This window comes from Marmota monax, unplaced genomic scaffold (assembly GCF_021218885.2).
Source record: "Marmota monax isolate L192 unplaced genomic scaffold, Marmota_monax_Labrador192_F-V1.1 WCK01_AAM20220418_F8-fsc00179, whole genome shotgun sequence".
Taxonomy (NCBI): Eukaryota; Metazoa; Chordata; class Mammalia; order Rodentia; family Sciuridae; genus Marmota; species Marmota monax.
The window spans coordinates 2,588,145-2,660,233 of record NW_026695200.1 but is presented as its reverse complement, the minus strand read 5'-3'; positions in this window follow the sequence as shown (position 1 = coordinate 2,660,233).

The window sequence follows — 72,089 nt, the reverse complement described above, 5'->3', positions numbered from 1 at the left end:
AGAATACTGAGCCAAACTCACCTCTAATTACTAGCCTAAAGTATTTTGTTATAGAAATACAGAACAAGCAGTTCAACATCTCTACCTTTATCAATTCAGCTTCTCTTCCAATTGCAAAACATCCTCAGTGTCATATGGGTCTACTTCCTCAATATTCCTACAGTAAGAGGAAGTTTGATCAGGGTCTCCCACTCCTGAAAATAGACTGAAACTTAGTAAGCTTCATTTGTAATTTCTTGAAAAAGAAACTGGCTAACTTAAAGAAGCATCCTGTATAATTCAGAGATTCGGCATTTCAACAATATGGCACAATTTCCCTCCAGTACCTTTTTTAGAGAAAGCAGACCAGGTGCATAAGGTGGGCGGAGGGGACAGAGCACCTGTCTGGGTGAGTGGACGCTGGGAATAGCGCAGAATCCCATTTCCCATATAGTTCGGCTCAGCAAATGAGCAGGTGTGAGGTTATTTTTAATTGAGCTCTACCACGTGGGCCTCCACAGTGCTGATGCTGTCCATTGCGACCAGCTTTCTGCACGTTTGGAACTATTCATGGACTTCACAAGGACACTTTTTTGCTCACGAAATCTGTCATTTAAAAATATGGTAAGAATTAGAGAAAAAAAAAGCATGCACCAATTCAAGAAACTCCTCAAAGGTCATGGAGATAAAAATCCATTGTTCCCTTCTGACAACTGGCTAATGCCAACAATGTATTTCTCCAAAAGAACTTTCCATGGTGATGAAAATGTTCTATACCTACTCTGTCCAATACAGTATCCACTAGTCACATGCCACTACTGAGCACTTGAAGTGTGACCAGTGCAACTGGGGAAGTGAATTTTAACTATATTGAATATTGATTAATTTTTATCTGAGTATCCCCATGTGGCTACTGGCTCTCAGCACCAGGCAAGGTGTGTTTAGGTGCATGGTAATAAAACTTGTAGTAATTGCTGCAGATTTGAATGTAATCATCTAAGAATCATCCTCTTTATGTTATATTTCTAACTAAAGAAGAAGTGTCATAAGACTTGATAAATTTTGCCATTTTGATCAAATTCTTTTCAATTATATTTGGATAAGATTATAGTTGTAAATTATATTTTCAGCAGGTATAACTTCTGATGGAGAAGTAATATCACTGTCTTTTCCACACAGGTTAATGAAACATTACTATGTCTTTTACACTAATTTGAGATGCATTTGATTGACAAAATAAAGAGGAATGGCCTCAGTAAATGCTATGTTTGTAGTATTTCAAAAATGGAAATTTTGAGAGGAGGAAAAAATATTCAGTCACAATTACTTCTAGCAACACAGAAGTTAAGAATGCAAATCCCCAAACTGCTAAAAATGTTTTATTCAGTCAGTCTGTTAGTGAAATTTACATTTTCCTGGCAACAAAGCAGCTGATATTCTTATTCTTCCAAGGCAATGAGGCACCCACTGAATAAAACTATAATTCATATTAGTCCACAAAATAAAATAATAACAACAATAATAAAAATAATGAATGTTTATTGAGCTGGCTATGAGTCAGGTACTGTTCTGTGTCATTTGCATGAATTAACTCCTTTTATCCCCATAAGATCTCCATAGTGTTCCTTGCTACTGTTATTCCCATTTATATTTGGATTAACTGAGAGAGAAGTCAGGTCAGTTTCCCAAGGTTTTGTGTAGGGGTGTGTATGTGTATGTGTGCATACACACACACACACATACATACACCCACATGATATGTATATGTATATGTGGCAGAGGTCTCAGGATTTCTGACTTCCTTCACAAACGAGTTCCTATTATCTGATTATGATTGTAGTAAGCCTAGAGAATATAAAACTGAAGGAAATATTTTTCCCACACTCCTATCCTCCTGTCTACTCAGGAACACAAATAAGCAAACCAAAATTTAAAAGTGTTTAGCATGTTCAGGTTTTCTCCCTTTCAGCAACCTTATTCTTTCCTTATGGAGCTGTTAACACTGTCAGCCAATGAGGTTGGTATGGATACATGCTAGAACAGAGCCACTCACATGTGGTAGCCAGCAGGTAGCAGCTGCTCACCCTAGACCTTGTTAGAAAATTCAGATTCCCAGACCCTCTCCAGAGACGCTGATTCAGAATGGGCCATGGTGGAGGAGCAGGGAGCTTTTGAGATCTGGTTTCTTTTACTTAGAACAATGCACTGAAGATTCATCCTTGCTCAGGAGTGAATCAACAGTCCATTCTATTTTGGTTTGTTTCACATTACATAAGACATATCAAAACACTTTAGTTTCTCTATTTTTTTTTAAATTTGCTACCCCTCTATTATGAGCTCACTTTATGAACAGGGATTTTTTTTCCCACTCTAGTTAACTCCCTCCCTGCCAAAATCTTTATATTTATTTGTGTGTATGTTTATTTTTTATTAGGGCTCTATAGTTATATCTAGTAATTAGGTTCATGCCAGCAAACTCATACATGCATGAAAATCTATTTCAGTTCATGTTCACCCCCTCTCCCTCCCCATTTCCCTCCCATCCTCCCTCCCCTCTCCCATGCTCCTTCATCTACTCTACTAGACTTCCTTTTGCTTGTCTATTAATTTGTATGTGAGTGGTTCTTTGTGTCTTTTTCTCCCCGTTTCCTTTAGTTTATTCTACCTTCCACATATGAGAGAAAACATTGACCTTTCAGTTTTGCGAGTCTGGCTAATTTCACTTAGCAAGATATTCTCCATTTTCATCCACTTACCAGGAGATGTTATAATTTCATTCTTTTTTATGGCTGAGTAGAACTCCATTTTGTGTGTGTGTGTGTGTGTGTCACAATTTCTTAATCCATTCATCCATTGATAGGCACTGGGTTGATTCCATAATTTAGCTATAGTGAATTGTGTGCCTATAATATCGAGGTGACTATATTGTTGTAGTATAATGATTTTAGATCTTTTAGAAAAATACTAAAAAGTGGGATAGCCAGGTCATATGGTGGTTCCATCCTATGTTTCATTCAGATATTTTGCCCATTTTTTTAAAATGTGTATTTTCTTACTATTGCATGTTATGTTCTTGTATATTCTAGACACAGGACTTGATCATATATGTGAATTTTTAAATATGGTTCTCCTACTCTGAAATATATCTTATTCTTTTAACAAAGTCTTTCTCTGAACTAAGATTTTATTTTTTGATAAAGACTTTTTTTTTAGTTTTTTTTTTCTTTTAAGGATCATGCTTTTTTTGTTGTATTGGATTTTCCCTGTGTTTTCTTAAAGATCTATAATTTAAATTATATTTAGTTTCATGATCCATTGGTGTAGGTGGGATATATATGTCAGTTCAGTTTTTGCATGTTTATTTCCAGTTGTTTCAGTGCTATTTTTTGACATGATTATTCTTTCTCCATTGAATTGCCCTAGTGTATTAATAAAAAATGAGTTGATGTTATTGATGTGGTTGTTTCTGGACTCTACTCTGCCTTTTGCTCCATTGATCTGTGAGTAATCTACACCTTCTACTTTTTTTAGATTTATTTGAGCTAATCTAAGTTCTTTGACATTCCATATACATTTTAGAATTAACTTGCCAATATTTTTTTTTAAAAAAAGCTTACTGAGTTTTTAAGACTAAAACGAATCTATAAATCAAAGCATTAATGAAACAATTTTTTAAAAAAATTGAGAGTCAGTGTTGTTTCAGTGTTAGTTCTTCCCCACATGGAGTTTTGAGCACACAGGTTCTGCACTGATGTCTGATTTGTTCATGAGTCTTCTGTGTGTGGTGTTAATAGAAATAGTTTTGTTTTTATCATTTTAAATCACAATTGTTCATTATGATAAGCAGGGAAACAAATGGCTTTTGTATGTTGACTTAGTATCCTGCAAACATGGTAAACTAACATATTGGTTATAATTGAGTTTTTATAGATTCTTTTGAATTTATTGTATACAATTATGTTGTCTATGAATACAAAGAGATTTTATTTCTTTTTTATTTTCTTCCTTCTCTTTTTTCTTCTGCTGCTTTTTCTTCACTTCATCATTTTCTTTCCTCATTCCACCAGCTTAGATGCTGGGAATGTTGTTTCCAATCCTGAGGAGGGAAGGTGGATGTCACGTCCTTTACCATTAAACAGTATGATCCTAGCCATTAACTCCAGCTATAAGGTTTGGTTTTGTTTTTTAGTAGACTCAGGAAGCTTGGTTTAATTTAATTTGTTTAGAGATTTTTATCCTGGACAGGTATTGAATTTTTTAATGTTACCTGCATCTATTAATGATAAATTTTTTTCTATTAAACTGTTAATATAGTGAATTAGGTTGATTGATTTTTTTCGAATATTGAACCAGCCTTGCATTTTGGCATGAATCCTATTGGTAATGATGCATTGTTCTTTTAATATTTTATTATATTCAATTTGCTACTATTATGTTGAAGAATTTTGCATTTATGTTATTGAGGGATTTGGTCCTTTTTCTTTTTGTGATTTTTTTTTGTATGTGTGTGGTTTTGATATTACTATATTGCTAGCCTTATAAAACAGGCTGGAAATTCCTTTGTATTTTCTGGAAAAAATGAGTATAATTCATATTCTTGCTAGTATTGCTTTCTTAAATCTTTGGACGAATTTGCTAGTGAAAACATATAGACCTAGAATCAAAACCAGTCAAACACTTTACCACTGAGCTACATCCCCAGTACCACAGGGAAAACATTTTTTAAATTCTAATAAAAATATTTACACTACTAGTTAAATAATCTTTTTATAGTAAATTTTGATAGACTTTTGCTTCTTTGGAAATTAATCCATTTTTCTGATTTGTTGAATTTATATTCATAGAATTGTTCAGTGTCAACTACTGTTCTTGATTATGAGGTCAGTGTTGTCACTTTTTTTCATTTCTGATAGTGGTAGTCTCTGTTTTCTCTGTTAGTTGGGCTAGACATTCATCAATTTAAAATATATACACATATATTTTCAAATAACCATATTTTAGGGTAGAAAAGCATGAGATACACTATAATCTCAATCACACAAAATGAGATATAGTTTATGTATGCACACAACTTGGAGGGAGGCATCGAACTAAGCTGCTTATGACTGAATGATTTTGCTCTTTGCTTGTGTTTTTCTGTTTCCTGTAATGCCCATATTAACTTTTAAAATTAAAAGCTATTTTAAAAGCCAAAAAAGAATCAGGTTTAATTTCATTGTTTTTCCGTATTTGCTTTCTTCTCTTTCACTGATTTCTGCATTTAAGTTTCATTTACATTTTCTCCCCTAGTTTCTTAAGGCAGATATTTGGATAATTGATTTAGTGACCTTCTTATTTTCTAAGATATCCATTTAACATTAAACACAGATTTAGGTGTATCCCACAAATTGTGATATGTTGACCTTTCATTTTGCATTATTTCATTTTTTTAAAAAAAGTATTGTGCTTGAGATTTCTTCTTTGACCTCTGAGTTATTCTGAAGTGCATTGTTTAAATATTTGAAGGTTTCTTTAGACACTCTTTTGTGATGAATTTATAGTTTAATTTCTATTATGGTTCTAGACATAATTTGTATGGTGTTTATTTGGGGGGTGGGGCTACCAGGGATTGAACTCAGGGGCACTCCACCACTGAACCACATCCCCTGCCCTATTTTGTAGTTTATTTAGAGACAGGGTCTCACTGAGTTGCTTAGCACCTTGCTGTTGCTAAGGCTTGGTTTGAACTTGCAATCCTCCTGCCTCATCCTCCTGAGCCACTGGGATTGTAGGCATGTGTCACCATGCCTGGTTGAGGTTTATTTTTTAAAAAACACTTTGTCGAGGTTTGTTTTGTATCCCAGAAAGTGGTCTGTCTCTGTGAATGATCTGTGTGCATTTGAGAAAAAATGGTTTTTTTTGTTGTTGTTGTTGGTGGTGGTGTATTGAGTGCATTATAAATATTAATTAGTTCTAATTGGTTGATAGCATTTGTTTGATAATATAGGTGAAAGACAAACCAAATTCTTCCCACTATACTCTCACAACACACACTGACACCACATCTATAGAGGCTTCTTCCCTACCCACCAAGCAAGCTGTTCCTTACCAGTGCACACTAACTGGGCATCCTCCATTCCAACTCAATTCTGATTCTGGGCTTTGTCCCACAACTCAGCCATTACATTAGAAATCTGCCATAACTCTGAGTCTCTAGATTTTCTAAGTGTGACCAATTATAAACTAGGGTACCTACAACCCTCTGTTTTGGTTCAGTTAATCACAGAACTCAGGATTAGGTGGCTAGTTATGTAAGTTATTACAAAGGATACAGATAAGCAGCCAGATGGAAGGGATGCATAAACAAGGTATGTGGGAAGGGGTGCAGAACTTCCATATCCTCTCTTGGAAACTCCACATGTTCAACTCTCAGGGATCTCCAAACCCTGTTGTTTTGGAGTTCTGTAATGACTTCATTATGTAGGCATGATTGATCACAACATAGCCATGGTTGATCAACTTAACCTTCAACCTTTCTCCCCTCCTCAGAGGTATGGAGTGGGACTGAAAGCTCCAAACTTCTAAGCACACCGTTGTTTACTCTGGCAAAGGCAATTCTATATAATGCTTTCAGTGGATCTGGGTTTTAACAACAACCCATTTCATGAGATCAGGTGTGGAATTTTTCATTGTGCATCCATGTGTGATAACATCAAAGGAAAACCTAGTAAAGATTCAACAAAACACCTCAGTGAACTTTCTGCCCATCCATGTATCATCACTATCTTGAAGCTACCTCATTCTTAAATAGCCTGCCGAAAGAAGCATCTCAAATTGAGCCAAGATGTTAAACCCTAATGCTAACTCCAACTCTAACCCAAAGGGAATGGAGCCAACAGAGAAGTAGAAGATAACATTTTAAAATAAAATGCATTCAATTAAAAAGAGCCAACTCTTCCAAGTAGATGTAAAAGTAAAGTCAGAGGCAGACTGTCAAAGGTGAAAAAGCATTGCCTGGATTAGAAGTGAAGATGTGAGAATCTGAGCCTCCTAGGGACCAGTTCCAAACACAGAAGTGATAATAATGTGCAGTCAAAAAAGCGTGAAGAAGACTGGGAGAAAAAGAACTGCAGGGCTGAATAGTAGAAAAATAGTACAAAAATAGCACATAAATGGAATGAAAAGCCTCTTGAAGCTGACTGCCTTTTAATCTCAGAGGAAAAACTCATAGTAGAATATAGGGGAAAAAAAACCTCACCTGTTCTTTAAAGAGTGCTTCTATCTCAGAATCAACTTTGAAATGCAACTTTCTATTTAGATTTCGTTTTGTCATACACCTTGCTTTTCATGTTTCCTCTGGTACCTGGCCCTATGCATTGCAAATGAGACCTACTGAGTACTGCTGCCTAGAAATCTGAAGTAAATGTAAGTTTGCTAGTTTTCAGCAGAGGAAAAAACATATGCAGTATTTTTCCTATTGATCAAGAAATGTCAGCAAGCCAGGAGATGGTCTTTGTAACTCCTAGCACTACCTCAGACAATCGAAGAGCTTTCTAGTCTTGAGTCTATTTCAAGAACTGAATTGAACTAACAATATTTAGAAACTGATATGGATTAGCTGAAAAATATCTTATGAAATGTAACACCATTACACTTAACAGAAAATATAGAGGAGGAGTGAACCCATAATATAGTAGCAATTATTTGTTGGACACTATTTGTCAGGACCCTGCCAAGTGCATTTGACATCAACCTTAAGACATATATACTATTGTTACTCTTTTTTTCCTCTTTTTTTACCAATGGGACTGGACTTTGAGAGAATAAGTCTTTTGCTAAATATCAATAAGGAGTAAAAAATGAAGATGTAAACATATGGCATTCCATATGTTCCATATGGCACTCAGTAATGGCCAGTGGTAGTGTGTTATTGTTTATAGATTATATTTCTAGTTTATACAAGCCTTTGTAAGGCAAATTAAATTATTACTTTCTTGATGAGAAATCTAAATCTTGGAAAGCTTATATTTTATTCAACACCACACAGTTAATAGGGAGAAAACTTAGAAATTAAATACAAGTCTACTGGACTCCAGAATATATGAGACTCTTGTTTGTTTTCTTTTATTTTTTGACAACAGTAATATCAATATGGTTATGAGGCTTCCAGTATGGTGCATGGCCCATTGTTGATTCTCAACAAATATTGTTGCTTTCTTGTGTCTGATCTTAGACACTTTGGTCATATTGACTCTAATACTCTGTCTAGAGTTAGCCAAACATATGGGCCATCAACAGGGAAACAGAGTGAATCAACTACTCTTTGTCAGTTTCTCAGAGTGTTTCTATCAAAGTAGACCAGTGGGGGTCAGTTACCACATTTTTATATATGAAAAAGCAAATGTATACAGGAGGGTGTTAGGAATCATTAAAGTGACAGTTTCCTGGAAGTGAGATATCAGAAATGGACAGCCTCAGGAAGTTCAAGAGTCTGGTGAGTTACCATCCAGTTCCAATGTACCTGACAGCTGGCTGTGCTATGATGTCATTACCAGATTAGAACCACAGGGTCAAGAAGGTTTGTCAATATGTATCCAAGAAGAAATCATAGAGGTGACCTAATTTACCCGTGCCCCCCAAAGTTTTTCAGATGAGAAACTTGAGACCATTAAAGAAAATATTCAGCTATGTAGTTTTAAGTGGAAAACAGGAAATAGAAATCCCCTGGCCAAGAATAAGCTTATGCTCAATATTCCTTCCTGGCCTCAACCTACCATCCTGGAGGCTAATTAACACTCTCAACACAGTGGAGCAGTGAATAGCACCTGAGGTCTATAATGACCCAAGCAGCCATCGGTGTGTGGAGTGGTATGAGTCTACCCCTCATAGGTAGAGCAAACATTACTATAGTAACACTGGAAGGTGTGCTTCTCTATCCACTTTGATGCATCTCAAAGGAAATAATTTAATTCATGCCAACTTAATCAGTGTCAGTAAGCCATTACCTGTCTTTGCATAGACAATCAGGATCAGATGGCAAAATCTGTGGAACTAACATTCAGGGAATATAACTTGTATTCAAGACGTAACCCTACTACTTTTCCCATGTACATTTTCTTATTTAATTCTCCTACTTAATTTGCATGAACTGGTCATTATCTCCACTTTACAGAAGAGGAAATGATCTCAAAAAAAAAAGTGTTTTTTTTCCACATTCTGAGGATCAAACACAGGAGCTTGTGCATGATAGGCAAGCACTGTTCCACTGACCAACATCCCTAACCCGCATAAAATGACTCAGAAAGTGAGTGAACCACCAACTCAGCTTGGGTTTGTGTAATTCTAAAACCCAGTTGCCTTGAAGTTTTTAGCTAGAGCAATGTCCTAATATCGAAGAAGTCAAAAAATATATACATGTATACAATTACTTTTTCCAGGTATTGGATTTATATCCAAGACACTTGAACATTCTTTTTAATTTAGGGACTGGTATTGGAGACTAAAACTGCAAAATGAAAATCCAAGCTGATAAGTCCATGGGAAAATGGATACTTAGACCACATTTATACATCTACAGTCAACACTTAGAGAGCCTAGATTAATAGAGCAAACAGCACGATGGTGATTACCCTGGTAACAAAATCTCCATTATGCATTGCTTGAGGAGAAAATGAAAAGCTTGAACATCTGTCAGGTTCAACTGGAGTTCATTCAGGGTAGAAAGAGTTATACTATGCTCTTATTTTTTTAAAATCAAAGTTACCAGGATGAAAACACATCCCCTAGTCTGGGAGCATAGTGACTCAGAAACCACATTAGGGTCCAGGAACCAATATGGAATGACCTGTGGCATCTATACAAATTCTCAGAGCCAAATCAAGGCCTGGCTCCTTCAGGCTTCTTCCCAGGATAAAGCAAACCATCGCCAGCAACGTTGACATTTCATTAAACCAAATTTAGCCCTTTATTTCAGGCTTGCTTTTAATAGGAATTTGTTAACATGAGTTGCATTTGATAAGCAAAGCCATCTGGCCATTATATTTTTCAGTTGCCCTTTTTGTCTTAGCAGATGTAGAGGTGGTCTCTATCAAGAGTCGGCAACTTTTCTTTGAAGAATGTCATTGGGATTTTAATAGGAATTGCATTAAATCTGTATAATGCTTTTGATAGTATGGCCATTTTGACAATATCAATTTTGCCTATACAGAAGCATGGGAGATCTTTCCATCTTCTAACCACTATGGAAAACAGTATAGAGATTCCTCAGAAAACTTGAAATGGAATCACCAATTGACCCAGCTATCCCACTCCTCGGTTTATACCCAAAGGACTTAAAATCAGCATACTACAGTTATACAGCCATGTCAGTGTTTATAGCATCCCAATTCATAATAGCTAAACTATGGAACCAACCTAAGGGCCCTTCACTTAGGATAAAGTGAATGGATAAAGGAAATATGGTATATATAGTCAATGGAATATCACTCAGCTTTAAAGAAGAATGAAATTATGGCATTTGCCAGTAAATGGATGGAGTTAGTTAATATCATGCTAAGTGAAATAAGCCAATCCCCAAAACCAAAGGCAGAATATTTTCTCTTATATGTGGTTGCTAATTCACAATAAGGGATGGCACTAGAGAAGAGTAGATTTACTTTATATTAGGTAGAGGGGAATGAAAGGAGGGGGTATGGGGATAAGAAGGATAATAAAATGAAACAAATAATAGAATGAAACATTATGTACATATATGACTGCATGGCCAATGTGATCCTAAAATATGTTCAATCAGAAAAATGAGAAATTATACCCCATTTATGTATGATTTATCAAAGTGCATAAATACATTCTACTGTCATGTATAACTAATTAAAACAATTTTTTTTAAACAGCAGTTCTGGCCTGGAGTTTACTTAAGCCTTCCCTCTTTCTCATTCCCAACTACTATCAGTTAGTAATATCTTGCCATTCTTCTTAAAGACATGTAAAGATATCAATCTACCCACTAAAGGGTAGATTTATTAAGATTTCTTAAGCTTAGCTAATCCCAGCTATAATCAGGTAAGTTCCCTAGGCTGTTAGTGGACATTGAGCTCTTTTGTTTTTCAGTGTCATTCTTAATTCAATAGGCTGTTTGGGGGGTTTTCTTATTGCACAAAATTTGACCTTATCATATCCAATCACTGCAGTATATCCCTTAGTATGTTTTGTCCATTTCTTTATTATAGTATTTTCCAGATTTCATTGTTTACAAGCAATCCTCCAAAATATATCCTTGGCCCTACTTGCTTGGCTGTGCTGGAGTATTTCCCTATAATAGTGTGGTAAATTGTATTATAATGGTTTACATTTAATCATTTTATTCTGCCTTCTCTATGCTTCCCAGCAAAGGATGCTTCCATGTCCCATTATAGGCTTGGACATTTGACAATTGCTGCATCCCAGTGAGGCAATACAGCTCAACTTGGCCTGCTGTGCTTCTCCCTCTGCCTGTAGACCAGAGTATCTGGGAAGAGAGCTGCTTTTCCAGACTGAGTCCCAAAGCATGCTCACACAAGAACAGAAGACCAGGGTTGACCTGCAGCCCCATGTGGAAAGGGATGGTTTTTATGCTAAAACATGGAGATATTAAGACAACTTAGCCCTTACAGCAAAAGCTGAAAAGTGCAACTAAATCCTGAGAAGTATAATTGTTGAGTTATATGTTGAATCTATTCCAAAAATATTTTGGAGAGGGGTATTTTGGGTCTATTTTTTTGTATTCATGGGAACATAGTAGTGAACAACAGTGAAGGAAACCAAGTTGTCATTTTCAAGGTGCTTACATTTTATGAGTGTTAAAATTTTTAAACAAGTTTTAATAGATGCTGTCAAATTGTCCTTCTCCCTACTAGAGGTTGAATGTCTCTTACGTGAAATGTTTGGGACCAGAAGTGTTTTGTATTTCAGTATATTGGAGGGTTTTGGAATATTTGCACATACATAATGAGACATCTTGGGGATGGACTGAAGTCTAGAGACAAAATTCATTTATGTTTCATGTATACCTCACACACAGCCTAAAACAACTTTATGTGATATTTTTAATAATTTTGTGCATGAAATAAAATTTTATGGTTTGGAATTTTTCACTTGTGGTACCATGTAGGCACTCAAAACTCAGGAATTTGAAGCATTTCAGATTTCATATTTTTGGAGGTAGAGGAAATTCAGGGTGCTTTATTTTTTTTTTCTTTTCAGCTTGCTTCTTTTCTATTCTCTAACTTTCAAAGAATAAATAAATAAATATATATTCCATTCTAAGCATGAGCTCAGCAGATTCCAAGGTACAACTAGTCAGCCTTTCCATTAGAAGACCCTTGTAACTCAAGTCTGTACTCAATAACACTGCCCTTCACTCAACTTTTACTTTGCCCTTTTGCATGACTGGATATTTCTGGCTTTACTACTCTACAGGATCACATGAAATCATGAAAGTATGGAGTCTCAGAGAGGGGTAGGCCTTCTGTGGTTGCATTGCCCCAACAGGCCACAGAGTAAAGGGAGCTAAGTGGGGTGATGTGAATGGAGTGGTCAGACTCAGACACTGGTGGAGGGTGGGGGAGACAGAGGAAGAAGTGAACTGCAGATCTCAACCAGCTATAATCAGATGAGTTCCCTGGGCTGTTAATGGACATGCTTCTCTGCTGGATGAACAGTCCACCAAGTGAGAACTGAGTGACACTTTGTGAAGCTTGGCTAATCCCAGCTTCTGATTCCTAATCTCATTCAATTTCTAGATATACATACAGGTCTTATGTATATCTTTTGCTCATTTTTTTGTCTTCTAGTTCAATGCCCAGGTTCGCTGTGTAGTGTTTCTTGGTTCCTCTCACCTGGAGGAGCATAAAGCTCCCATGCCACTGCCTGCTGATGCTTGTCAACCTAGTTAAAAACCAGCAAGAATGAGATTCTCCAAAGAATAATATTGACTTGGTAATAGTAGAACATTGCAAGTGGATTATGCATATTATAGTAGACTATAAGCACCTTCAGGGAGATGGAGGCAAGAGGAAGTTTTTAAAGGCTGAGGGGACAAATTTACATACACTAATGGGATACAAAGTTCATGGGTCTTAAAGGGCTAGGCAGGAGTTTATTATGACCTCAGTTTATGGGTGGAGGTTCCCATTACTGGGCAAATGTTTGTCAAGAGTATCTTGTCTGAAGTGTCTTAAAGAATGCTGCAGGACTGGGGATGTGGCTCAAGCGGTAGCGCGCTCGCCTGGCATGTGTGTGGCCCGGGTTCGATCCTCAGCACCACATACAAACAAAGATATTGTGTCCGCTGAAAAATTAAAAAATAAATATTAAAAATTCTCTCTCTTTCTCTCTCCCTCTCTCTGTCTCTTAAAAAAAATAATGTTGCAAACTTTGTTGCAAATTTTGGTCTCAATGAGAGCAATGATGTATTCCAGGTGTGCAAAACAGGGTTTCTGTATAGGAGAAGAAATCTCCTTGGGGCCCTTAGAATGTCCTTGAAGTAAATCCTTATTTCAGACATGCAGTCATGGGCCTTCCCCCTTCATTAATTCCTAGCTCAAATTTTGCCTAGGTCTGACAAAATGATTTCATCTTTGTATCATCAACTTTCACACATTGTGCCACATCTGTCGTCTCTGCCCAGCCCAACAGTAAGCCTTTGCTTCAGCTTCTTGCTGTCATGTCATTTTTGTTAGCATTCCTCTTCTACATTGTATAATTCTTGAAGGCAGAGGACAGATAGTTCTCCTTGGAGAGGAATAACTCTAAACATGACCAGATCAGGAAGCCCTCTGCAGACATGCTGAGTTCTTAGTGGTCCTTTGGCGTCTCTAACAGTTATCTACAGGCAGAGAAAGACGGAACAGATGAAGAAACTGAAGCTTAGAGGAGTTAAGGATCATGTCCAAGGTCACAGACCACATGGAAGAGGGTTCCCTGAAGTCCCCAGCAGCTCAACTCTGCTGCTTAACTCAGAACTCATGAAGATTTTCTCCCTCATTGGTCCAGCCAGGGGACCTTGGGGGTAAGCAGCACTAATGTCCCTTCTCAAGCTCACTGCTGCTTCATGTGGGGACAGTGAAAAGGGGAAATTTTTCCTGGCTTACTCTGGAACCTTGACTAGCCACCTGTTTTAAGAATTAGAAGTGATTTCCCATTATTCACTGGAAAGCTGTAGCATACAATGATATAATCCCACATCAATAAAACTGCAGGTTTACATTCATTCTTTTTGCTTGAAAAAGTGAAATTTCCATAAGGACCATTTTTCTTGAGTCCTTCTTTTCACAAGTCTACACTTTGTTTTCAGTAATGAAAATGAGAAACAAAGCTTCAAATGTTAAGGGATTTTTTTTTTAAATTTTTTATTGTTGGTTGTTCAAAACATTACAAATTTCTTGACATATCATATTCCACACTTTGATTCAAGTGGGTTATGAACTCCCACCTTCACCCCATACACAGATTGCAGAATCACTTCAGTTACACATCCATTGATTTACATATTGCCATACTAGTGTCTGTTGTGCTCCACTGCCTTTCCCATCCTCCCCCCTCCCCCCTCCCCACCTGTTAAGGGATTTTATACAATACAATAAATGTTTAATTATGACTAGAAAAAAAAAACATGAAGGCAAGGCATTGAGCAATCAAGTCACTGTAGAATTCAGTTACTATGGCAACCATGGTGCTTACAATGAAGTGGGGTTAGGTGGCTGTTCCAGGTGGAGCAAGAAAATGCACAAAAGGGAAAGGGTATATTAAAGTCCTTGAATTTGCTGCTAAAAATATGGATATAAAAATCAGAAAGTCTCAATGAGAGCAATGGTGGATTCTTCCTCTCCCTCCCCTCCTCCTCTTCTCCTTTGATTTCCTCTTCTTCTTTTGTATTGGAAATTGAACCCAGGGTCAGCACATGATGCTGGGTACAGACTCCCTCATTTTCTTTAGCTCCAGAGTAGATGTGTTACCAGTAGCCAACCCAGGAAGCCTGCCTGGATCCCAGCTTCCAGGTTTTGGTATCCCACCCCAATGAGAAATAGGCAGATTATGAAAAAGGTAAAAGGAATTTTATGCAGTTTCATCAAACTGAAAAGAAGTAGCTAGACTGCTTCTCTGCAGGTCCTACATAAGTATTTACAATTTATAGAAACAAAAGTCATATGATATCCATGCACAGATTTAGCAAGGCTATGAGAGAGAACATGTCAGTGGCAACTGGCTAGGGCAAGAGGTAGTTTTATTTTCAGCATGAGGAAATTGGGGAGCTCTTTGTTTCAGACATGCTGAGGACCAAGCCCACCTTCTGACTATTGGTTGTAAAGTTGAGTTTCCATTGAAATATCCAGTCTCACTAGGTCCTTTATTATCATAGTCCTGTTGGATAGGAAAGCAGTCAAAGAGATGGGATGGTGACTGGCAGATTCTAGGAGGGCCTCCCTGATCTCCACCTCCCAGTGTTCATGCTCTTGTGTTGTGATTTGAGCTCACATTATTGAAGGCTTGGTTCCCAATGCAGCAATGTTTAGAGGTGGGACTGTTAGGAAGTGAAAGACCATCAGAACTCTGACTTTCACTACTGATGGCACTGTTGGGGGAGGGGAAGTAGGCCACTGGGAACATCCCCTGGGAGAGTATTGTTTTGTCTCCAATCCTTTCTTCTCTCTTTCTAGCTCTACTTATTTTCTACCATGAGGTGAGAAGCTTAACCCCACCATACCGTCCCTGCCATGATCTTCCGCCTCATAACAGGCTCAGAGCCAATGGATTCAGGTGATTACAGACTGAAACCTCTGAAACTGTGAACACCAAAAAGAAAAAGAAAAAAAAATCTTTCCATCAAGTTGTTTTTCTTAGGTATTTTATCACAGCAATGGAAAGCTGACTAACACATCTTGAGGAATTCCCTCCAGTTGAGGGTGGTTGGGACCCATGAGTTGCTTCTAACGGATAGAATATGGCAAAAGGGATGATCAGGAATCATTCACACCTGATGAGGTTACATGGGGATCATTGTTTGTCTGGGAGATACTCTCCCCCTCAGTAACTCTGAAGAAGGATGGTGTCTTTTTTGAGTTGCCATATGGAGAGAACCATGTGGCAAAGAACTGATGGCTGGCAAGAAACTACAACCTCAGTCTGGCAGGCTGTAAGAATACTGCTAACAACTGCGTGATCTTAGAATCAGATCCTCCCTTGTGTTGACTCAGATGAGACCCAATGCCTTGATTTAAGCTTGTGAGTTGCTAAAGCAGAGAAACAGCTACTCCACACCCAACTTCCTGCTCCACAGGAACGATGATGTAACACATTTGGGTAGTTTAAAGCCTCTAGGTTCATAGTACTCTTATTATTGCCACAATAGATAACTAATACAAGGACAGAATTTGGCCAAAGAGAAAAGTTAAGAATTTTGAAACCCAAATCTCCCCCAAATCTTTCTCCTCACCTTACCTCCCTCCCTCAGCTTTGAGGGAATCAGCATTCTCCAGGAAAATTCTCCTCTAGTGAAAATTTCCTCAGAACGAGATGCTAATTTTTCTTATACCTATCCCTAGAACTCCTTCTTACCTTCAGGTTAATAGTGGTTGGATCCCAGTAGAGTCTAGAGAAGGTTAAGCCCACTTTGTTAAGATAAGACAAATACATAGGTGGTTGAGATAATCTTCTAAGTTTTACTTGCAGGGGACAGAATAAGCATATGTAGTAGTGAATTACAACAATATTAGGCTGGAATGCACAAAACTTGAGATATAGTTACACAAATGTAATTTGTTAGCTTATCTACTCAGAGCGGCTTATCTACCACATCAGTCTGCTAAGTTGTGTAACTGGAGCCTGGATTCAGAGGTAGCAAGCAATTCATGATGTTGAGAAGTGGGACAGTTCCTGGCAACATCTGGAAGGAGTTAGAAAAACTCAAAGAGATAAGCATGTTGGAATGGATCTGTTATATATGAAGAGCTTAACTGCTCTCTAAACAGCTTTCACAGAAGATCTGTATTGTTAACCTGAAATATCACCCGAAAGCTCATGTGTTCAAGACTTGGATACCAACTGTGGCTTTCTTGGGAGGTGGTAGAAGCTTTAAGAAGTGTAGCCTCATGGTAGGAGGTTAGGTCAACAAAAGCATGTCCTTGAAGGGAATAGTGGGACCCCAGCCACTTCCTGTCTCTTTTTGTTTGCCTCTTGGCTAATAGGATATAAACAAATCTCCCCTACCATGTGTTCCTGTTATGATGTTCTGTGTTGCCACAGACCTAAACAACCATGGACTGAATGAAACCATGAGCCAAAATAAACCTTTCTTCTTTTAAGTTGTTTGTCTTGGGCATTTTGTCATGGTAGTGGAAATCTAACTCGCACGACATGGAAAATAATCCTTTCATTTGGACACAAGGAAATACACTGGTATTTTAGTATGCTTGAAAAGTTCAGTATTAGTTGTAGCCTGGAGATGGCAGTGGAAGATACTATGAATGGAACTGGATTCCATCTTCCCAATGAGGATCATAAGATCTTGGAATGAGAGAAAACAGATACTACAACTAGAAAGTTGAAGAATGATTTGCAATTAGTATCCTTTTTTTAAAAAAAAAATCTAAATATCTAAATATGTTTATTCCAGAATTCTTTTTAGATTTACTGGAAAGTTGGAAAAAATATAGACAGAGTTGCTGTTGGCCCTTCACCCAGATTCCCCTAATATTATATCTTATATGACAATGGTAAGCTTGTCACAACTAAGAAATTGACATGATAAATAGATTTAACTATAAACTTTATTCAGATTTCACTAGTATTTCTTCTATTGTGAAATACTGTTCTGTTCTCATATCCAATCTGGTGGATATTAGTGATCATGTTCTCTTTAGCCTCCTCTGGTCTGTGACAGTGTTATGGCCTTTTCTTGTTTTCACACCTGGACCATATTGAGAAGTATTTTAGTATTTGATCAAGTGTTTTGTAGAACATTCCTCAGTTTGAGATTTGCATTTTCTCCTACATTTCTTAAATCATTCATTCATTCTGCCAGCCAGTCATCAATATGGACTCATCAATATTTTATAGTTTGCACATAATTCAGGATTTTCATTATTCATATTTTTCAAAATGCTCCAGTTTTTGATTACTAGAAACCCTTTTAGAATGGCACATGGTCCTTTTGACATGCAACTCTTTTTTTGTTATTGTTATTTTTTAAGCCCTTCCAAAATTATTTTTTGGCACTGCATGATGCTTTAAGCCCACCTTATATTTTTCTTTCCTCAACCCTAGAATCAACCATATCTACAGGGAACCCTATCTCTTTTACTTGGAGAATGATATTAGAAACCAAAAACTGGTGGCTGAGTATGTCCATTACAGGGCATTACTGCTTCTTCATCCCATCAGTGGCAAAGCTAGAAAATATATCCGTGTATACTATTGATGTACACATGTAAGTATAATTATTTATCTGTGTACATATATGTGTAAATAAATAACATATAATTGTAATTATGACTTATATGACTTAATTTTATTATTATTAACTTCAACCCAGCACCTCAGAGTTTATTTAGACTTTTCCCTCCTCTTACACATTAATAACTTCACTATTGACAGTGACAGATCTGTCTTCCTTATCTATTTTAATCATCTATTTAATGAACTATTATATAACAAATTCAGAACTGATAATCCACTCCCTAATGTAATCTAATTTACATTAATTCTTAAGGTATTGTGGAAACACCTGGTGGTAACTTTCTGATCCCAGAATGTGTAGTTAAGTTGTTTTTTTACCTTTAACCTTTATAGCATCCAGTCAAAACACCGCTTTTCAAAGTTACTTATCTCCCCCATTCTTTTCAGTGTTGTTGTATTATAATTATGATACAGTTAGATTTATTTATCATATAATAATAAGTGAGTTACTATATGATAAACCTTTCAATATTCTGGAAAATTTTATTTTTATACAGTTAAGTTCAGTATTTGTGGTACACAGTTCCATGAATTTCAACAAATGCATAGTCATGTATTTACAATCATAATGGAATGCAAAGATTTTCATTATCCTAAATTTTCCATGTATGTATGTGTTGTGACTCTCCTTTAAGCCTTCCCGCAGAAGATGCCACCATTTACTAGAGTTATTATATATTAGCAAAAGGAAAATGTTTATATCCCAATTCTCAGATACCTGGAAAACACATAATTCAAAGTATGTTTCATATGTAATATAGTGAAATGTTATCATGACTTGAATTCAACTTACATTAGATCTTAAGGTATTGTGGATACACCTTGTGGTAACTTCCTGAGTCCTAGAATAAAATTTAGACTAGGTAGACTTAGTAGCATGCAGAGTTCACACATTGTATTCCTGGTCTGTATAATGAACATTATTTTGATAAGTAAGATGAGATAGAATGATGTTTCTTGAATGCCCACTCCCCAAGTTATTCAACAAGGTAATACTATATTCCCAAGGTAATAAGTATCCCAAGGATATTTCTGAATTTATTATTATAGTAAAGTTCTTGAAAGATAAATGGAATATACCAAGAATCTCAATCCTTTTAACTCTTCTTTATGACCACCAAAAAAAAATGGAAGGATCTAAGATGACCAACAGGGATTATTGCACACTTATTTGGACAGCGATGTTGTTTGGACATAATATTTTTTAATTTATTTTATTTTTTTATTAGCTACACATGACAGTACAATGATCTTGATTCATACATTTGAATCAAATGTGGTATAATTTCTCATTTTTCTGATTGTACAGGTTGCAGAATCACGCTGGTCATACAGTCACCTATATGAATACAGCAATCATAATGTCTATTTTATTCTGCTGTCCTTCCTATCCCCCCTTCCCCGCCCGTCCCCTCTCTACCCAATCTGGACATAATATTTTAACTAGAATAGATCATCAGAAAAGTGGACTGTCTGCTTTTGCCTGCTTATCCCACTCTCCGTTTCTTCATCCATCTCTACCCAGGGTGTGATTCTGCATGGAGCAGTACCCTCTGACCATTTTTCCCTTAAAGTTTATCAGTGAAACATAATTGTTTTATGCAGTTGCTTTGAAACAAGAACAATATACCTTTGGCCTTTTAACATCAAGCTAGAATTGCTCTCCTATTCTCTCTCAATATGTTGCTTAGAGAGACCTTGATTGTGTTAAGGATCCATTCAACATCATACTGGTTCATTGTGGTGATGTCATCATGTAAATTGAATTTGAAAATGGGATGTAGTAAACATTTTCTGCAGAGCATGCTTAGCCCAGGCTGGGAAATAAGTTTTTTTAAAAAATAAGTATTTTAATAGACTTTATTTTTTAAAAAGTTTAGATTTATAGTAAATTAAAAAGGTAGTAAAAGAGTTTCCTTTCCCTTATTTTCCATGTTATACATACCTTTCATTAGCATTGTAATATATTTTAATTGATAAGCTAATTGTGTGTGTGTGTATGTGTGTGTGTGTTGTATGTGTGTGTTGTGTGTGTGTGTGTGTGTGTGATATAGAAATTTTTGCTTCCATTCCTGCTTTATTGGGCTTACTAGGTTTGGAGGTTCTAGTAACCAATGGAGAAATATTTCCACTAGGGGACACATCATGGTGTCATTAAGTTGAAACTTCCATCTGGGACCCTATATGCCTCTGAAACTACATGCAGATTAGGAGGTTCACCCTCCTGCTCATGGTATTTGGCAGTTTAGTCTTCAGGTGAGCGTTACTGAATTGACATCTTCCCGTGAGGACCCTGTAGCTGGTAGAACTTGATGATTTTCCTGGGTCAGTACACTTGTTTTTCATACAGACATAGAAATACGAAAAGTGGACTGTCTGCTTTTGCCTGCTTGTCCCACTCTCTGTTTCTGCATCCATCTCTACCCAGGATGTGATTCTGCATGGAGCAGTACCGTGGATATCCTTGTCTTCTGGCACCCAGAGGGCTTTGTAGTGATGTAAAGAGAGTGACTTTTCTCCTGGATCCCTCCATACCTGGGTTGATAATGGCTACTTCCCTTGTGGGAGCACAGTTTCTTGTATCCTTCTATGAAAGCAGAAGTTTCCTGGTTGAGTTTTTATAGTCCTTCTCTTCTGTTGCCCTTGAAGGTCAATGTCTGGTTTTGGCTTCTTGCAGTTTCTGGCCACAGAATGCCTCAACATTCTTTGCTTCTTGTCCATTGTATCACACATAATTTTTTATTAAAACATTCCTCTATGTGATACTGATTTCCTGTCAAAAGACAGATTGAAACCATCACAATATTGTAAAAAAAAAAAAAAAAAAAAAAAAAAAACAGGAAAAGCAAATGACCATTAAACCAAGGAGAAAAAAACACTTTTGGACAGTCTGAGATTTTCTGAGCTCCTTTTCACTGGATGTTTTCATTAAGGTTGGTTTAAATGACCTCAAGCCATACATAGAGTGTGAAAATGAATAAATTAATAAAGTTGAGTGGTTACTTCTAACTGTTCTGCAGAGGAACTCAGACATCGGGTATTCACTGGTCTAAATGAGCTTTGTTCTTCTTCTAAACCCAACATGGACCTTAGTGGTTCCCATAGACTTGAATAATTAATTTTATATTCAACATTTATTTTTTTAACCAAATATATGTGATATAACCACTTATAAGAATCTGGGCTTCGTAGTAAAAGATGCTAGTAGTTTTCATAAGGCAGGTAATATATAGTTATCACTAGGTGTACTTGGGGAATTGGTTCTAGGACTCCCATGGATACCAAAATCTGTGGATGCTCAAATTCCTATATAAAATGGTACAACGTTTTTATGTAACCTATAAAAATTCACTGGCATGCTTTAAATCATCTCTAGATGACTTATAATACCCAATGAAACATAAATGTTTTGTAAATATCTGCTATACTGTATTGTTTAAGATATAATAGCAAGAAAAAACATCTGTACATATTTAGTAAGTATGTATATGGGGGAATATTTTCTACCTGAAGTTAGATGTGGAGGGTTGATTTTAATGCTGAGTCACACTTTGCTTCCCAAGTCAAGATGAACAGTATACACAGATCCAGAAGCAGATGATCTATTATACTTCTATTGTGCAAGTCAGGCAAGAGGTTCTGATTAAGAATGAATCATTTAAAATACAGAATCTCAGGGCTGGGGATGTGGCTTAAGCGGTAGTGTGCTCGCCTGGCATGCGCGGGGCGCTGGGTTCGATCCTCAGCACCACATAAAAATAAAAAAAATAAATAAAGATGTTGTGTCCACTGAAAACTAAAAAATAAATATTAAAAAACTCTCTCCCCCCCCTCTCTCTCTCTCTCTCTCTCTCTCTCTCTCTCTCTCTCTCTTTAAAATAAAATAAAATAAAACACAGAATCTCAGAAATAGAGAGTTGAGACCCAATAGTGGTGCAAAGGGTTAAGGATGGATTGGGCTGATATGTAAGGCTTATATTTTCACAGCTTGGACTAAGATGAGGTAGAAAGTGCTAAAAACATGTAAAAGAAGGATCCAGTATAGCCACGGTTGGAATACTACTGCTTTGTTAAATCACAAGGTGTATCTTAGATAATTACACGCGTTTGTTATCCAATCTTTGTTTTTTGGTATGGCGAAGTTTTTTTTTTGTTTGTTTGTTATTGTATTTTGAACAGTATCTGATATACAGTATATATAGCTATTTATATGGCAAAGAATATTTTCATATAGGATAATGATATTCCTATTTCAAATTGTAGATGTGTTCTTAGTAATTCCTGTGGTGATCAGCATAGCTATGCCACACGTGATCTTGCAAAATAGGTATTTGGTCTTTCATTCACTTCCTGGCCTATAAATCTGAAAATACTTGGTGATTTGTCTTTTCATGTGTTAATGAGTTGACTGTTGGCGAGCAGCTCCTGGATAGCTTCAGAATGGGGGATAGAAAGACCAAGGCATTTTTAAAATGTTGGAATTTTCAGGTTTACCCCAGACTCTAAAGAGAGAACAGGGGCTGAAGATTATGTTGATAACCAATGCCCATTGTCTTAATATTTTTTCTTTTTTAAAAATCTGTTCTTTTTAGACATGACAGTAGAATGTATTTTGGCATACTATGCATACATGGAGCATAACTTATTCTAGTTAGGATCCCATCCTTGTGGTTGTACATGATGTATTCATTTATGAATATAGGAAGGAAAAAAATGGACAGCATCTGGACCACTGAACACATGGAAGTTCCTGGAGGGGTTGTGTGCGAGGAGAGAGCATGGAAGCTCCATACCCCTTGCCCTATACATTTGTTCATCTGCGTCCTTTGCAATGTCCTTCATACTAAAACAATAAATATAAGTATTTCCCTGAGTTCTGTAAGCAGCTCTAGTAAACTAATCAAACCTAAGGAGTGGCGTGTGGAACCCCTGGATTATAAGCTTGTCAGTCAGAAGCATATCTAGGGTTGCAATTGGCATATGAAATGGGATCCTTTAGTCTTGACAACTCAGCCCTCAAACTGTGAGATCTGACCCCTTTCTCTTGGTAGATAAATTCAATTAAGACACTATCTGAATCACATCTAGCTGATGTCCACTGCAGAACTACTTTCTTGTGTGGTGTATGGGGAATGTTGTGAGAGTTTCATGAGACAAACTGAGTTTGAGGGTTTTTTTTTCCTAATATCATCAGATCTCATTATTTAAAAAAAATTATGAGTGTAATGCATTCCACTATTGTCACGTATGTAAGAAATAAAAAATTCTAAATTTAAAAAACAAATCAGTGAATATATAGAGTAGATCACTTCTTTTTACTGTGACAGATGTGTACCCAGTATTCTGGCACATGTATATCAGAGGTTATAGATCCCAGGCATACGAGTTGAGGAAGACAAGGAGATGAGGAGGGAGATGAGGGGAAGCTGAATGACAGGAGTTTGGGATTTTCTCCAGCTCTTTAAGTGATCATACTAAATGGCAATTCTTATTTTATTGTTTTTTTGCATCATCCTGGACAGCATAGTTTGTTAAGCCCTGGTTTAATCATAGAGTCAAAAAAATATTGCTGCAATTTATAACACTACTGTCGTATGCTCCAGTGACCCTACAAGGTGATGGAAATTCCTTATATTTATATTCCATTTGTGTGTGTTTTATTTCCTTCCTAGTAGTTGCACACAGATTACTCCACTAGAGCTGCAGGAGTGAGTCCCTCTGGAGGAGAGATCCTGTCCCACTTGGCTCTCCTCTTTTCTTCAGAGACAGTGGGGCATTCTCAGTCATTCATTGTGAGACTCCGAACAGAGCCCATATCTGGCCATTGTGGTCACTGAATGTTCAACCACGCTCTGCTGCTTCCTCAGTGGTCACACTCATGCAAAGACATTGAGAACATGGGTGAAAAGTAGGCCAGCTAAACACATCATTTCTAAACATAACATTTAGTCTGCAATGTGATTGGCAAGGAAGCTTCTAACTTGCCAAATTCTCTGAAATGGATCCCTCAATTTGAGATATTTCTTAGTAGCTTGGAAGGTGCCGTTTTCTCTGAATCTCAGAATACTGCATGCTCACTCTGTTCTCGGAGATGTAGTAAAAGTGCCAACCCTGATCTAATGCAAGGCAATTTAAAGGAAAGTCACCTGCCACTAATAAAATAGATGATTTACTCTCTTATTTTTAGCACTGGTAACTATGGCAGTACACCTTGATTCCTATAGGATGTTGTTTCAAAGATAATTTCTTAAAGCTATTTACTTTAGCATATTTTCCTGAATACGATTTTGCACCACAGTCCTTTTAAGGAATGCATATTTTAATTTTTTAAAATCCTTTAGAAATGCTCAGATTCAAGAGCTACATATAAGGTCAAACCCTAGAAATTAGGAGAGTGTTAATTAAAAACAATTGAACCCAGCTCTTCACGGCCTGAAAAACTCTTAAACTGACACAGTAGAATCTCCTGGGAGATTTTTAGAAATGCTGATGACTGGATACTTATTGTATCAGAATATGTGAGGTGGGGAGAGGAAGCCATGTATATTTTCTCCAAGCTCTCTGGATGATGCTGTACTTAGCTTTTACTCAACAAAATGAATCCAGAGTTTAAATTAAGTTTTAACACCCAAAGGCCCTTGCCATTTTTTTGTGAGAATACCACCATCTTAATCTCTTCCATTAGAAAATGCAGGAAGACCAGGAACTTGGCATTCTCTGACAAGTAATTACCTTCCGTAGAGAAGATAAGGTTGTCACTAGCAGGAAGGTGACGGAGTGGAGGCAAGGGGTATCATGCCACACTGAGGGAGGCTTCATATCCGAGTTCATCTGAGTTCCTCTGCTGTAAGCAGATTGTCGTTCTGAAAATAGCACCATCAAATGAGATACCTTGAGGAGAAAAAAAAAAGACCGAACTGCTTCCTCAGCATGACTATTTTCCTGTACATTTATTGGTTTCTATTATCAACTATAAATCAAGTTTGATTTAGAACTACATTCTGCTTATATCAGGATTTTTCAGTTATTCTATCAGAATTTCTTAATATGGTTTTGTAAAATAAAACGTTAAGAATTCAGAAAGTGTATTTCTGTGTACTTACAGCAATTATTCTTACATCTTTTTTTCCTACATGCTTATGTGTATAGATGACAAATATTTTTATCAGTTCAAAACTTCATAGAACTGCCTCTAACTATGAGCATGGAAATATCAGAAAATGCAGTGGTTATCTGATTAGATGAGACTCTCAATGAAAACTTGGTCTTTCTAAAAAACAAGCTGTCAAGTAGCAAGATTGACAGTTTTCATAACAGGGGCTTCCATATATATTACCAGGCTTGCATACTTTGAATTACAACCTTGTCAAAAGATACTCTGAGAAGACTGATTGGTTCTGATTCACCCGAGAAAGGAAGAGAGTTGCCAGCATGCATCAAATAGGGAGAAAAGTGGCGTTCAGTTCAATCAGCAGTAGTTGCTATGCTATGTTCCATAATATTCATACCAAGGAGAATTTACCCAGAAACTGTTGAGCTGTTGTCCTATGACAGACAAGAGTCAATCTCAGATAAAAAGATTAGCTTTTTGAAAAAATTATTTGATTTTGAATTAAGAGACTGTGATTATAAACTGACACCTACCAGAATCTCACTAGATTTTATTTTATTTTTTATTTTTTTGGATTATTATAAACTTATAGGTTTATTTTGTTCGGTCTCGACATTTTAAATAAAATGAATAACATTCTGAAGTTGACAAAATTTCACATAAAGACTTATCCATTATCATTTCCAGAAAAAAAAAGGCAGGGGAGATGTTGTAGATAGACAGTGCTGAGAACTGTGGTGAATTGTAAAGTACAAGACCTTTGCTAAAAGATCCAGCAATTTCTCAGCTCCTAGGTGTCATAGAGGACTAAAGTCTGGTGTTACAACATCTCACTAGATTTTAAACTCGAATTTATTCTGTTTCTAAATCAGTATGTTCAAAAGAGGAATTGCACTACCCTCCTTGGTTTGCATATCTAGCTGTAGGCCGTGCGGGGGAACAGAGGCCTGAGGGTAGTTGGGGCAAATCCCATTTCAGTGAGAATGTCAAAAATTTATATCCACCAAGGATTGGTAGGCCAAGCATGTACTCTTCATAGAAAGTGTGGCCATAAAGAATTGAAATGCTAGGGGCTGGGTAGAACATTTGTCTGGCATGTGTGAGGCCCCAAGTTCCATTCCCATTACTGAAAGAAACAAACAAACAAAAAAAATGGAATGCCGGACTTTCCTATAAGTCCTATAAGAAGAAAAAACACTTGCAAATATCACAGGTAATAGAAAATGGATGACAGTAGGCAACCCAAAAATCAATGAAAAAAGTAGCTTTTATTTCTTAAAATACTGTGTGTTAATAGAAAACATATAACTTAGTAATAATAGCAGGTTGCAAAAGTGAGAAGTTGATATTCTGTGTAGATTCATTACTTCATGTTTCACAATATTCAACTCAAAATGCAGACCAATAGCAAGGAGCCAAACAATATAACCAGCATTGTTCTGGGTTTGCTATGTGACACAGGGAAAAATTAGGAAGAGCAGCCTATGTTTGGCCATTCATCTGTCAATGAACTTCGAGCTGTGAAGTTAGCTGGAGAGCAGTAAATCACATCCAAGTCAACAGGTCAAGTGCTGGAGAAAACAAGTTGTAGGCCAAGCTTCAGGGTAGATTTACTGGGAATTAAGTTAGAAATCAGAAGTCAAGTTTCAGAAAGAAGAACACAATCTAATTTGTGCAATTGTGAGACAATTGCAGAACCTATGTAGAAGTGATAGAGACATGAGAAAAGCATTTTAGAGGGTTACAATTTTGGCCAAGGGTAAAATCATATTGAGAACTTAAACTGGAGAAGGTTGTGGTGTTGACAGAACATGATGATTGGCTCAATATGTATGATAAAGATGAAATTGACTTATGAGAAGCTTTGATAACTGAGAGGGAGATGTTGGTGCTGAATAAGGAAAGAAATACAGGAAGGAGAACTGTTTGAGGAGAAAGAGCCTAACACAATGGCTTCAGTTTAGGATATGATGAACAAGTACTTGTAAAATGCTGAGAAGAACCTGAAACACTGTGTGAGGTTCAGAAAGAGCTAGAAAAATGTGGAAGTTTTTGCAATGGGTTGTGAGGAAGTCATGAGTCAAATCTGTTATACTAAGTGGATGCTATCTCCTAAGATGAAATCCAGGGACAGAACCTTGAGGTTCATCAGCATGTATGTGAAAGCAAGAAAGATACAGAAGAGGGAGAGGGGGAACAGGAGGGAGGAAATTGGTTGGAAAATAATGGCCTAAGCAGTTGAAAGAAAGCCAGGAGAGTGACATCAAGACCAAGGGAAACCTTCCAATGAACACTAATACACATGAAGCACTTGAGAGTCTGCCTTAAAATAAGAAAAAAAAAATGGACAATCTGAAAATAGGTGACTTTTCTCAAATGCATTAGAAAACTCAGGTCATGGAGCAAATCATCACTGCCAAGTCAGGAAATCTGGCACATCCAGAGAGATGTAGAATCAAGATTTGCTTACAGAGCATAAGGCATGGGTGTCCTAAGTGGGCAGGAACACTTTATCAGTCATTGTGATGACATCCTGGGTGCTGAGAGGCTCCTGGAGCTGCAGAAGCATCTCTCTTTCTTATTTCCAGATGTGCTCCCTGGAGGAAATTATTTTTGTTTGGGGAAGAGACCTTCACTGTTCCTCTTTCTGTAGATGTGGATATTGACATACATGTACATTTTTATTAAAGTGAATCTTTTTTTTTAAAGAGAGAGTAAGAGAGAGAGAGAGAGAGAGAGAGAGAGAGAGAGAGAGAGAGAGAGAGAGAATTTTTAAATATTCATTTGTTATCGGCGGACACAACATCTTTGTTTGTATGTGGTGCTGAGGATCGAACCCATGCTGCATGCGAGTGCACTACCGCTTGAGCCACATCCCCAGCCCCTAAAGTGTATCCTTTTAAAAGTAGAATCTTTCTACATATTTTATCACCTGATTATTTCCATTAACTGTTATAAAAATATTTTGCCTTCAGAATATTTATCCAATTTATTTATTAAATCTTATCCTGTATAGATACATTTAATATATCATTTTTGGTTGGCTATTTAAGTTAGAACATTTTTTCCTCCATATTTATAAAGGAAAAATATAGCTCCTTGAAGAGTTTCTATGTTCTCATCACATTTTGTCTTTTATTTCTCTATAAAAATGATAATACATTCAAAATCTCATCTAAAGTTGTTAATATGACTATTAATATGACTTGCTTTCCATATGAGCTGGGTGAGATAACAGTATAGGTCATTAATTATTACCACCATTAGACAATTTGAATAGCTTCTGTTCAGCTTACTCTGCAGTCTTTTTCCATTGAGTTCAGCACCAATACAGAAGGGGGAGAAAAAGAAGTTCTTTGAATTCTGAGATTCAAAGTTTGTGATTTTAATAGAGTTCCTGCAAATTTAAGTTTCCACTTGTGAGAGAAACTGTATTCAGAAGTTCATTTTGAATCCTTTGAGAGATATTTCAATAAACACAAATCAGATACCAAGTAAGAATTTTGCTGTTACATTCAAAATAATGAAATTTGTTGCTTGTGATGTGGTCTCCATGGCAGGTACTGTTTTCATATAATTGAATCCTTTGAAAGAAACAAATATGCACAAAGGAGGACATTTTAGAATCAAATATATAACTTGGATTTGTTGCTTATTTTCTTTTTCATAAGTGCCTGTTCTGTTTCAACCTACCAATACAACATTGTACATTTTCTTGGTGTTATCTTTAGGTTATTAACACATATGTTTGAACCAAATAAACAATGAATCAATGTCTGTATCCTCCCAAACAAGGCAGGAGTCTTAGCTTGATACCATACCTCCCTCGTGTTATTATCTGGCATATCGTTGCTAGCTTTAGATTGTAAAGCTGAAGCATAACTCGTTTAGGCAAAGATACCTTTCACTAATGTCATTTTATGATGGTAAATCTGGACTGCCAACTTTATTGGACTGAGAGATACTAGGAATTCAGAGTTCTGGGTGTGTTTATGAGGGTGTTTCCAGAGATGATTGGCATATGGTACAGCAAACTGAAGGGAAGACTTGCCCTGAATGTGAGTGACACTGTCCAAGAAGTTGGGGGGCCAAGATGGAACAGAAGGCAGAAGAAGGAAGCCAGGAATGCAAGCTCCATTTCTCAGAGGGTATGTCTATTGTTACTTCCATCAACCAAAGACAGCAGACGCCATCTCTTTCACTCCAGGGAATTCCTAGTCCTCCATCATTGTTCCCTCTTGTTTTGAGGCTTTAGCTTCTGAGAATGAGTAGTTACTCCAACCTGCAGACAGTGATTATGGGACTATCTGGCTTCTGATTGGTAAGCCAATCTATTAGATTTTAGATTCCATTTATAATCAAATATATATGCTACACATAACATATGTATAAATACATAAACACACAAATACACACACAAACATATATATGCAGACACACACAATATTGTTTCTGTTCCTCTAGAAAACCCTAATACATATTGTTGTTATTTGTTCCCATTTCTTCCTCTTTTTGTTTTTCCTTCTACTTTGTTGAAATACAATTATTTTTGCTCCTTTTTGCAGAAAGTCTTTCAGGTTAAAAATTCTGAGTTCTTGATGATCTAGAAATCAAAATTTGCTCTTAAAGTTGTCTGTAGTTGAATGGAATATAAAATTCTAGTCTTTTGACCTTTCTTCCTACACCTGAAAATAGTACTCCATTATCTTGTAAGGCTCCTTCTTGTCAGTGAGAGACAAACGTTGATCTTATTCTTGCCACTCTCCAGGTTATCTTTTTTCTCTCTGGTAAATTTTAGATGTTTTTGATGCTTTAAAAATATTCTGGGAAGTTATCAATTACTTAACCAACTTGTCTTGTCATATTATACAAATACAGAAAAATTGACAACATATAAGTGTACAATGTACAGTCAGGACAAGTTTAATACTTTGTGTCACACTATGTAATATCATTCAGAAGAAAAAGAAAATTGTCAAATCTAGAAGCATCACTTATATGGGGGATCAGTGAAGCTTTAAAGAGGAATCACTTCAATTTCAACTTGTTAAAGAATATGTTCAAAAAAACCCTACAGAGAACATTATATTTGATTCCTTGATGTTGAAAAATTAATTTTCCCTTGGACAGGAAAGGAGGCAAGGAGGTCCAGTATCATTATTCAACATAATATTAGAAGTTCTAGATGATTCAATAAGTCAAGAAAAAAAAAAGAAGGCACACATATTGGAAAGGAAGAAATGAAAATGCCTGTATTTCTTTTTCTCTGCTTTTTTTTTTTTTCATCAGTGCTGGGGATTAAACTTAAGGCCTTAAACACATTGGGCGAGCACTCTACCATTGAGCTAAACCCCCAGCCCTACCTCTGTTTCAGGTGACACCTTGCTGTATACAGAAAAATCTCAAGGACTCTACAAAAAAGTCCAAAACAAAAAGACAAAAAAAACCCTCTTGACTCAGGAAGCTGAGACAGGAGGATTGTAAGTTCAGAGGTACCCATAGCAAATTAGTGAGGTCCTGAGCAACTTATTGAGAGCCTGTCTCCAAATAAAAATTAAAAAGGGCTGAGGACATGACTCAGTGATTAAATGCCCCTGGGTTCAATCCATGGTACAAAAAAAAGGAAAAAGAAAAAAAATAAAGAAAATAAAAAAGCAAAAAACACAATGAAAAGCCTCCTAAAACTTAGCAGTTTTCAGCATATCGCAGGATACTAAATCAGCAGACAAAAGTCAGTCATTCTGTGTATACTAACCAGAAACATGTAGAAACCAAAATTTATACACAATACCATTCAAAGTCACTTAAATTATATAAAGGACATATAAGACCTACATGATGAAAATTATAGAATAATGATGAAGTAAATCAAAATTTTTACATAAATATAGAAACATATCATGTATGGACTAAAAGACTCAGCATAGGGGACAGGTAACTTCTCTTCAGATTGATCATGTTTCACATAAACTATCAGAATCCTATCAAGGTTTATTTTATTATTTTTTGTAGATATGTACAAACATCCCAACTTTAGTAACAGACCATAGGAGAGCTGAAACAATCTTGATAAAAATACAGTGAGTGGAATCACTCTACGTTGTGTAAAACTTATAATACAACTATACTGTGGACATAGTGGGAAGACACACACATTAAAAAAAATGGAATAAAAGAGCAAATGCAGAAATGAACTCATTTGAGTATGCTCACTTGATTTTTGAGAAAGGTACAAATGCAATTTGGTTAAGTTAGGGCAGTCTTTTCATCTAATGGCCCTGGGTCAATTGGACATTCACAGGCAAAAAGTGAAACTTGACCTAACTTCACAGCTTATACAGTAATTAATTCAAAATAAACCACAAACTGATATTTAAAATATTAAACTATAAGAGGTTTTTTTTTGGGGGGGGCAGGTGGACAGGAGAAAGTCTTTGGAATATATCACTACGTAGAATTCTCAGACCATGACACAAAAACACTGACCATAAGAAAATCAATAAAGTGGACCTCATTTAAGTGGAAAATTTTGGTCTCTGACACTCCATGTGAAGGGAATGAAAAGATAAGCTACATACTGAGAGAGAATTTGAAAACTAGATGTCTGGCAAAGGACAGAATACGCAGAATCTAGAATCCGCAAAAAGTTATTAAAATTCAAAGGTAATACAAAAAAACTAATTACAAAATGAGCAAAAGAATGAAGATATTTTTCACTTAAAAGTATATACAAATGGCATATAAAAAGATGAAAATATGTTTAGCTTCTTAGCCATGTACAAAATTAAAATTAAAACCACAGTGAGATATACTACATGTGCATTGGAATGGCTAAAAGAAAAAGTACTGACAATATCAAATGCTGGTGAGGATGCACATGTTCATTGCTATTGGGAAGAGATAGACATAGATATAACCAGTCTGGAAAACAGCTTGTTAAATTCTTGTAAAACTAAGCATGCACTTACCACGTGAGGTAGCAATTGTATTTTTAGGCACTAATCCCAAATAAATAAAAAATTTTGTTCATGCAAAAATCTGTCAACAGCAGGGCTGTTTGGCTTGATTGCATTAAAATTACCCTTCACTTGACCCCAAATGATCTAAGATTATATTGCTTTAGGGTTTGGATGCTGAGTTTTTCAAAGGTCTGTGTGCTAAAGATTTGGTCCCAAATGTTGTGATATTGGTAGGTAGTGGAATCTTTAAGAAGTGGGGATTCATGTGAGGGGCTTGGGTGATTGAGGGTATTCTCTTAAAGGCAATTTAGGACTTGGATCTATCCTTTGGCTCTTTGTTCCCTGTCACATGATATAGGCCATTTTACTTGGCTTTACTTCTGCCATGATGTAATGCCCTCCCCATAGGCCCAAAACAACAGGCCAATCAATCCTAGATTGAAACGTCCAACAAAACTTTGAGCCAAAATATACCTTTTCTCTTTATAACTTAATTATTTCAAGTGTTTTATTATAGAGATCAAAAGTTAACTCATTTTATTGTAGAATTTGTTAAAGGTATTTTCATCTCCAAGTTTGTTTATTTTTATTTGAAGTTGCCAAAAAGTAGAATCATCCCATATGTCCCTCAACAAGTAAATGGATAAACAAATTGTTCTGAAAGCATGCTATGGAAAAATACTCTGTAAATAAGGACTGAACTATTGGTACAGGCTATAACTTGGATGATTCTCATTATGCTTCATTGGGGAAAAAGTCAATCCCCAAGGGTTATATACTAGATTTTGCCAATTATATAATATTCATTTAAATTAAAAAAAATAGAAATAGGGAAGAGATTAGTGGTTACCAGGGCATTGGGAGAAGAAAGTGGTTGTAGTTCTAAAATGGAAACTTGAAGGATTTTTGCGGTGTCAGAGCTGTTCAATATATTTACTTTTGCAGTATATACACCAACTGACATAGGCGATTAAATTCTATAGAACCCAATAAAAAAGTACATATGCACACATAAATGAATGTAAGTAACTTATTCAAGTAATTGGGAAAGGCTGAATAAGATTAGTACATTGAACCAATGTTACCATCCTGATCATGAAATTATAATTTTGCAAAATGTTTCTTCCAGGGAGAACTGGTCAGATTTTGCCAAACATCTTTCTCTCTATTATTTCTACATCTGCATGTGGACCTACAAATATCATGGGAAATTTTTCAGTTAAAAAAGTACCATTAGAATTGGTCCAAGTAATAGCAACTTATTTCTAAGTGAAGAGCTTTATCTTATGACAATGCTAAAAAGGAACCTTGAGTCAGTCAGCTTTCAGGATGGAAACCATTTGTCATTTTCTAGTCGTGATATATAATACCCTATAGACTAAATACCACACTTCACTTTAGGGAAATGTCATTTCATTCATATGAGTTAAATGCTGAGGATATCTAGTTATATTTTTTTATCCCAGAAACAGTCTAAAGTATGACTGGGGAAAGTTAATACAAGAATGAACAAGAAAGGCAGACACAAGGGAGTCTCATGTGCACTTGATTCCTTGAAGAATCAAACACATGGAGATTACTGGATATTATGGCAGGCCTACTCTTAATTTTTTGAGGAACCTCCATACTAATGATATATTTTAAGAATGTAGAGTGGATGCTATATGATCTCACCACAAAGATAGCTATGTGAGATAGTGCATTTGTTCATTAGCTAGATGTTATTACCTGTTTCACCATGTACATATACTTTAAAACGTTGTGTTGTAAAGAATAAAAAAATGGACAATGTTATGGTGATGTTGTGGTTTAGATATGAGGTGTCCCCTAAAAGCTCATGGGTGAGAAAATGCAAGGGGGTTCAGAGGTGAAACGATTGGATTATGAGAGCCTTAACCTAATTATGCATTAATCCACTAATAGAGATTAACTGAGTGGTAACCCTACGCAGGTAGCATATGGCTAGAGGAGGAGAGCATTGGGGGCATGTCTTTGGGATATCTACTTTGTACCTGGTGAGTGGAGTCTCTCTGTCCCTGCTTCTGGTGCCATGCCCTGAGACATTTTCCTCTACCATATCCTTCTGCCATGATGTGCTGTGTCATATTGGGCCCCAAGCAATGGAGCCAGCCATCTATGGACTGAGACCTCTGAAACTGTGAGCCCCAAATAAACTTTTTCTCCTCTAAAACTGTTCTTATCAGGTCCTCTGGTCACAGTGATGGGAAGTTGACTAAAACATGATAACTTAAAAACTAAAGAATCAAACATCTTGTCCTTTGATGGTCACAGTAAAATGGGACTTCATTTCTCAATCGTGCAATTTGATTATGTGAATATATTAATGGAGGTAGAATGGAACGGTTTTTCAAATACGTTAGATCTTTTCATTTTTGTGCAATTCCTAAGTGCATCTTGTATGTGGAATTGACTAAACAATATGTCGGAACTACTATGCCTGCAGATCCCTGTAGTAATTTCATGCATTTGGATTTCTTTAACCTTTTTCTTTTGGCTCTGGAGTCCTGATCACAATTAACCAAGATAGAGATGGGGCCCAAGGCAGGGGCTGCTCCTAATAGGAGATTGACCCCAGAAATGGGAGCATTCTTCCACGGGACTCTATTTATCTACCCATTCTGATGCCCCATCGTAAGCCCTAAATACAAGTATCAAACATAGCTCAGACCCAAAGACTTGCCCATCTAATGCTTGCGGTATTCCTTTGGATGGGGGCAGTTGGTGATTGTTGAGGTGAAGTCATTCCCTATCCTGGAATTAAAAGAAATCATAATATGAGAGTGGGTCCACGTTGGATGGAAGATGTCATTACCTTTCCTCAAATTTTCATTGTGTCCTCATTGTCTTGGTTTGTTTGGACTTCTGTAACAAAATAGCATAGACTATATAGCTTGTAAGTAATAGAAATTTGTTTCTCACTGTTCTGGAGTCTAGGAAATCCTAGATCCAGGTGTCCACAGTTTCAGTGTGTGCTAAGGGCCTTCTTTCTGCCTCATAGAGAACACCTTGCAGCTGTGTTCTCAGGTGGTAAAAATGACAAGCTAGCTCTCTGGCATGTATCTGGTCACCGATCCCATTTCTGAGGGCTTCACCTTGGTGACCTCATCACCTCCCAGGTGCCCCACCTTGGTGATTAGGTTTCAACACATGAATTTCACAAGGACACAGACATTCATACTATAACACTCACACTGCCTGAAACAGTCCTTAATGGGGCATTTTTAGACCCTTCTCACAATACAACTCCAGTTCAATTCAATTTTCCAACTTAAAGCCTGGTACTTCCCTTATGAACCTTTATTCAGCCTTGGAGACTTCTCAAAATTATTTCCTCTGTGCTGTTTAGGCCTTCTACTAATTATTGTTTGCTTTTTTCATCCTTGCATCAGTAAGGAGGCCACCTCCCCAAACATTACAGAATGTATTGTGTAATGTTTCTGTCTCCCCTGGCAGAGTTAATCTCTCTCCTGGGTGGCTCTATGCCATGCCTGATCTTCTATGTCTTCCCCTCACCCAGCAAAGTGCCCTGAGCACAAACCATACACGAGTAAATCATCTCCAGAGCAGATGTGAATGAGCTGAGTGACACAATCAAACTCTGAAAGCCCCAGCCTCCACATGTGCAACAAGAGTTCACAGCACCCTACTCCTGAAATGGCTATAAGGACCTAATGAAGGAGCACATAGCAAGCAGAGAGTCTGGCCAGCAGCAAGCATTCTGTCCACAGCAATTGTAATAGCAGCTGTAGTACTAGTACTAAAAATAATTACACTAAAATGTAATTATGTCCTAACAAATCTGGTAACTATGACTCTTGGGCATTCTTTTATTTGTTCTTTTTAGATACATATGACAGTAAATTTTGACATATGCCTGGAGTATAACTTATTCTAATTAGGATCCCATTGTTTTGCTTTCACGTGATGAGGAGTTTCACTGGTGCTGTATTCATATATAAACATAGGAAAGTTATGTCAGATTCATTCTACTGTCTTTATTATTCCCATCCCCCTTTGTTTCCCTTCATTTTGTTTGTGTAATCCAAAGAACTTCTATTCTTCCTGCCCATCCCCCCTTATTGTGTGCTAATATCCACATATCAGAGAGAACATTTAGCCTTTAGTTTTTTGAGACCGGCTTATTTCACATAGCATGATAGTCTCCATTTCCATTCATTTATGGGCAAATGCCATAATTTCATTTTTCTTTATGGCTGAGTAATATTCCATTGTGTATATACCACATTTTCTTTATCCATTCACCTATTGAAGGCCACCTAAGTGAGTTCCATAGCTTAGTCATTTTGAATTGAGCTGCTCACTACATTGAGGTGGCTGTGCCACTGGAGTATTCTGATTTTTAAGTTTTTTGGGTATATACCAAGGAGAGTAATTACTGGGTCAAATGGTGGTTTCATTCCAAGTTTGATGAGGGATCTCCACACTCTTTCCAGAGTAATTTCACCAATTTTCAGTCCCACAGCAAGGTATGAATGTACCTCTTTCCCCACATCCTTGCCAACATTTATCATTACTTGTATTCTTGATAATTGCCATTCTAACTGGAGCAAGATAGAATCTCAGCATAGTTTTAATTTGCATTTTTTTAAGTGCTTGGGATGTTTAGTTTTTTTCATATATTTGTTGACCATTCATATTTCTTCTTCTGTGAAGTGTCTGCTTACTTCCTTTGCCCATTTATTGATCAGGCTATTTGTTTGTTTGTTTGTTTGTTTTGGTGTTAAGTTTTTTGAGTTCTTTATATATCCTGGAGATTAATGCTCTGAGATGCAGATTTTCTCTCATTTATAGGCTGTCTTTTCATGTTCTTGATTGTGTCCTTTGCTGTGAGGAAGATTTTTAGTTTGATATCATCCCATTTATTGAGTCTTGATTTTAGTTCTTGCACTTGATTTTACTTCTTGCAACTTCTTGAGGAAGTTGGTTCCTAAGCCAACATAATGGAAAGTTAGGCCTACATTTTGATCTGGATCCACTTAGGGTTGATTTTTGTGTTGGGTGAGAGATAAGGGTTCGATTTCCTTTTGCTACATATGGCTTTCCAGTTTTCCCAGCACCATTTGTTGAAGACACTTTTTTTCTCCAATGTATGTTTATGGAGTCTTTGTTTAGTAAGAGATAACTATATCTACGTGGGTGTCTCTGTGTCTTCTATTCTGTTTCTTTGGCTTTCACGTATGTTTTGGTGCCAAATCCAGGTTTTTGATACTATAGTTCTGTAGTATAAGTACTTGTAAATTGGACTGGGACTCTCTTCAGATTTTCTTTCATTATTCTCTAACCTCTCTTCCAGTCTTTTTTTTTCTTTTTCTTCCCTATTATATTCACAAAACACTGACTAGGTTCCTCCATATGCAAAGAATTAAAAATAAAAAGGTTAGCACATCTATTTCCCTAAGGAACTTCACAGTCTTAAGGATGAAGCCAAAAAATAAAGTAATTTTATCACAATAAATTAAATAACAAGGCAGGGAAATACACCTGGGAACCCAGAAAGGGGATTCTTATAACTCTTAGAGTTCCCATAACTCTCAAAACACAGCAGTATGTTTTTTCGTAAAATTGAAAGATTGAGCTAATCCTTATATCTCTTCGCCTTCTTTTTTTAAAAACACATTTTAAAACAGCTTTACATAATTCACATGCTACAGGATCACCCATTTGAACCAGTGGTTTTTTAGTGTATTCACAGTTATGCAATCATCACCATGGTCTAAATTTAGAACATTTTCATCACCCCTAGAAATAATTCTGTGTACACTGGGGTTGTTACTCATTCTTCCCCATCTCTCAGCCCCCAGAAACCACCAATCTACATTCTGTTTGTATGGATTTGCCTATTCTGGTCTTTTCATATGAATGAATCACTCGCTACGTGTTCTTTTGTGTCTGGTTTCTTCCACTTAGCATAATGTTCATAAGTTTTATCTGTGTTGGCCTGGGTCTGGACATTTTGTTTTTGTTTGGTTTGTTTGGTTTTTGCTATATCAGTTTTCTACAGCTCCTTGTTATGGTTAGAATGTGGCTCATCTAAAATTCAAGTATTGCCAATGTGGTAGTATCAGAGGTGCAGCCTTCCAGATGTGATTAGGCTATGAGGGCTTCTCCCTGATGCCTGAGATGAAGCCCCTTATATAAAAGGCTTCGTGCTGCAGCACTGGGCTAGAATGTCCTTCTGGCTTTCTGCCTTGGGAGGCTAGCAGGAAGGCCCTCACCAGACTCTGAATTTTAGCATCTTGATCTTGAAGGTCCCAGCAGCTAGAACTGTGAGAAACAAATTTTGTTCTTAATAAATCACACAGTCTATGGTGCTCTCTTAGAGTACAACATGGGTGAAGATGTTGTTACAATGAATAATCACAAATTAGGTGAGTTAAACCGACACATATTTTATGAATTTCAAGTCCTGTGTATGGTTCTCATTATATTAAAGTCAGGTTTTTTCAGCACAGCTGATTTTCTTTCTGGAGGCTCTGATGGAGGACCCATTTCCTTCCATTTTCCAACTTCTACAAGTGGCAGACATTCCTGGACTGGTGGCCCCTTTCCTCCATCAACGAAGAGAGCCAGGTTGCAACTCTGACCATCCTTCATAGTCACATCTCCAACTTTTCTGTGTTCCTCTTCTACTTTTTGAGGCTGCTTGAGGGAGTATATATATTGGATCCATCCAGATAATCCAGAAAGATTTTATCAGGATCCTTACCTAAAACCAATCTGCAAAGTCTCCTTGCCATGTAAGATAAAGTATTCAATTCACAGGTTCTCGGCATTAGCATAAAGATGTCTTTGCCAAAGAGAAGGGATCTTATTCTTTGTACCACAATTGCTAGGGTAATGTACTATATTTTATTGGTTGATTCATCATTTGGTATATCTTTATGTTGTTCCTACTTTTTGAATACTATAAAAATGCTGCTATGAACAATCTCACACAAGTTGTTGTGTGGATTTATGTTTTCATTTCTCTTGGATATATATGCGGAAGTAAAATTTCTGGATCACAAGGGAATTAGTTGTTTACACCTTGAGACATTGCCAAACTGACACATTGACTCAGATATGGCAGAGATGTTGGAATTAACAGAGAATTAAAAGTAATTATCAGATAAGGAATTTAGGTAATTAAAAAAGAAATAACTTGTCATATGATTTTTCCTTTATTCTATTAATATTGTGTAGTATATTGATTTTCAGGTGGTAAGTCATCCTTGAATTTCTAGCACAAATTCCATTTGGCCAAACTGTTTTAAAATTTCATTGGCAGGCCCAGCTGCCTGCTGAGGGGCAGAGCCGCCCCCCACCCCCCGCGCCTTCCAGGTAGGCGGAACTGTGACCACTGACAGAAAAGGCCCAGTGGCCCGCAGAGGGGCAGAGCTGCCAACCACGCCTGCAAGGTAGGCGGGCCTGCGACCCACCGGCAGAACAGGCCCAGTGGCCTGCTGAGAGGCAGAGCCGCCCCCTCCCCCCGCGCCTGCAAGGTAGACAGAACTGTGACCACCCACAGAACAGGCCCAGTGGCCTGCTGAGGGGCAGAGCCGCCCACCCCCTCCCCGCGCCTGCAAGGTAGGCGGAACTGTGACCACCAACAGAACAGGCCAGACCTGCAACCGACAGACAGAACAGGCCCAGCGGCCTGAGGAAGGGTAGAGCCGCCCTCCCCCCCGCGCCTCCAAGGTAGGTGGACATGTGACCCACCAGCAGAACAGCCCCAGAGGCCTGCAGAGGGGCAGTGCCGCTGCCTGCGCCTGCAAAGTAGGCAGAACTGCGACCACCGACAGAACAAGCCTAGCGGCCCGCAGAGGGACAGAGCCGCCGCCCACGCCTGCAAGGTAGGCGGACCTGCTACCGACCGGCAGAACAGGCCCAGCAGCCTGCCAGCGTGGTAGGCACATTGCCCCAATTGGAGGAGGGGCAGAGCCGCCGCCCGCGCCTGCGAGGGAGACTTTGCAACTATACAAGACCAATATAAATATATAGGGGGAAAATTCAATATCACAACAGTTTCACCAAGCAGAAAGAAATGCGAACAGTATGAAGAGACAAGGAGAGAAAGGACCACAAGCAATGCAGGTCAACTCAACGTTAGAAGAGGTAATAGCTGCAGCAGATGGAATGTCAGATAAAGAATTCAGGATATACATGCTTCAGATGATCTGGAGTCTCAAGGAAGACATCAGACAGCAAAATCAGACAATGAAAGATCACTTCAACAATGAATTACATAAACAAATCCAAGAAGCAAAAGATCAACTATACAGGGAGATAGAGGTTATAAAAAACAAACAAACAGAAATCCTTGAAAAGCAGGAAGCAATAAACCAACTTAAAAACTCAATTGAGAATACTACCAGCAGAGTAGAACACTTAGAAGATAGAACATCAGACAATGAAGACAAAGTATTTCAACTGGAAAAGAACATAGACAGCTCAGCAAGACTGTTAAGAAACCATGAGCAGAACATCCAAGAAATATGGGATAACATCAAGAGACCAAATTTAAGAGTCATTGGGATACAGGAAGGGACAGAGTTTCAAACCAAAGGAATGAGCAATCTATTCAATGAAATAATACGAGAAAACTTCCCAGACTTGAAGAATGAGACAGAATCCCAAATCCTAGAAGCCTACAGGACGCCAAATGTGCAAAATCATAAGAGATCCACACCTAGACACATTATAATGAAGATGCCCAACATACAGAATAAGGAGAGAATTTTAAAAGCTACAAGAGAAAGGAAGCAGATTACATTTAGGGGTAAACCAATCAGGATAACAGCTGATCTTTCAACACAGACTCTGAAAGCTAGAAGATCCTGGAATAACATATTTCAAACACTGAAAGAAAATGGGTTACAACCAAGAATTGTGTATCCAGCGAAATTAAGCTTCAGGATGGAAGATGAAATTAAAACCTTCCACGATAAACAAAAGTTAAAAGAATTTGCAGCTAGAAAACCATCTCTTCAAAACATCCTCGGCAAAACATTACAGGAAGAGGAAATGAAAAATAGCAATGAAAACCAACAGTGGGAGGTAGGACAGTAAAGGGGGGAAAAATAATCAAAGAGGAAAACAAACCATGTTTAGTAACATAAATAAACAAATATGGCTGGAAGAACAACCCATATCTCAATAATAACCCTAAATGTTAATGGCTTAAACTCACCAATTAAGAGACACGGGCTAGTAGAATGGATCACAAAACAAGACCCAACAATATGCTGCCTACAGGAGACACATTTGATAGGAAAAGACATACATAGGCTGAAGGTGAAAGGTTGGGAAAAATCATATCACTCATATGGACTTCGGAAACAAGCAGGTGTGTCCATACTCATATCAAATAAAATAGATTTCAAGCCCAACTTAATCAAAAGGGATAAAGAGGGACACTACATACTGCTCAAGGGAACCATACACCAACAAGACATAACAATCATAAATATATATGCCCCTAACAATGGTGCAGCTATGTTCATCAAACAAACTCTTCTCAAGTTCAAGAGTCTAATAGACCACCATACAATAATCATGGGAGACTTCAACACACCTCTCTCACCAATGGACAGATCTTCCAAACAAAAGTTGAATAAGGAAACTATAGAACTCAATAACACAATTAATAACCTAGACTTAATTGACATATATAGAATATACCACCCAACATCAAGCAGTTACACTTTTTTCTCAGCAGCACATGGATCCTTCTCAAAAATAGATCATATATTATGTCACAGGGCAACTCTTAGACAATATAAAGGAGTAGAGATAATACCATGCATCTTATCTGATCATAATGGAATGAAACTGAAAATCAACGATAAAAGAAGGAAGGAAAAAGCATACATCACTTGGAGAATGAACAATAGGTTACTGAATGATCAATGGGTTATAGAAGACATCAAGGAGGAAATTAAAAAATTCTTAGAGATAAATGAAAACACAGACACAACATATCGGAATCTATGGGACACATTGAAAGCAGTTCTAAGAGGAAAATTCATTCTGTGGAGTTCATTCCTTAAAAAAAGAAAAAACCAACAAATAAATGATCTCATACTTCATCTCAAAATCCTTGAAAAAGAAGAGCAAAACAACAGCAAAAGAAGTAGAAGGCAAGAAATAATTAAAATCAGAGCTGAAATTAATGAAATCGAAACAAAAGAAACAATTGAAAAAATTGACAAAACTAAAAGTTGGTTCTTTGAAAAAATAAACAAAATCGACAGACTCTTGGGCATGCTAGCAAAGAGAAGAAGAGAGAGAACTCAAATTACTAGCATACGGGATGAAAAAGGCAATATCACAACAGACACTTCAGAAATACAGAAGATAATCAAAAATTATTTTGAATCCGTATACTCCAATAAATTAGAAGATAGTGAAGGCATAGATAAATTTCTTAAGTCATATGATCTGCCCAGATTGAGTCAGGAAGATATAGACAACCTAAACAGACCAATATCAATTGAGGAAATAGAAGAAACCATCAAAAGCCTACCAACTAAGAAAAGCCCAGGACCGGATGGGTATACAGCAGAGTTTTACAAAACCTTTAAAGAGGAACTAATACCAATACTTTTCAAGCTACTTCAGGAAATAGAAAAAGAGGGAGAACTTCCAAATTCATTCTACAAGGCCAACATCACCCTGATACCTAAACCAGACAAAGACACTTCAAAGAAAGAAAACTACAGACCAATATCTCTAATGAACCTAGATGCAAAAATCCTCAATAAAATTCTGGCGAATCGGATACAAAAACATATCAAAAAAATTGCGCACCATGATCAAGTAGGATTCATCCCTGGGATGCAAGGCTGGTTCAATATACGGAAATCAATAAATGTTATTCACCACATCAATAGACTTAAAAATAAGAACCATATGATCATCTCGATAGATGCGGAAAAAGCATTCGACAAAGTACAGCGTCCCTTTATGTTCAAAACTCTAGAAAAACTAGGGATAACAGGAACATACCTCAATATTGTAAAAGCAATCTATGCTAAGCCTCAGGCTAGCATCATTCTGAATGGAGAAAAATTGAAGGCATTCCCTCTAAAATCTGGAACAAGACAAGGATGCCCTCTCTCACCACTTCTGTTCAACATAGTTCTTGAAACACTGGCCAGAGCAATTAGACAGATGAAAGAAATTAAAGGCATAAAAATAGGAAAAGAAGAACTTAAATTATCACTATTTGCAGTAGACATGATTCTATACCTAGCAGACCCAAAAGGGTCTACAAATAAACTATTAGAGCTAATAAATGAATTCAGCAAAGGGGCAGGATATAAAATCAACACGCATAAATCAAAGGCATTCCTGTATATCAGCGACAAATCCTCTGAAATGGAAATGAGGACAACCACTCCATTCACAATATCTTCAAAAAAAATAAAATACTTGGGAATCAACCTAACAAAAGAGGTGAAAGACTTATACAATGAAAACTACAGAACCCTAAAGAGAGAAATAGAAGAAGATCTTAGAAGATGGAAAAATATACCCTGTTCATGGATAGGCAGAACTAACATCATCAAAATGGCGATATTACCAAAAGTTCTCTATAGGTTTAATGCAATGCCAATCAAAATCCCAACGGCATTTCTTGTAGAAATAGAGAAAGCAATCATGAAATTCATATGGAAAAATAAAAGACCCAGAATAGCAAAAACAATGCTAAGCAGGAAGTGTGAATCAGGCGGTATAGCGATACCAGACTTCAAACTATACTACAGAGCAATAGTAACAAAAACAGCATGGTACTGGTACCAAAACAGGCGGGTGGACCAATGGTACAGAATAGAGGACACAGAAACCAATCCACAAAACTACAACTATCTTATATTTGATAAAGGGGCTAAAAGCATGCAATGGAGGAAGGATAGCATCTTCAACAAATGGTGCTGGGAAAACTAGAAATCCATATGCAACAAAATGAAACTGAATCCCTTTCTCTCGCCATGCACAAAAGTGAATTCAAAATGGATCAAGGAGCTTGATATCAAATCAGAGACACGCCGTCTGATAGAAGAAAAAGTTGGCTACGATCTACATACTGTGGGGTCGGGCTCCAAATTCCTCAATAGGACACCCATAGCACAAATGTTAATAACTAGAATCAACAAATGGGACTTACTCAAACTAAAAAGTTTTTTCTCAGCAAAAGAAACAATAAGAGAGGTAAATAGGGAGCCTACATCCTGGGAACAAATCTTTACTCCTCACACTTCAGATAGAGCCCCAATATCCAGAGTATACAAAGAACTCAAAAAATTAGACAATAAAATAACAAACAACCCAATCAACAAATGGGCCAAGGACCTGAACAGACACTTCTCAGAGGAGGACATACAATCAATCAACAAGTACATGAAAAAATGCTCACCATCTCTAGCAGTCAGAGAAATGCAAATCAAAACCACCCTAAGATACCATCTCACTCCAGTAAGATTGGCAGCCATTATGAAGTCAAACAACAACAAGTGCTGGCGAGGATATGGGGAAAAGGGTACACTTGTACATTGCTGGTGGGACTGCAGATTGGTGCAGCCAATTTGGAAAGCAGTATGGAGATTTCTTGGAAAGCTGGGAATGGAGCCACCATTTGACCCAGCTATTCCCCTTCTCGGTCTATTCCCTAAAGACCTAAAAAGAGCATGCTACAGGGACACTGCTACATCGATGTTCATAGCAGCACAATTCACAATAGCAAGACTGTGGAACCAACCTAGATGCCCTTCAATAGACGAATGGATAAAAAAAATGTGGCATTTATACACAATGGAGTATTACTCTGCATTAAAAAATGACAAAATCATAGAATTTGCAGGGAAATGGATGGCATTAGAGCAGATTATGCTAAGTGAAGCTAGCCAATCCCTAAAAAACAAATGCCAAATGTCTTCTTTGATATAAGGAGAGTAACTAAGAACAGAGTAGGGTCGAAGAGCATGAGAAGAAGATTAACATTAAACAGGGATGAGAGGTGGGAGGGAAAGGGAGAGAGAAGGGAAATTGCATGGAAATGGAAGGAGACCCTCAGGGTTATACAAAAGTACATACAAGAGGAAGTGAGGGGAAAGGGAAAAATAATACAAGGGGGACAAATGAATGACAGTAGATGGGGCAGAGAGAGAAGAGGGGAGGGGAGGAGAGGGGAGGGGGGATAGTAGAGGATAGGAAAGGCAGCAGAACACAACAGACACTAGTATGGCAATATGTAAATCAATGGATGTGTAACTGATGTGATTCTGCAATCTGTATATGGGGTAAAAATGGGAGTTCATAACCCGCTTGAATCAAAGTGTGAAATATGATATATCAAGAACTATGTAATGTTTTGAACAACCAACAATAAAAAATTTAAAAAAAAAGTTAAAAAAAAAAGAAACATCCACAGAAACAACAGGAGCTGATCAGTACAGAACACACACACTATTGCTTTTTCTGTACTCACATTCAAGGCATTTCCAGGAGAATTAAGAATTGAAGCCAATTACTAGGAACTATCTACAACATTGTGTTGTTAAGTATTCTGAAGACTTATATGAGATCACTAGAAAAAAAGTGCCATAATTAAATCCTGATATTATTTAAAAAAAATTTCATTGGATTAGTTTGCTAGTATTTAGATGAGTATTTTTCACTTATATTCATAAGAGATGTTGCTCGTAAACTGTCTTTTCTTGTGATGTTTTTGTCTGGTTTAGGTATCAGGGAACTACTGAAATCATATGTTGAGTAGGAAAGTGTTCCCTTGTTTTGTTTTTCAAATTTTCTTTAATGTATGTGAGGATTGGTGTCAATTCCAGTTTTTCAGTTTTTCATTTTTATTTGTTATATATGACAACAGAATGCATTACAATTCACATTACATATATAGAGCACAATTTTTTATATCTCTGGTTGTACACAAAGTAGTGCCACACCATTCGTGTCTTCATACATGTATTTAGGGTAATGATGTCCATCTCATTCCACTGTCTTTCCTACCCACATGTCTCCTTCCTTTTCTCTCCCCCACCACTTTTCCCCTTTGCCTTTATCTGAAATTCATCTAATTCTCCCATGCCTGCCCCCATACACACACATTATGAATCAGCAGCCTTAAATCAGAGAAAACATTGGCATTTGTTTTTTTGGGATTGACTAACTTCACTTAGCATAATATCCTCCAACTCCATCCATTAACCTTCAAATGCCATGATTTTATTTTTTTAATGCTGAATAATATTCCATTATGTATATATACCACATTTTGTTTATCCATTCATCTACTGAGAGGCATCTAGGTTGGTTCCACAGTTTAGCTATTGTGAATTGAGCTGCTATAAACATTGATGTGACTGTATCCCTATAGTATGCTGTTTTTAAGTCCTTTGGGTATAGACCAAGGAGTGGGATACCTGGGTCAAATGGTCATTTCATTCCAAGTTTTCCAAGGAGTCTCCATACTGCTTCCATATTGGCTGCACCAATTTGTAGTTCCCACCAGCAATCTTTTCCCCACATCCTCTCCAACACACAATTCATCCCATTTATTGATTCTTGATATTAATTCTTGTGCTATATGAGTCTTATTAAGGAATAATACCAACACTATTCAATTTATTTCAGGAAATAGAAAAAAAGGGAGCACTTCCAAACTCATTCTATGAGGCATATCACCCTGATTCCAAAACAAGGCAAAAACACATCAAAGAAACAAAACTTCAGACCAATGTCTAATGAACATAGATGTAGAGATCCCCATTTAAATTATGGCAAATTGAGTATATAAACATATCAAAAAGATTGTACACCACAATCAAGTGGGGTTCATCCCAGGGATGCAAGTTTGGTTCAATATACGGAAATCAATAAATGTAATTTATGATATCAGTAGACTTAAAGATAAGAACCATAAGATCATCTCAATAGATGCAGAAAAAAGTATTCAACAAAATATAGCATCCCTTCATGTTCAAAACACTAGAAAAACTAGAGATAACAGGAAAATATCTCAACATCATAAAAACTATCAATGCTAAACCACAGCCCAACATTATTCTAAATGGAGAAAAATTGAAAGAATTTCCTCTAAAAACTGGAACAAGATAGGGATGCCCTCTTTCACCACTTCTATTTTAACATAGATCTTGAAACACTGGCCAGAGCAATTAGGCAGATGAAAGAAATTAAAGGGATATGGATAGGTAAAGAAGAACTCAAATTAGTAATATTTGCCAACGATATGACTTTATACCAACAAAACCCAAAACATTCCACCAGAAAACTTCTAGAACTAGTAAACGAATTCAGCAAAGAAGCAAGATACAAAATCAATACCCATAAATCAAAAGCATTTCTGTATATCAGTGACAAATCCTCTGAGAGGGAAATGAGGAAAACTACCCCATTTATAATAGCCTCAGAAAAAAAAAAAACCAAAACTTGGGAATCAACGAAAAAGGTAAAAGAACTTACAGCAAAAACTACAGAACACTAAAGAAAGAAATTAAAGAAGGACTTAGAAGATGGAAAGATCTCCCCTATTCTTGGATAGGCAGAATCAACATTGTCAAAATGACCATACTACCAAAAGCACTATACAGATTTAATGCAATTCCAATCAAAATGTCATTGGGATTTTTCATAGAAATAGAAAAAGCAGTCATGAAATTCATCTGGAAAAACAAGAGAACCAGATGGCTAAAGCAATCCTTAGCAAGAAGAGTGAAGCAGGTGGCATCACTATACCAGACCTTAAATTCTACTACAGAGCAATAATAACAAAAACAGCATGGTATTGGCACCAAAATAGACTTTTAGACCAGTGGTACAGAATAGAGGACACAGAGACTAACCCACATAATTACAGTTATCTTATATTAGACAAAGTTGCCAAAAACGTACACTGGAGAAAAGATAGCCTCTTCAACAAATGGTGCTGGGAAAACTGGTAATCCATATGCAGCAAAATGAAATTAAACCCCTATCTCTCACCATGCACAAAACTCGACTCCATTCCATTTTAAATGTTTAGTAGAATCTATCAGTGAAGTCAATTGCCCCTAGACTTTATGTTGTGAATTTGTAAATTAATTCTCTTCATTTGTTATAGGACTGTTCAGATTTTATATTTGTTCTTGGTTCAGTTTTGGCAATTGGTTTTTCTTGGAATTTCTTCAGTGTATTCGATTTTTCCAGAGGAACACAAGCAACAGGAGATACATACTTTGGTTTACATGATCAGAAGGTGTATGGTCCTCAATGGCCACCTGCAGACTTGAGAACCAGAGGAAACAGCAATTCTCAGTTCAAGAAACTAGAGCCTAAAAATAAGAGAGACCAAGGATGTTGCTCTAGTCCAAGACTGAAGGCCTGGAAAGTTGGAGGAGAATCACTGGTCAGAGTCCCCATTAGAAGAGTGAAGAAGATGCAGTCTAATGCCCCTGGGCATTCTACAGCAATAGACACAGCCACTGAAGCAGAAGGAAGCCTGCATCCCTGGCTTCCTCCTTCTGCCTTTTGATCCATCTGGGCCTCCACCCTTAGGGACTGTGCCAATCACATTCAGAGCAGGTTTTCCTTACCACTTTGCTGTCCCACACACCAATTATCTCTGAAAACACCCTCATAGACATACCAGAAATCTCTTAATACCAGAAGTTTCTGAGTCCAATCAAGTTGAGAATCCAGATTAACCATGATCTTAGTTTTAGTGTTTTGTGTCTTTAAAATAATTAGGTAACCTACATTATTTAATTTGTTTGCATACAGTTGTTCATGATGTTTCCTTATAACACACTGCCTTTCTGTAAGGTCCATAGTATGTATGTTCTTAATTCCTAATGTTAATAAACCATGTCTTCTTGCCTTCTCTGATGAGTTTAGCTAAAGATTTGTTAGTTTTGTCACTCTTATCAAAGAACCAGCGTTTTGGGGTTTATTTTGCTCTCATCTTTTTTTTCTCTCTATTTTCGTGAAGTCTATTTCCTCTGCAATAAGAAGCCTGTGAAATTGCTCCTGATGGGGTGCAGCCTTGAGTATTCTGCCCACCAGGATGGACTAATTTTAGCTGTGCTCTTTTGACTGTCTCTTACCCTCATCTCTTCATTGAACTTCTGGCTGGTCTGCATCTATTGTTATCACACCCAACTATTAGTTTCCACTAATTGCTGGCTAAATAATGTATTGTTTTTAACAATGGCTTAGAGCATAAATTTTCCCAGAGTCTGATCCAGTTGGACCCAGGCCTTTGACAGGAGCACAGAATTACCCTTTCTAATGCAGCAATAGCATCTGAACTATGGTGCAGAACCTGGGTGGAGGGCAGTGAGATTTCCTTTCTGCCGGCTACTCCTAACAGATCCCTTCTGCACAGCAAGCAAGAGCTGTGTGTGGTGGTGGGGGAGCCTGATACTGGAATCTAATTGCTGCTTCATCACCCACTATACATCACCCACTATGCATCAAATCATCGTCAGAAAAGATGGGATCAGTCAATATTCATGCCTCCTGCAACAAGGAGCTGTGAGGGAAATGGGGATTGGACCGTACTCTTTCCCAACTGCCCTTCCAGATCCTCCCTGCATAGCTCTGGAGTGTGGAAACAGGCACCACTCAGCTACTGCAATCAAGTGGTATGGGACTTTCTGAGATTGGAGCTGTGCAATGTGGTATTTTGCAATGTTCAAGGGCTACTAACACCACTTAGAATAGTTCTTCCTCCCCAGGGAGCTGTGGGAGATAGGAACTACAGCTGAGCCGCTGAGACCACAGGAACAGTTGTTCTACAATAGAGAGCTAAGGGAAATGGGTCTGTTCCCAGCACATATGGCACAGCCTCCCTCTGTTCTTACTGAGTTTCCATCGATTTTATTGAATAACTGGTTCTTGATTTGATATAGATGGTCCTCAATTAGTTGTAAGCCCTTTGATTAAACCCCAAAGATGTTGCATGATTGTGTTCATTAATTTTACTAACTTAATATACGTTTCTCCAGGGGAAAGATTTCCCCAAACTCCTTAAACCACTATGGTGGACTATATTTTGTTTTTATTATGATTTTCATAGGTTATCTTTTAGTAGTGAAAGATTAATAAAAGCCAGCAATATATTACAAGAATATTTTTAATGTTATCATATACAGTCTTTATCTAATCCATCTGGGCATTGCTTCTGGCATTTGTTTTCCTAAGTAGTTAAGATTCTCCCAACCCCTCCCCCACCACACAGGAGCTCCTGTTGTTTGTAACTTCTTGTGCCATATTCCCTGTGTAATTTGTGTCTTCTCCAGCTCCAGCTGTGGTCTGTCTCCATGTAGGGTATAATTATTAGCACAACTCATCATGCGCTGCCAGCATTCCCTTTAAACTGACTGGATGTGTGTGAATAAAACTCATTTTTCATTTTATTTTCTTTCATGTTATTTTTGCAAAGGGCAGCATCAAGACCTTAGAATTTTTCTACTTACTCTCAAGCCTATTTTGCACATCTACTTTTAAGATAGCCAGCAACAATTTGTTATTTTTACTCTGTTATTATTTTTACAGGATATAGCATGAATCCCAAAAGATCATTTTGTATTGGCCAAAAATAAATAAATAAATAAATAAATAAATAAATAAATAAAAATCCAAATTGTTTGAACACAAATACATTTCTAGAAATATGTTTCCTTAGTTGTTACATTTCTCTATGTATTGGTTTTCTAGGACTGTTGTAACAAAACATCACAAACTGAGAAACTTAAATAAGACACATTTCTTTTCTTAGAGCCTTGCAGTGGCGAACTCCAAGATTGATCTGTCCTCAGGGTTGGTTCCTTCTGTGGGCCATGAAAAAGAATTTATTTTATGTCTTTCGTATGGCTTTCCCCCAATTTCTTGCAGCCTGATGACAATCTTTGACAGTACTTGACTTTTAAGAGCATCATTCCAATCTCTTTCTTTATCTTTATATGATATTTTTCCTGTGTAGTATCTATGTTCAAACTTCCCCTTTTTAAAGAACACCAGTCATGTGGCACAAGGGTCCCAGCCTACCCAATTTGTAGTAATCATCTTATTAATTGTATCTGCAATGACACTGGTTCCAAAAATGTCACATTATGATGTCTGGGAGATAGGATTTCAACATATGAATTTGAGAGAGACAAAATTTAATCCATAACCCTCAGTGACTCTGTTTATCTATTTTCCTAGTTTATTTTCTTTTCAAGGCCAAAGACTAACTTAATGTCAATAATAAAACTAATTTCAAGGAAACAAAAGAGTAATGAAAAATATAGTATTAAACACACTGAATTTTCCCTGCAGTAAGACTCACTGAGCATGTACATATATTTTTAAATCAACAGAAGGTACCCAGTTCAGCTGTGCCTTATATAGATATGTCTTGCCTATGGTTGAAGTCTATACCTTCATCTGAGAACTGAAAAGTATTAGGGTGTTACCAGAGGCATCATTCACTTTGACTTCAAAGCAGGCAATGCCTACACATAGGGACAAGGTTCACAAGTTATAGGGGCAGTGACTTAATTAACCAACCACAAAATTACCAAATCCCTACATCTCGTTCTTTCATATACTCAGGAATACCACTCAAGCTATGAATTCTCAAGTAAGTATACATTGATAAATTGATCCATGAACTGTCAAATTTTTCTTTTCTCCTTGTCTTCATAAAGTGTAATATTCGATACATTCTCTGGGTTCTAGAGAGAAGGAGGTCAGCTTCCTTTAATTCACACCAACTCAACAATAAAACCTGGAGAGAACACCAGGACTGTCACTGGAAAACTCTGAAATGTAGACACTTGCAGAAAGATTATGGAAGAACACAAAAAAATAAAATACCACTAAAAACAGAATTCATTTTTTTTTTTGGTTCTGGTATTCTTTACTTGAACCCAGTGCAGCCCCAAACTTGGAAGTGAGCACTGTGTAGTAGGCACAGGAGAGAAATACTGTAGGAGAAGGCAAGGGACTCTTACAATTCAGAGACAATGGAAGGAATCCCTGAGGCTCTAATTTCTCTTTTTTTTTTTCCATTCTTTCATTCAGTAATTTAGTATTAATCATGACTACAAAGTGGGACTGAGGTGTTGTGACCACAGGGCCTGCAAAGCCAAAATACCTAGTATCTCACCCTTTGCAGGCAAAGTTTAATAAGCTCCGATATCAGAGATCATCTGCAGATGTCCCTGGAAGAGACTTTTCTCAATCACTGAGGTCTGAGTTGGATCCAATATAGACAGTCCTTTCAACTGGGGAATGCCAGGGTCCTTCCAGTGCTGTCCAATGATGGCAGTTCCCTGAGAAAGGTTTCTGGCATGCTCCAAATCCAATATGTTTTTCCCAGTGCCTATTAGGCTGCCTGTTCCCACTGGGATCTTGGGGCTGTTGGTTCTCAGGGCTTCTGTGGCCATGGGAAAAGGGAAAGGGTGGGGAAAGTGAAAACACTGTGATCCTCACTCTTTCTTGCTGAGATCTAGTCAGTTTTCTTAAATAAGTGGTCTTTGGATTATTATGAATCTTAATTTCCTGAGTTCTAAAATATCAGCTATAAGTGTTTTTGGTGTTCTTGCTTCTTTTGTGAAGTATATCCTTTTCAGAAGTTCTCGATCTAGCATGCCTCTCAATGCCCTGTTGAGTGTGATTTTTTTATATTTATATACTTGTCAATTTATGTGTGTGTGTGTGTATACATACATTGTTCATATAATGTATACATGCAAACATATATAACTACATGTTTAATTAGATATTTGTTTATTATGTATATTTTTATAATTATATATCTATATAATTTCTTCTCTTCTGGCTTTTTCTTTTCTCATTTTCATCTTTCTTTGTCTTTATTAAAATCTTAGTAATTTCTCTAACATTTTTCTCTCTACTAAATAGAACTTAAAGTCTATTTGTCCCCAGGTATGATGGCACATACCTTTAAGTCTCAACTACTTTGAGACTGAGACAGGAGGATTGCTGGAGCCCAGGAGTTTGAGACCAGCTTGGGCCATGTAATGAGACTTCATCTCACAAAAAAAAGTACATTATTCTTGTTTTAGTGAGATTTTACCATACATATTTAAAATGATGTTTAAAATAAAACAACATCTTAATGTTCCGTCTCTTTCAAGGACTTTTAAAGAGCCGGATAATAATCACACTATTTCCTATTTACATGGCATTGTCTTCTAGTAGCATTTCTTTTTTTTTTAACCTCATGTGTTAAACTTTATCTTTGTTACTGCATTTGGACAATTGGACAATGTTAGCTGGGACATGCATATGTGTGTTTCTTAGTACCCTGATTTCTGCATCTGTTTTTTTTTTTTTTTGGGGGGGGGGTAGAACAGCATTATTCTTGAGTGATTTGTCTTTGTCTTCACCAAGTTGTTTCGACATTTCATTACAGAACCTCTTGATGACAGACTCTCAGATTTATTTTGATTCTGAGAAATCTCCTTCAATAAATCATAAATTTTGATGTTCCCACATGAAAAATTAGACCGGAATTTGTGAATGAAAATATTCATGGCTTTAATGTTTCTGGTCTGTGATACAAACAGTTTCCATTTCTGAGCTATTCATATCTCAGAGGATTTCCATTTTTAAATGTAGTCTTACTCTGTCTGGTAAAACATATAAGAAAGTTTTTAAGCTTCAGTGCTATTTAAAATTGAGAATAATTTAACTACTAACGGTGCAACTCTGTAAGCTTAAAGTAAATATTACTGCAGAGTCACGCAACCAGAGAAGTATGGGCCCTTAGGAAAATTAGTTGGAAGGAAGCTGTCTTCCAAACAGAAGAATCCATTTTGTACTATTAGAGTGAGTGAGAAATAAACTACTTTAGTATTTAAGCCATTATAAAATTTAGTGTGTGTTTGCTACTACAATTAAGAATTATTCTAATATACTATCCTTCAAATATAAAAGCTACAGACAGTCTTGAACATTCAACATCACAGTGGATATTGTTATCACTAGCCCTTTCTGATGAACTAAAATTAGGAGAAGATGTAATGAAAATTTTTCTTTGTTAAAAAAATATACCAAGTTAAGCTGGGCCTGGTGTGGCACACCTGTAATCTTAGTGAATTGGGAGGCTGAGGACCCCAAGTTCAACACCAGCCTCAGCCACTTAGGGACACTCTAAGCAACTTAATGATATCCTATCTTAAAATTTTAAAAAGAGCTAGGGATGTGGCTCTATGGTTTAGCACCCCTGGGTTCAATCCCTGGTACATAAAATAAAATAAAATAAAAAAATAATCAAGTTTAAAAAAGATGACTACAAATCAACTTGTAATTATAATGTGAAATTATATTTTGACATGTTGCTCTCAATAAATATTTTTCAAATACATCAACCCTATTGACTTTTACATTATGAGCTCTTCATCTATGAGGCAGTACCCATTTAGTAAAATATGAGGACTTGGGCTTCAGATTAGAGAATTCAAATTTTCATCCTAGAATTTATAATTTGTGATATCATGAGCTTGTTATTATTATCCTGGAAGGCGTTAATTTCTAATCTAATTGGTGATATATCTATTATCTAAGTAATGAGCCTATTGGGACATATAGTAGATAATGTATCCAAATTGCCTGGCTGAGAATACACATTATTTTAATTTTGTTAGGCATTTGGAACATTTTTAGTTGGAAAAAATGTGAAATAATTTGTGAGAACAGAATCTTTTAAAAATCTACTATTTCATCATCTTCTATTCTCCTTACCACAAACACCTAATATTGACAGCCTGTTTTTTTATGGTTCAGATGTTAACCTTCTTGATTTACTCCTTTTCGTTTATACATTGACTCATTTTATCAGTCATCAATTCATTCAAGAAATATTTATGGAGTTGCTATTTTGTAAGATCTCTAATCTGATGGCTTTCTACACGGATCTCATAATGAGCGACTTTGGGAACCAAAACGAATTTTCCCAATCTCTGATTGACCTGTTAGCTGGTATACTTTGCTGTCTCTTGCTTCCCTGTGCAATGAGCTACTAAAATCATCACACTAATCATCTTCTAATGGAGAATGGTGCTATATCAAAATCTCCTCATTCTCACAGGCTTCTTAGGCTCAGCTCTGTTGCTTGTTTAAGTCCTCAAATGCACTAGGAGGTAAACTCTAGCCTTTAGGACAATACACACATTAAGAACAAAATTATATTCAGCATAATTCTGGTTCCATTCTCCATTTCTCATCAACTCTAATGAATATTTTTAAATTGTTCCCTGGTGCCAACAATAATGATCTGTGGCTCATTAAAAATGACAGCCACTTTAGCTAGGCAGCCTTCTGGAGATTTGCCGATGGAAGATCCTTGTCAGCTGTCTTTATTTATACCTCTGACTTGTACAGTCATTGATTATCCTATATAATGCCTTCCTTCAAGTGTACAAAGAATGTAAGAAAATCTCATAGGAAAACTTGAGCATATTCTCTGCGATCTTCCTTTTATAGTAAGCTGAGGTAAATTTCTTATTAACCATAAGTTAAGAAATGGAAAGTTAAGCTTGATTTGACTTTCTGGTTAACAAAGAATTAACTTACCAATAAGAATATTAAGAAAACTCTGGTGAGTAGAAATTTAAATAAAAAAAGGAAATATACGTAAACCCTTGAAGTTTCATCTGGCTCAGATATACAAGATTCAAGGTGCTGGACAATATTCTGAATGTCAATTTTGATAATAAACCATACATTAGTTTATGAAATACTTTCTGGTTGACTTGTATTTATCTAGAGTCTAGATAACACTTTGTACTCAAATATGCATACAAAGTATGCATATATGGAAACATTTTCAAATTTATATCATAGGGCAATTGAAGATCATCTTCCAAAGAAATATTTTTCTACCTAAACTTTTGTTGCCTTAATTTGGCAAACAAAGCTGATCACTTTTTGTTATAACACGCCTGTCCCATGTCATTTACTGCCATTGTACCATGCTATGTTCCCTTCTCTCCTCCTACTCTTTTACTATAACATTAGGTATTATAGGTACAATTCCTGCACTTAATGTCCAGCCAAGAGTTCTTACCTGGAAGCCTCCTCAAGACCTTCGCAAGTACCCTGAATAGATGCTCTATTGTCTGTTTTAACATTCTGTGCCTTATCATGAAGCACATGTGTTTTATCTTTCTATACATGTGTCTTCACTAATAAACCCTGAGCCCCTGAGGTTGGGATCTTATTTTGTGCAATTTCTTTTCATCACCAGTACATGATATTACTTAGACTCTCAGAAGATAAATGAAATAAATGAACAAAGCAGTAAAAAAACAATTAAATAAATGAATTAACTGATTCTAAACCAACAAATAGAAATACAAAGGACACAATTGGTTATGATTTGGTGCTGCTAATGCAGAATTTGGGATAACTACTAACTCTTACTTCATCATTCTTTTCACTGACTGGAAATGAGTAGATTCTAGCTACACTTGTTTTAGGGGGAAGAATGGGTAACTATTTGAAATGATGGATATGTTAATTTATTCCAATGGTTACAATAGTAACCATTTTACTATTTATATATATCAGTCAACTTCATGAAACTGTAATGAAATACCTGACATAGGGTACTTATGAAGAATAGGTTTACTTAGCTCACAGTTTTGGAGACTGAAAGTCCAAATAGCATAGTGCAGACTTTGTGGCAGGGATGATCCTTGGCTGTATCACCTCATAGCATGGATAACATTGGTGGCAGAAGATGCCTAAGCAAGGAAGTGATTACAGAAACAGAGAGATGAAGCAGGAGCAAAGAAGATGAAATAGCCAAGCTTGCTTTTTTATAATTACCCTCTTGTGAGAACTCAGGGGGGTCCCATATGAACTACCTTCCAAAGAGCACAACCCAATGACCTAAAGACTTCCCACTAGGTCCCATCTCAAATTAACATACGCATATCTCACAAAACTACCTACAGTAATCTCTTAAATGTTCCACCACCTCTAAATAGTACCGCCCTGGGAACCAACCCTGTAATCACATAAACGTTTTGAGAGATACAAATCATAGCTAAACCATAGCAACATGTATTTTATAACATCATGTTATAAAACTTACATGTGCACAATAATGTTTTTTTTTTTTAAATTGAAGTTTAAATGTTCTTGCAGTGAACTCTAACATATATAATTAGCTATTAAAGATAGTTCAGTAGAGCTTGGACTGGAAAACCAAGAACAATTTCAAAAATTACTTCCAATGTTTATTAATTTCTGAAATTAAGTCAATTTGATGGCATATAACTGATTTGAAATATTTTTCAGAAAGTCACTACTTATATCATATAGGCATGGCTTAAAATACAGACTTAAGTTTTTACTTCAGCTGAAATAATGAATAATGTAGATTTTTTGCAACAGTGAAGAGGAAAAATATAACTGACCATATTATCACACCTAAAAGAATAAGAAAATCTTTTAAAATACAATCGATTTTTGCCTAAAATTCTTATGTATGGGAACTTTCAGGTGGAATATTGCTCAGTGGCCTGACACATTGGTCTGCATCAAGAGAACTATTGGGGTTCAGAAAATGATACATAAAAGCTAGCACTTTGGCTACAAATTAAGGACACTGGACAATCCTCAAAAGCAAATTTTCTCTCTAACCTTCTCCTGACCTTCTTTCTTCAATTCTCCTTTCTCCCACAAAGTAGAAGCCAGAATTCCTTGACCCCAAGATGTCTCATAAAAACTAGAACTTATTCCCCCAAAACCTGCCATAAAACCTAGATTATTGCCTAATTTCCTCCCATCTTTCTGTGTAAGTGCTGGCCATAAAGAAAATCTATGATCTAGTTTGTCTGATAGTTGATCATGAGACTCCCATTCTACCTTCCTCTGCTGTCTTCCAGAGAGGAAGAAATCTGAGCAGAAAGTCTTGCTGGGTTCCCCACCCCTCTCTCCTACCATTAGGTCATACCCATACTTTGCCTAGTTGGAGTTCTACACGGTTGCCAGTGCTTTGTCATTCTAAGCATAGCGATGGACAGTTTGTCCTAGGTGATTGGATCCTCATTTTCGAAGGCTCCTATGTCATGTAAAAACTCAAATAGTAGGTTTGTTGACTTTTTTCTTGTTGACTTGTTTAGTTATATGAATGTCACCTGTGGCCCTTATCATGAGTGAGATAACATTTCCCACCTTTCTGTCCCTACAGAACTGAGCAAGGTCCCAGTTCTACCACGAACTCTTTTGTGTGGGGAGGCCAAACGTGATTTTTCCAAACCTTGGTGTCCTGTTTGCCAAATAAGGATATCATATTGGATGATTGCAAAACTACCTTCCAGATCAAATATCCTGAGGCTTGTGCATGTATGTGTGTGTGCATGTGTATGCACATGCACACATTGCAATATTATAATTGCCATTGAAAATGTTTCTACCTATACAGATAATAATATTAGTGACTCAAGTACAGTTTAGAATTAATTGTTTAAAAGAGCAAATAAGCATCCCACTGCCACGGAAATTAAAGACACTAAATCCTGCTGTGTGCTGTCTACACTTGTTTTAAATGGTATCTCCAGGTAAATTATTTGCAACCATGCTCCATGGAACACCTGCCAATGTGCTGTCAGTTTATACGGATGAAATTGTTTTAGTAATTCAAGATGTCACAGCAGCTCTTTGCCAGTTCGTCTCTGGTAAAAAATAGGACAGGATCTGGAACACAAAGAGGGAGTCATCTGGCTTGCAGATTTATCTGAAAGGAAATTAACCAGGATTTCCCATTTTGCAAAGACAATTTTGATTTAATGGTCAGCTTTCATTTTACTTATAAACAGAAAAAAAATTTTTAAATAGATTATTATACAGGAGAAGAGTAGGTAATGAGAGATTTTCTCCTGATATTATTTCACTAACTTTCTCAATTGAAACTGATAAACATAATTTTGATCTCAATAGTAATCAAAGAGTTTTTCCTAGTACTTGGAGAGTTTTTAATAAGACTTCCTTTTAAAGATATTTTAGATATAATATTTTAAATAGAGTTTGAATAATTTCATTACTTATAGAGATCTATTTTTTCTCAAGTAATGTTAAAATTGTAACTAATCCTAAACAACATTGAGAATAGATAAGGATTTTGAGATAAAGATCAAGTATGTAATACATTGAATCCTATTTTTAAATTGTTCACATATTTATCTTTCAAAATCTCATGGCTTCTACTAATATATGCATTAACTTATTCTGTAATACCAACTTTACTGTTTGGTTTTATGTTAGACTCTTAAAGGAAAAATTTTCTTCTACTAACTCACATCATGTAAAGCACTATAGCAATGTTAAATAAAATTGGGACTATCATGACATAATCATGAATAGACACCTCACAAAGGAGAAATACAAAGGTTAATAAATACATAAAAATGCTCAATATCTTTAGCCATCAGGGAAATGCAAATCAAAACTACATTGAGATTCAATCACACCCAAGTTAGAATGGCTATTATCAAAATGGTTGTCAAGGTTGTAGGATAAAGGATCCTATATATAGGAACCCTGAAGTCAGAATACAAAAGAATTACCTGTATACCCAAGTTTATTATGCCACTATTTACAATGGTAAATATATGGAATCAGCCTAGGTACCCATCAACAGATGAATGGATAAAGAATATGTGCTGGGTGCCATGGTGCACACCTGTGATTCCAGTGGCTTGGGAGGCTGAGGCAGGAAGATCATAAATTCAAAGCCAACCTCAGCAACTTAGTGAGGCCCATAGCAACTTAATAAGACCCTGTTTCAAAATGAAAAGATAAAAAGGTTTGAGGATGTGGCTCAGTGCTTGAGTGTCCCTGGGTTCAATCCCTAGTACCAAAATACACCACATGTGTGTACGTGTGTGTGTGTGTGTGGGGGGGTGTGTATAATGAAGCCTTATTCAGCTAAAAAGAAGAATAAAACCCCATCATTTTCAGGAACATGGATAAAAACTGGAATCCATTTGTTAAGTGAAATAAACCAGACACAGAAAGATAAATATCAGTTGTTTTCTCTTATATGCAGAGACTGTCTAAAAGTAGCACAGGAACTGTTAGCGCATTAGGGTCTGGAAGGGGATCAGGTAACAGGGCAGAAGGGGAACAGGAAAGGATAGGAAAAGGGAAATCAGACATGATCAAAACTCCATATATGCATGCATGAAAATGTCACTGTGAAACCCATTAATTTGTGCAATTAGTATGTGTTAATAATGATGATGATGATGATAATAATAATATGATTTGAAGTTCACCATAAAATGCATCTAAGTTTCCACAATAAAGTAATTGACTTTTTGGTAAATAACAATTTAATTTTAGACATATAGACAAACTGAAAATCTTAACAGCAGTCCTCTTGTAGACATTGTGCAGGTGGAAGAGAGTGCCTTCTGGCTGCATCCAGTCCACTCCTTGGCTTTGATTTTGTGTCCTTGGATTGCCATCTACTGTGGTTGAACATTATTTGTGTTATGTTTGGAGGCTTTGTCCCCAGGGTGGAGCTACTGGGAGTAAGTGGAAGTTTTGAGTTAGAACCTAGTGGGAAGTCCTTAGGTCATTGGGAGTATGCTTTCAATGGAAGAAGGTAGTTTTCATGGACCCCTTGAGTTCTTACAAGAAGGTTGTTTTAAAAGGAGCAACCCTGCCCCTTCATCCTCTCCACTCTTGATTTGGGATGCAATCACTTGCTTGCTCCAGCAAAAGCTCCAACCATTGTTATCTGCACCATCAGGGGATGCCAAGGGGGTAATGTTATGGTTAAAATACAACAAATGTTCATGTGAGAGTCAGTGAAAGGAAGTTTAGGGGTGAAATTACCAGATTATGAGAGCCTTAACCTAATCAGTGCACTAACCCACCTGAATGGATTAACTAGGTGAAAACTATAGGCTGGTAAGGTGTGCTGGGATCATGCCTTTGTCCCTGGTGAGTCAAGGTGAATCTCTCTCTGCTTCTTGGTGGGCATGCCCTGAGCTGCTTTCCTCAACCACACTCTCCCACCATGATGTTCTACCTCACCTCAGATCCAGAGCAATGGAGCCAGCTGTTTATGGATGGAGATCATGTGTCGCGACCCCTTGCCCGCAAGGAAGACGCAACTCAGGAATCTTCTTTCAGCAGTTTATTCAGGCCCTTGATATTTCTTCTTCTCTCTCTCTGATGCCCCTCCCAGCCTTAATAAAGCATCCCAAGCCCCAATGCAAAGCTGCCGCGTGGAGCTTTCTCACAGGGTGGTGAAAAATCATGTGCCAACTTTCCCAGATAAGGAGTTGTTTGTCACAGACCACAGCGGAGCCAGCGTCATCTTGTAATGGCGACCATAGTCTGCAGAAACGGCAGAAGCGGCTCACCACAGTTCCCCCTTTTCTGTTTTCTTAAAACAATACAGGCGAGAGTAGAGGTCCTATCTCACTGTGCAGAAGTGGCTGCATAGTATGACTCAGTCCTAAGGAGGCGCCTTCCCCAGATCTGAAGCCATATCAGCCGACGCCTTTTTTCGTGGGGCGGGGCGTGAACGCGTCTAACCCGCATGCAATAGGACATGCTCTCCTTGAGGTCCACATCAAGGATCACTCAAGTGCAGTGCCTTGCCTCGCATCCTGTATCGTGACGATGGTGGACGAAGGGGGATAGCTGAGGCTGAACTGTGGCTGTTTATAAGGACAAACAAGTTGACAGCACCCTGAAAGAAAGGCACGAACTTCAAGGCGATAGAAAAGCACTAGTGTGGAAACCCATCTGCGTGCAATGGCAGTAAGACCGGCAGAGTGCAAGGGCTTTCCAACACTAAGAGAATAACAAGGAAAGTCATGTCGATCCCAGTGCAATGTTATAATAACTTGGGGTGTAACGACCATGACAAAGGTTTACTGCTTAAGATGCGCAAGCCAGACTTGAGGCGAGTTGCCATTTTCTAAAGCTGCAAGAGCTTGTATGATCATAGCCTTTTCTTGTGCATGGCGAGTTTTAAGGCGACAGAGAAGCCACAAACAGAGTACAACACTGAAGCAACACATAGCACCAAAAATGCCCACTCCCACCCATTCCTTAAAAAAGGAAAAGGCAGAGGATAGCCAACTGGTGAATTGACCCAAAGTCACTGGTTCGACACGGGTGCTATTCAAAACAGCAATCCGAGTTAGTTGAGACTGGATCAAGTTTTCTGCTTCCATGGACCAGGTTCCGGATAGATACTCTCTGATGATGCGGGAGGCATTTCTGGAATCATAAAATCTGACAGAGGTTATACATAAATGTGCACGTTGATCAACACAACCCAAATGTACTAGGTCAGACAATTCCTCAACTTGAGCTTGAAGTAGATCTATCCTTTGATTAGCAGCCAGAATCCCAGATAAAATGTGTTGATTAATTCTACTTTGAGATTCAAGTATGGTGGATGTTTGTTGAATAACCTGATTAATAGTGGCAGCAGTTTGAATTTGGCTGGCTATGGCTACTCCAGCTATAACTGCTGCAGCAGCAGATACCGCCACAGCTGTCACTATGGCTGCCGTAATTCCAAAATCTCTACGGGCTCTAATCAGTTCAACAATAGGAAATGACTCTGGATCTGCAGTAACCGGGATCGGGACAAAGGTTGGAATTTTCATAACCACTGCCATAGGCCAGGATCCATTCCAACACTCAGACAAATAACAGGTAATATTAGAGCAATTAAGCATCCCCTGTGATGTAACATTAGCCAAAAGAAACAGGAACGGAGATTGGAGACAGACTGCTGCGGAGGGTAATGTAGCATTAAACAATTGTGAATTATTTGCAGAAATTTTAAGCCTCCTACCTCGCTCCGAGTCTTGGGTACTGCCAGAAACATTAAACAGTCAACTTTGGACTCCCAATATTTCCCTGGGGAAACACAAGCGCGGACTAGACTAGCCCAATCTGAGGGAGTCATGCAAAATCTAGTAAGTCCCTCCACCTGAGTGAGAGTGAAAGCGGCATCTATGCCATTAAGTGTGGACAGATTCTGCCAAGGTCTTAATTATCTTAAAGTCTAAAGGCTCATGATATCTTCCCCTGTTATTGTCCTGAAATACAGGGTATGCAAGTCCCATATCTGTATTAACTGTCCTCCAAACTTGTGCATGAAAAGATCTCCCGGAACCTTGGCTCCCCTCCACATACGGAGGTGGGGCAATCGGCACCATATCTTCTTCTAGATATTCTACCTTCTCCTCCTCAGAGTTTTGTTGACCGATGTTAACTCCCTTCCCCTTCTTACAGTAGGCCTGCGTGCCCTGTGTCTCCTTTTTCTTCTTTTTCATTTTTATCTTATGTAGTTGTTGTAACAATATATCAAGGTCCTCAGAACTCTCTGAGTCGCTTGTGTTCTCAGGCGTTTTTAATTCGGTCAAGTCTGGGTAGAGCCTTCTCCTATTTTTATCTTCAGGCTCTTTTGCCTTCTCACTACTGTTACTTTTAATACTCTCTGCCACTTCACTACATGATCCTTCAGATTTTTCCTCATGCAGTTGCTCAAGAATAGCTTGACCCTCACTCACAGCTTCCTGGCATTTACCATCTGTAAGGCAACCACGGACCATTTTCCAAAGGGGTATCACCCCACCCTCTAATATGCCCTGCTCAGAAGCAAAGTCAAGATCTTTGCCTAATTTATCCCAACTAGGCACAGTAAGGCTGCCCGAAAATGCAAACCACGGTGCAGCGATATCTATCTTCTGTAAAAATCTCTGTAAAGTACTATGTTTCACTTCCAGTCCCTTGGAACGTAACAGGTCATCTAGGGCCAGGAGAAGCGGACTTGAAGATGCGGCACCCATGACACAACAACAAAGGAAGCACAAAAAAAAGAAAGCGAAAGTAGAAGCGAAAGTACACAGTGCAGCTGCAATAAAATGTAAGGCTCTCTCTTTCATTACAGAGGAGCTGTCCCGCTTTGGTCGCGGATCCCACTTACTAGGGACTAACCCCGCTTTGATCGCGGATCCCACTTACTAGGGACTAACCCCGCTTTGATCGCGGATCCCACTTACCTGGGACTAACCGGTGCACCACCCCTGACTGTTGAAAGTTCTGGTTCCCGGGTCTCGGCACCACTTGTCGCGACCCCTTGCCCGCAAGGAAGATGCAACTCAGGAATCTTCTTTCAGCAGTTTATTCAGGCCCTTGATATTTCTTCTTCTCTCTCTCTGATGCCCCTCCCAGCCTTAATAAAGCATCCCAAGCCCCAATGCAAAGCTGCCGCGTGGAGCTTTCTCACAGGGTGGTGAAAAATCATGTGCCAACTTTCCCAGATAAGAAGTTGTTTGTCACAGACCACAGCGGAGCCAGCGCCATCTTGTAATGGCGACCATAGTCTGCAGAAACGGCAGAAGCGGCTCACCACAATCATGAATACAACATTTTCCTTCTCTAAAATTGTTTTTGTCAGATCTTTTGGTCACATCAGCAAAAAGATAACTAAAACAGGTAGCTTTCAGCACAGAGCCTACACCATACCATTTGGATTTTCAACCTCCATACTGTGAGCTAAATAAATCTCTTCTTAAGAGACTCTGTTGGGTAGTCCATTAAAGTGATGCAAAGCTGACTAAAACACTGTGCCAGGTATGGTGTCTTGCATTTACCCAGGCACATTGACTCAGATATTTCTTGCACCATTCTGAGAAACACTCATGGCAATAAGTATTGATGGGCTCAAAACTTGAATCTTAAAGGATTCTCCATGCCATAATTTACACTAACACCTATCTAAATTTGAGCTCAGAATTTTATTTTATTTTATTGGTACTGGGGATTGAACTCAGGGACACTAGACCACTGGGCCACTTCCCCAGACCTATTTTGTATTTTACTTAGAGACATGGTCTTACTGAGTTGCTTAGCAACTTGCTCTTGCTAAGGCTGGCTTTTTTTAAAAGTTTATTTTTAAGCTGTATATAGACACAATGACTTTATTTTTTTATTTATTTATTTTTATGTGGTGATGAGGACCAAATCCAGTGCCTCAAATGTGCCAGGTGAGTGCTCTACTACTGAATTACAACCCTAGCCCATGAGGCTGGGTTTGAACTTGAGATCCTCTTGCCTCATCCTCTCAAGCTGCTGAGTTGAGATCAGAATTTTAAAAACCTTGAAGGTTTTTTACTGGATAGGAAATCTGTATTTCTTACCATTTCTCTCCTTTAGGTCAGAGCTGATATACTACTAGGAGAACTTACTACTGAACTCTGCTTCCCTGAGGTCAGCTCCCATCCAGGGAACATATAACCTACTTAGGAATTCAAATGATGGAATACCAAGCACAGTAATTAATCTATTCTTAAGCAAAAGAAACTGAAGTGTGCCCTGAATATGTGTGCATTTATGAATCTACATCACATGACCTTGCTAGATTTTTTGTATGTTTTGATATCCTCTCATTTATTAAAACTAACATCCCCAAAATTCTTTCTGAGACCACATGAGCCTTTTCTCATGATTATGCACCTGACCCTCCCACTTGCACCAGAAGAGAAGCTATAGCTGAGAGGAGAGAACTGTACCATTCATGCATGTCTAGTTGTACACAAGATATATATATATAGACTATCTACAGTTATGGATTTAATTCTTCAAACAAGAAATGGAAACAGATTAAGGTAGTTAGGATCTAATCTCCCATGGTGGAGATTAGGGCCTACTTTTTATTCTATTAGACGCAGGGACCCTGGTTTTATTTCTAAGTCCTTGATCCATTTTGAGTTGAATTTTGTGGTTGGTGAGAGATAGAGGTTTAATTTTATTTTGTTGCATATGGATTGCCAGTTTTCCCAGGACCATTTGTTGAAGAGGTTATCTTTTCTCCAATGCATGTTTTTGACACCTTTGTCTAATATAATTGTAATTTTGTGGGTTAGTCTCTATGTCCTCTATTCTGTACCATTGGTCTACCAGTCTGTTTTGGTGCCAATACCATGCTGTTTTTGTTACTGTTGCTCTTAGTATAGTTTATGTTAAGTATAGTGATGCCACCTGCTTCACTCTTCTTGCTAAGGATTGTTTTAGCTATTCTGGTTCTCTTATTTTTCCAGATGAATTTCATGATTGCTTTTTCTATGGTACAAGAATTAAAATCAAGAATCAATAAATGGGATGGAATCAAACTAAAAAGTTTCTTCTCAGCAAAAGAAACAATCAGTGAGGTGAATAGAGAGCCTACATCTTGGGAGCAAATTTTTATCCCTCACACATCAGATAGAGCACTAATCTCTAGCACTAATCAATCCACTAATAAATGAAAAAAATGTTCATCATTGCTAGCAATTAGAGAAATGCAAATCAAAACCACTCTAATATTTCATCTCACTCCAGTCAGAATGGCAGTTCTTATGAAGACAAACAACAATAAGTGTTGGTGAAGACGTGGGGGAAAAGGTACACTCATACACTGCAAACTGGTGCAGCCAATATGGAAAGAAGTATGGAGATTTCTTGGAAATCTGGGAATGGAACCACCATTTGACCCAGCTATCCCTCTCCTGGGTCTCTTCCCAAAAGACTTAAAAATATCATTCTATAGGGACACAACCACATCAATGTTTATAGCAGCACAATTCACAGTAGCTGAACTGTGGAACCAACCTAGATGTCCTTCAATAGATGAATAGATTAAAAAAATGTGCCATATATACACAATGGAATATTACTCAGCAATGAAAATCATAGCATTTGCAGGTAAATGGATGGAGTTAAAGAATATAATGCTAAGTTAAGTTAACCAATCCCCAAAAACCAAATGCCAAATGTTTTCTTTGATATAAAAAGGCTGATTCATAATGGGATAGGGAGACAGAGCATGAGAAGAATAGACAAACTCTAGATAGGGTAGAGGAGTTGAGGGGAAGGAAGGGGGCATGGGTTTCTAAATGTTGGTGTAATGTGATGGTCATTATTACCCTAAGTACATGTATAAAGACACAAATTGGTGTGAATATATGTTGTATACAACCATAGATATGAAAAATTGTGCTCTATATGTGTAATAAGAATTGTAATGCATTCTGCTGTCATATATAAATAAAAAAAATTAAATTAAAATAAACAAAAAATTCTTACACAGCAAAAAAATTGGAAACAGAGAAATGAGATTATTTTTACAAATAGATTTTAAGAAGGTCAGCATTTTGAGGACTCATCCACCTGGCAGAGATCTTAGAGAAGACTGGATTTAAAAAAGAAAAACTTGATAGGAGAATGGAGGCTAGTTCTATGAGTTCTATATGCTTGGCTCTGAGAGATCTTCTGTATGACCAGGAGAAGAAGTTCTCCAAGAGATACGGCCAACTTGCAGGAGTGCTGCTCCTCTGAAGTCAACCAAAAGGCACAGACAGAGCTTCACATGGCACATAGCCGGGTTGGATATACCTCAGTAGGGACCATCAGTCTAAATGCAACTGTATAAAACTACCCAACTATCCCTGGGGTTTTACAAACTTGTAAGGGTCTGATAGTTCTCTGTGAATTTTAAACTGTCCACACAATCTTCTCTGCAAAGGAGGAGTTGGATAAGCTCCTTCTGGCCCCTGTTAGCTATCGAAATTCTTTTCCTTTCAAGGAAAATATACAATATCCACACTCCCAAACTACCCATCAAACAGTCTTGGCATTTCACTCTCCCAAACTGAATAGGCCATTGGGGCACTAGTTTGCACAGCTCCACGCACGGGTAGGTGGCAGAGTGTGCAGCGCAACAATGTCAGAGGAGTCATGCAGCAGCACACACCATGGTAACCAAGGAAGCCCTGTTATCCAGAGAGCAAATCCCACTATCTGACGATTACTTTTATCTGTTTCTCTAACAGATTTGTTCAGAGCAGTTGTATTTTCACAGCTAAACTGAGCCCAGATTTCCCACATACCCCTTGCCTCCCTCATTAACATCCCCCACCAGAGTGGTGCGTTTATTACAAGGGATGAACTAACATTGATGCAGTCCATAATCCAGAGTCCATAGTTTACATGTGGTTGAATTTGGTGTTGGACTTTTGACGGATTTGGAAAATAAAAGAATGATGTGTACTCATCATCATAGGATCATAACCAAGTTTTCTCAATGAACCCCAAATCATCTAGTTTTCTGCCTATTCCTCCTTCTCTTCCCCCAGTGTGTTTGTCAGCTGCCTTCCAATCACTAGAATGGTGGCCCTGTGATTATGTTTCAGGCACTACTTGTTCCCAGTGCCCAGCTCCTAAAACATAGGAGGTACCAATCACAGTTGGTGGAAGAAATGAGCCAGGGAAGGAATGAGTGAACGGGTGAGGGCCACCAAGAGTGGAGCCAGGAGGCTCCAGAGACCTGGGCACAGAAGGAGGAGACCAGGGCCTCTTCTGGTTCTTCTGGCTTTGTCTTGCTGAGCTATTTTAACAAAAAACCAAGAGGCCATCCTGATTCCCTTACCTTGAATGTAGAATCCTTGGGTATTTTTTTTTTTTTTTTTGCCCATTCCCTGAATACTGCAGACCCACTTTTTCCAGTGCTTTACAGATGGCTAAAGCAAATACAGATGTACCTTGACTTAACAATGGGTCAGGTCCCAATAAACACTTCATATGTCGAAATTAAATTCAAGTACATTCCATACACCTACTAGCTTGCCAAACAGCTGGAGAGTCAGCCGTTGCCCCTCATGATCATCAGGCTGACTGGGAGCTGAAACTCATCGTTGCTGCCCTGCATAGTGAGAGGATCATACAGCATACTGCCAGCCTGGAAAATGATCAAAATTAAAATTTGAAATATGGTTTCTACTGAATGTTTTTTGCACCATTACAAAGTGGGGAAAAAAATGTAAGTCCAATAACCATATGTTGGGGACTCTCCGCAAATGGAATCCCAAAGCACAATAATAGAAGATTGTGCGCCTTGCTCTAACATCTATAGCACACACAAATTTCTTATTACTGCTGACTTCCTTGAGCATGTCATTATCTTTCTCTCCAGGGTCAGGGGACTACTCTGAGTGCCACTCCCAGTGGCATCCTGAGTGGAAGTTATTTGGTTCAGTATGTAAACATTAGCAGCATCTTTGTCATTGGAATCATCTTTTTAAAAACATGCCTGCCACAGTCTGGCTGGGCACAAAATCACGAGCCACTCAAGCAGGAACAAACTTTATTTCCAAAACTCCCGCGAATGCCACGCACGCGGCCTTCTCCCGGGACACACTACACTAACAGGAAATCCCTCCTCCGGAAATCCCTCCTACTGCACTTCCCCAACCAATGGGAACTCTCCAGGAGTCTCGCAGAGCGCCAAAGTAGCAGGCTGAGGTGGACAGCTGGGGTCTAATCTCCAATTGAATGCACATCTTAACATAATCATTATCATCTCAATGGCTTGCTGGTGTCACCTTTCAACCCAAAATGCCATGCGTCATTCCTACTTGGCTATGGCTCTCAGCACATGCCCCCCCAAAAGAAACATTTTGTGTCCTGTGTTTGACAAAAATGATCCATCGATGAAAGACTGTATAAGTTTGTCAATGTAAGACCTATTACTAAAATAGAGATCTGATTTTTAAGATCTCTCAATGTTTGACCTCCACAACATCTTGTTCTACAGAGGAAAAAAATAAGTGATGTTCTTTTAAATTAAATATAGAACATAGGTCTACTCTTTATATCTCATAGAGTGAAACATTTTTTCTTTAGCAAGATCTTTGAAATGAATACTTTCTTTAACAGCACACAAGAGGATTTCAGTTTCTATTCTTTTTGGAGAATTACAGCTTTCATGAAATCAAAGGGAAAGAATTAGCAACTTAGAGTATCAATTCATCTAAAAGTAATGAAATGACTGAAACTTTCTGTTGAAAAAGTGAGGGGGCTACAGCTAATATTGTTAAACCATGCCAGTTATGATTGAAAGGTAAGGAAGAAAAGATTCTGAATTAATGTCAAATATGCTATTTAACATTTTATATCTGTAGTTTTCTTCCCAATGCGTGCAACAAGAGAGACTGAGCTAAAATGCCATTCCAGTAGAGATGTTGTCTAAATGGAAAGGCAAAAAAAAAAAAATTTAAACAGATTTATTGAGGTATATTTGATATATAAAAAGCTGAATATATTTGGTGTGTTCAATGGGATGAGTTTGAACATTGACCTTCAGTGAAGATATCATCACCATAATCAAACTAATAAACATATCCATCACCTCCAAGTTTCCTCAGGCCTCTTTTGTATGTGTGGTTTTAAAGCAAAAATATTTTCAATCAGCACATATATTTCCAGTAAATAAAAGAGGGAAGAAAACTAAATGTTTTCACCAAAAATAAAAATTAAAATTAAAAAATATCCTTGGAATCACATCGTGGAAATCGTCTTAGCAGTCAGCTAGTGTTCTCATGGTGGGTGTGAATAAAAACAGGCTGAGGGATCAGTCAGCTGGGGACCCCTGTGAGTAAAACCTCAGTGTCTAGGTTGCAGTCTGCTGTAGTCTTCTGCAGCACGTCTTCCCTTCCTTACCTTGGCCAGCCTTGGACCCAGATCCTCTGTGCCCGTTTTACTTTGTTCACTTACTCCTGTTTACTGTTTTCTTTAAAAACAGATAAAACTTACTGAGCCACAAGTAGGGGTGAGAAGACAGAGCTGGATGCAGGAAGGTCCAGTATCCCACTTTCTATTCTATGATATTTAAAGCCCACCCTGCCTTTAAAATGAATATAAAACACTGTGAACACAGCTCACAAAGACATCCTCCACTCAGCTTCCAAATCAGACAGGGTCCTTAGGTGCTCTGACGGGCATATGGATATGCCACCCCCAATATGCCAGTGTGGCCTAAGAATGATTTCTGAGCTGTGAAGATATTTGACAATCTAAAATCATTTCTCTGTCTAAAGCAGAGTTTCTCTAAATAACTCAATTGTCATAAATCCCCTCCCTAGAAGCAACTGTTATCTTCCCTTTGAGGAGGTGAAAAGTTGGTGCACAGGCTCACAGAGGTATTGTTACTGTTTTAGTCAGCTGTTTTTTTGCCTCTGTGACTGAAAGATCTGATCAGAACAATAGTAGAGGAGGGCTCCTGGTTTCAGAGATCTCAATAGAGACAGCAGACTCCATTCCTTGGGGCTTGAGGTAAGTCAGAACATCATGGTGGAAGATGTAAGTGGAGGGAAGCGGCTCACACAATGAACAGAAAGAGAGAGAGAGAGAGAGAGAGAGAGAGAGAGAGAGAGAGAGAGAGATCTCCACTTGCCAAATACAAATATATACCCCCAAAACATGTGCCCAAGCGCTCTACCTCCTCCAGCCACACCTTACCTGCCTTCAATTACCACTCAATTAATCCCATCAGATAATTGATTCACTGATTGGGTTAAGGCTCTCACAACCCAATAATTTCTCCTGTAAACCTTCTTGTCTTGTCTCACACATGAGCTTTTGGGGGACACCTCACATTCAAACTGCAACAGGTACAACATCTCATGTCTCCCATTTATTCTGCTAAAGTCTCATTT